Source organism: Oreochromis aureus, linkage group 5 (genome assembly GCF_013358895.1).
Source record: "Oreochromis aureus strain Israel breed Guangdong linkage group 5, ZZ_aureus, whole genome shotgun sequence".
NCBI classification, from domain to species: domain Eukaryota; kingdom Metazoa; phylum Chordata; class Actinopteri; order Cichliformes; family Cichlidae; genus Oreochromis; species Oreochromis aureus.
Genome location: NC_052946.1, coordinates 2993221 through 3054168, shown reverse-complemented (window position 1 = coordinate 3054168; position 60948 = coordinate 2993221). Strand labels below are relative to the sequence as shown.

Genomic DNA, 60948 nt, shown 5'->3' with positions numbered 1-60948 from the left:
AAAATAAAATTTCCTTCTGCTGTCTTCTCCCCCCGAACACATTAAAAATAATCTTTGTAACTTAAAAGGCAAAATATTATTTTTAGCCTTAAACATAATTAATAGTGTCCGTAATTTCACTAAATCTCCTAATTTTAATAATTTCGATTTTATAAATAATTTATTTGTATGTTCTCTATATTTAACGTTATGAATCATTCGTATAACTTTCTTCTGTAATAAGTTTAGAGGCTTTATAGTATTCTCATGTGTTTCCCCAAACTTCCACACAGTAACTAAAGTATGAGAAAAACAATGAAAAATATAAAATGCGCATTGTTTTGTAGTCTAATAAATCTCTTACATTTTCCAAAATATAAATGTTTTTAACCATCTTCTTTCTAATATACTCAATATGTGATTTCCACGTCAAATTTTCATCTACTATTACACCCAAAAAGCAAAATTGAGTAACTCTTTCAATCAATTCTCCATTAATGGACATAATGACTTCTTCCTCCTTTACACGATTGCCAAATATCATGAATTTCGTTTTTGTCAGATTCAAAGATAATTTATTTACATCAAACCATATTTTTAATCTTAACATCTCAGAAGTCATAATTTCAACCAAATCTTTCAAATTCTCTCCTGAGCAATAAAAATTTGTGTCATCTGCAAATAAAATAGAATTTAAGCTTTTTGATACGTCACAGATATCATTAATATATAAATTAAAAAGTTTAGGTCCCAAAATAGAACCTTGAGGAACGCCACATACAATCTTCAATCTTTCAGAGGTATTGCCGAGATAATGTACATATTGTGACCTATTTTCTAAATAACTCCTTAACCAATTCAATGCCACTCCTCTCACACCATAATTATACAATTTAGAAATCAAAATAGAATATTGTAACGTGTCAAAAGCTTTTTTTAAATCAACGAATACCTCAACTGTGTATTTATTATTATGGGTTGCAAATGAAATATCGTCAATGAAAGTCAACAATGCTAATGCCGTTGATCTATTTTTACGAAATCCAAATTGATTTTCATTTATTAGTTGATTTTTTTCAATAAAACTATCAAGTCTTTGCGCAAAAAGTTTTTCAAGCACTTTTGAAAACTGTGACAAAAGAGACACTGGCCTATAGTTATTAAAACTATGCTTATCACCTGATTTATATAAGGGTATCATTTTTGCCACTTTCATTCGATCAGGAAATACTCCTGATTGTAACGAGAGATTAAAAATATAGCAAAGAGGAATACTTATACAGTCTAAAGTCTTTTTAATTATAACCATGTCTATACCATCACAGTCAGTAGATTTTGTATTTTTAAAGTTTTCTACAATTGCTACTATTTCTTTTATGGTAATATCAGCTAAGAATATAGAATTAACAACTCTACTTTCTCCTTTCCAGACTTCCTCATATTCTGAGTCGTCATTTTTTCTAATTAAATTTGCTAATTTAGGTCCACCATTTACAAAAAAGGAATTGGGCTGAGGTCTGGACACAAGCTATGACCTTAATGTGCTTCTTCTTTAGTCACTACTTTGTTGCGTTGTCAGTATGTTTTGGTTCATTGTCATGCTGTCCACAGTCCATTGCTTCCTGAGGGTGGGAGATCCTCATTCAAGATTTTACTGTACATGGCCCTGTCCATTGGTGCCTCAATGCAGTGACATTGTCTTCTGTCCTTAGCATAACAGCATAGTGTTCCTACCTTTGTGCTTGCCTGTGGGGATGGTGTTCTTTGGGTCATAGTCAGCATCTCTACTCCTCCAAACACAGCAGGTCCAGCACAGTTTTGGTTTCATCTTACCACAGAACTTCGGATAACTTTAATGCAAATTATTTTTTCTGGATTTTCGGTCTCTCAATTCATTAAAATTAAACTACAATAACACTTAAAGACTGTTCATTTCTTTTTAAATTGGCAAACTTATGATTTTAGTTTCCCCCAATGTATATTCTTTCTCAGCACTTCTTGCTGGTTGAAACTGTAGCTCAATATGTGCATATTTGTCTTTTCAAGACCTATTCTACCTACCTACCATTTCGTGACTTGCTGCTCTGGAAGACTTTTAGAATTCCTATTAACTTTAAAATATACAGAAGACAGTTTATGGATGGACGATGGACGGAAGTAAATTGATAAGTTAGCACTTTGCATGTTCATCATCTGTTATATAGTTTATGGTTGTGTTTCTAGATTTCCTCTACTCCATTTTCACCCATGACTGCAGACCTAGGTATGGATCCAAATGCATCATCAAGTTTGCAGATGACACCATGATGATTGGTTTCATCAGTGACAACGATGAGTCTGACTGTGTGGTGTGCTGACAGTAATCTGCTCCTGAATACCAGCAAAACCAAGGAGCTCATTGTGGACTTCAGGAGAGCCTGGTCAAGGAGGCCCATCAGCGCCTCTTTTTCTTGAGGACACTGAAGAAGAACCACCTGTCTGCTGACATACTGGGTAACTTCTACCGCTGTGCAATAGAGAGCATCCTGAACAACTGTGTCATGGTCTGGTATGGGAACTGTGAAAACCGCCCAACGCATCACAGGGACTCCACTTCCTGCCATTCAGGATGTCCACAAGAAGAGATGTCTACACCGGGCATACATCATTCTCAGGGACTCCTCTCATCCTGCCAATAAACTCTTCCAGCTCCTCCCCTCCAGATGTCGCTACAGGACCCTTCAGAGTAAAACCAGCAGGTTTAGGAACAGCTTCTTCCACACAGCTGTCATCGTACTGAACTCAGTCCCTCGCTGAACCTTCTCATCCACACTTACTCAACCCTCCAATACTCCTCCTCCTCCCTATCCCTCCCGATGACCAAGATCATGACTGGCATTCATTCTCAGCATCCACCATATGCTCACACTGGATACTGCTATAGTTTAGGACACTGACATAGAATAGTCTCTGTTATAGTGCGTACACTATTCAGTATTATAGTCTGTTCAGAGCTGCTACTGCTTAAGTAGTGAAAGCTATATTCATAGCACTCGGTGCATCTGTATATATGTAGCACATCTGTTTGCTATACAGATCATCTGTACATATGTATACAATACTACATTTGTCTGTAGTTCATCTGTATATTTGGTCTCTGTATAGCAATATAAACATCTGTATACTTAACTGTATTTTGTTATCCTGTATTTATAGATGTGTAATGACAATAAACTTGACTCTTAATCCTAATATTCGTCTTCAAAAACTTCATCTTACACACTCCAGTCGCTGTCATGTCAATGTTAAGAAGTCACACAGAATAAAGGCATTTCCAACCTTTATTAAAACAGTTCCTATATGTAGTTGGCAATAAAAACAAAACAAAACACAAAAAACCCCACAAACATATTTCCATTTACTCAAATGGCTTTAGCAGTCAAAGGCAGAACGAAAGACTGCTGCAAAGGGTCAGCCACTTGAACACAATGAGGTCCAGAGTTTAACTGTTTGTAGAGATGTGAAGCAAAGGGCTACAACAAAATTAGCCAGGGCTGGATTGCATAGAAAACAAATGACTCATCAGTCACTGAAGTTTAGACAGGCGTAATAGTTCCATAACCTGAACAGCAAAAGAAAGCACAAAGCGGGAGCAGAATGTATATGGAGGGGAATATTTGAACTTTGTCTAATATTTTAAGAAGAGTCGTTTGATTCAAACAATAGATCAGAAGTCTCGATTTAAAAAACCAACAACAACAACAACAACAACAAAACAGTCATTTCAAGTTTCCCTCTTCCATTAACTCATCTCCAGTTTATCAATAAAACATTTAAAAAAAACAATAAAACAAAAGAGTTGAGCTGAGGTATGTTCATCACAGAAGGTCAGGAAATTACCATTTGTTTTAAGAGCTTCATGACCTATCCGGGGCTAAAGAAATTTAATCATCTGTGTCAGTGTTAACAAGGGTTTTTTTATTTTTAATTTTTAAACACACTGAACAAAAGGAAAAACAAAGAAACAAGGCAGCAGCAGATTTTTCAAAACCTATGTGATGTTCTTGTAATGCAAATGTTTTTGAACATGCCATCAAGGAAAATTAGAACAAACATTGATGAGTGGAAGCAAAAATGAAATCTACCCAGAGGAATGTGAGGAATGGCTCAATGAAAAGGGGAAACACGAGGTAGCACAAAGACAACTTTTAGTCAGCTCAGTACAACTCTGCAGCCAACTGAATCCAAAATATTGAGCTGTGGTTCACTGCACTAACATCTCCCACTGCTTACAAATGCAATCATTCAAACATTTGATACTTTTGATACCAGGCACAACTAAACTGTGCCTAAAATTTGAAAGACATCAGCAGCTTTGCTTCTTTGCTCAAACAGCACAACTGCAGTTTCCAGTAAAAATGTGACTTTGCATGCCAAAAGCTCCAAGAACAGAAAAAAAACCCTGCTGAGTCACCATCTCATTTGAAATTAATGGAAAACTTATTTGGGTAAAATTACATTCATGGTTCCCTTTTCTATAATTACCCTTAAATACTGAAGAAGCTAAATTATCAAGGCCCATATACCCTGGATCATGTAGTTGCGTGCAAAATCAAAGATGGTGAAGCAGCTGGTGCAAATTTGAATTTAAAGGTATGACACATGGAGCGGTGATGTGTCACTAAAGTTCAACTTCAATGAGAGATATTCAAAAAAGAAGCCAAAATGTTGTATAGGTGGGTGGTGCCATCTGCAGTAAGAAAGCATGCAGTAGTGACCAGGAGGTGGTGGAGTGTAATGAATAGGTCCCACTTCCCAAATGTGAAGACACACCCTTTTACCTTCAGTTGAGTAGATCTGATTGTCGTGGATTGTGATGGACAAGCACATTGTAGATTAAATGATTAGTTAATTTTGAAAGGACTAGCTTGGACTGAGACCTTGGCCTGCAAGACAGCCTACAAGCAGCTTGGACAGACAGCAAACGGGACCACAACACAAATTCAGGCTTAAAACATCTGGAATTATTACAGTGGCTAACAGGGTTTGCCAGCTATTATTACTTAATTCTAGAATTTAAACCCAAAAGTAAAAAAAGCAGCTGACACTCTTTTCTATCATGTCCTAATATCAGAAAGCTGTCACTTTTTAGACAAAAAGAAAAAAAAAAACCCCAAAACAAAAATTCACACAGACGCTCCACCGGATCAAGTGAAAATTTTCCAGCAGCAGTTTTTATCTTACATCACAGTGTTTTCATTAAATATCTTCAGAGTTCCAGGTTGGCGACCAAAGTGTCACCATCTCAAGTCAAGTGTGAAATGAAAAATGTTGCTGCATCTCTTTTATACGTTCCATCTATTCCCATCATAAAGACGAAACAAATCATTTATCAGTAGCACTGGCAAATGAATTCAATCTAACAAGCAAAAGAATTACGATCCCATTTCACCATCTACATTACAGGAGAAACTGCTCTTTACTTCTTTATCTTCACAGTCTTCAGGTTGAATGAAGGCAGATGCACCAGCTTTGGACAGCAACACACATCTGCAAAGAAGCAGGAGAAATAAGAGTCAGACCAGTGAACCAGCAGACAGAGGCACAAAACCTATATTACAACTACAGCCTGGCAGAGGATAAATTCATTTGCTATAAAGTTTGAAATTTTAAAAAGAAAAAAAAATGACTTGTAATGTCTGGCACATTTTGCCATCAGAATTATGATCTGAATGAACCGTTGTGCCAAACATCACAAGTTCCTTGAGTGTGTGAGAGAGAGAGAAATTACAAAATGTACTTGATTACAAGGGTGGCTAGTTGCAATAACAATCCCTAGGAGCCAAAGGCAGACAGAGATAGATCCAGGAGATCGGGCCATCCACAGCCCAAAAGAGTACCTGAGACCACACATTTTGGCGACAACTGTGTGTCCAACCCAGCAGAAGGACGAGAGTCCCAAAGAACCAATTCTATTCTATTCTATTTTATTTATACAGCGCCAAATCCCAGGCGACTGTTGTTGGGATCGACCAACCAGAGGCAACGGGCAGCTGACCTCACTCAAGGCCTTGTGACATCTGTCTAACACACATTTGTGACTTCAAATATTCTAACCAAGCGTGTCAATCTTAGCTGATAACTTGCCCCCCCCCCCAAAAATAGTAACATGGCAGACAGTGATACAGAATGCACAATCCAGAAACCAATTTGTACCAAACATTACAAGCACTAAGGGTTGTAGAGCCAAAAAGGCTGCATACATTTGATGTGTTATAAATTATAGAACACGCAAACTGCTGTAGATCATTACTACAGGGAGTGCAGAATTATTAGGCAAATGAGTATTTTGTCCACATCATCCTCTTCATGCATGTTGTCTTACTCCAAGCTGTATAGGCTCGAAAGCCTACTACCAATTAAGCATATTAGGTGATGTGCATCTCTGTAATGAGAAGGGGTGTGGTCTAATGACATCAACACCCTATATCAGGTGTGCATAATTATTAGGCAACTTCCTTTCCTTTGGCAAAATGGGTCAAAAGAAGGACTTGACAGGCTCAGAAAAGTCAAAAATAGTGAGATATCTTGCAGAGGGATGCAGCAGTCTTAAAATTGCAAAGCTTCTGAAGCGTGATCATCGAACAATCAAGCGTTTCATTCAAAATAGTCAACAGGGTCGCAAGAAGCGTGTGGAAAAACCAAGGCGCAAAATAACTGCCCATGAACTGAGGAAAGTCAAGCGTGCAGCTGCCAAGATGCCACTTGCCACCAGTTTGGCCATATTTCAGAGCTGCAGCATCACTGGAGTGCCCAAAAGCACAAGGTGTGCAATACTCAGAGACATGGCCAAGGTAAGAAAGGCTGAAAGACGACCACCACTGAACAAGACACACAAGCTGAAACGTCAAGACTGGGCCAAGAAATATCTCAAGACTGATTTTTCTAAGGTTTTATGGACTGATGAAATGAGAGTGAGTCTTGATGGGCCAGATGGATGGGCCCGTGGCTGGATTGGTAAAGGGCAGAGAGCTCCAGTCCCACTCAGACGCCAGCAAGGTGGAGGTGGAGTACTGGTTTGGGCTGGTATCATCAAAGATGAGCTTGTGGGGCCTTTTCGGGTTGAGGATGGAGTCAAGCTCAACTCCCAGTCCTACTGCCAGTTTCTGGAAGACACCTTCTTCAAGCAGTGGTACAGGAAGAAGTCTGCATCCTTCAAGAAAACATGATTTTCATGCAGGACAATGCTCCATCACACGCGTCCAAGTACTCCACAGCGTGGCTGGCAAGAAAGGGTATAAAAGAAGAAAAACTAATGACATGGCCTCCTTGTTCACCTGATCTGAACCCCATTGAGAACCTGTGGTCCATCATCAAATGTGAGATTTACAAGGAGGGAAAACAGTACACCTCTCTGAACAGTGTCTGGGAGGCTGTGGTTGCTGCTGCACACTAATGTTGATGGTGAACAGATCAAAACACTGACAGAATCCATGGATGGCAGGCTTTTGAGTGTCCTTGCAAAGAAAGGTGGCTATATTGGTCGCTGATTTGTTTTTGTTTTGTTTTTGAATGTCAGAAATGTATATTTGTGAATGTGGAGATGTTATATTGGTTTCACTGGTAAAATAAATAATTGAAATGGGTATATATTTGTTTTTGTTAAGTTGCCTAATAATTATGCACAGTAATAGTCACCTGCACACACAGATATCCCCCTAAAATAGCTAAAACTAAAAACAAACTAAAAATTACTTCCAAAAACATTCAGCTTTGATGTTAATGAGTTTTTTGGGTTCATTGAGAACATGGTTGTTGTTCAATAATAAAATTATTCCTCAAAAATACAACTTGCCTAATAATTCTGCACTCCCTGTAAGTGTGGCTACTGAAGAACTCAAAGTGAGCTGTGGCCATCAGGGGGTACTCTCTTATTTTTGGAATTAAAAGACCAAATTGCACACCGCTTCTCTCCTGACACATTTCTGCTTGGTAGCGGCACATCTGCCATTAAAAATACTAACACATTTAAAAAGTGTTTTCCTTGTCCCCTAGAGTATTTCAGATCGGTGCCAGGTGTTGTTCAGATTCAGAAAAACATGTATGGCACAGAGACAGATGGACAGACCTCAGTGACATCCATTCTACAAGGCTGATCTATGTGCACTGCTGACGGTGGATCAAGGAGACCAGCGCTTATGCTGCAGGCCCGGATGTACTGTCTACATTGGCTGTCTCTCACCCTTTACCCACCTCTGTTGCTTGTCATGTGTTTCTTTGGTGTATTAAGAGTTTTTTTTTTTTTTTTCCATGTGCTATGTGCAGAGGTGTTTTTTTCTGTTCTCAAACTGATCTCCCTGTTGGAGCTCAGTCTGGATGCACAACAGTCTGGAGCTCATGTTGTGCATTTTCCATTGTTATATCTCTCTGACCTGTCTTCCCCATGTGATGTTTGTGTAATGTATGTATGGTCAGAAGGGTAAGATGGCGCTGGCAAAGGTCGGAAGCCTTAGCCTAATTTCCTTCGGGGTCAACCTTCAGGATCAATAAAGTTTTATTGAATTGAATTGAGTATGTGAAAAGAGCAGCAGAGATGTGCTCAGTCAGTACCTGTTGCAGCAAATAGCTCCCAAATTTATTACAGCAATGCCCACTTCAGACTGCACACACACTAAGCAATTTCACACATTTGCTTTCAGCAGATGGACACAGAATGTAAACTGAATTACACAGAAATATCTTCAAGGGCAAAGTCAGCAGGATGTCAAATGAGTGAATATCAGTACTGTAATCTACAAGAACAGTGAGTAAGCTGACTCCAGAGTCAAGACAAAACAAATGTTTCACTTAGCAGATCTGAGGGGTATATCATAAAAGAATCCATCACAGCCAGACCAACCCTAAATAGCTGTCAGAGACGACAATGTAACATTATAGTGGTCACATAAAGGAATCTGTGAAAACCGGGTTTATGTGATCGGCTCACAAAAACCTTGCATCCCCGGTCATACTCACACATTAAAAATATCTGGCAGCATGGCAGACTGCACAGATGTGTTCATGGTACAGCTGAGAGGATCCAAAAACACTGCTGAATTCTGCAGCACAAACAAGCCCTTTGTTAAATGTGACCTCAACCATTATGCCTTTCCCTGCAGACTGCACCCAGTTATGCAGTCATGCATTTCCACTTGTACTGTTACGTAAGTGACTTAGATAGCTTTAACAGGGATTTAGAGCTTCATCCTGCAATCTGAATACGCATTGATAGTGAGTGCTGACTTGTCGCTTTATGCAACATGAGAATCTGACAGACTCTTGTGGTCCCCCCCTTTGCCACATCACTGCAACATACTATATTATTCAGAACAGGTTTATTGTATACTGAAAACGCTCATCACACAGGACTACCTTTTGGAGGATGATGTGATGGAGAGCTTACCTTTACATGAATATTTGATGATTTTTAGGTCATTGTGAACTGTAGCTAAGCCAAAGAGAGTTAACTAGGATGTCAGCAGAACCAATACCATCTCTCTCTCTCGTACCTCAGTACATGCTGAGGCTGCAATTCTTCCAGACCTATTGGGTCAGCATACCTCTACAAGTCTTCTTGTCCCTCCTTCCTTGCTGAAGAACAAGGACACCATTATGCACATAAAAATGCAAAAATACTGGCAGCCTTTACCCTTCCTTTCTTTCTTCTTGTTGTTTTTACATCAGTAGGAGGCAAAATAACTGACAGTATTGTGTCTTCTGGATGTTGGAGATTTGGTGTGTATTCATGTGTTTTTGTGCATGTGTATCTGCGTGTTTGATTCTAGTGAATCAGTATGTGTGTTAGCCTTGAAAGGAGCATGTGGTGACTGAAATGAAGAAAAACAAGCATATACGCATTCTCTGATGTTTGTCCTGTGCTATGATGCAAAATTTTGCACTGCAGAAAAAAAAAAAAAAAAAAAAATCTGTTCTCGTGACTTTACTTGTATGAATATTAATTATTAAACTGTAAACGAGTCAACCCATTTGAACTCATGACAGTCGTGCTCAGCATGGAAAACGTGCAGGGAGCTGAGTGGGGGATGGCTGAAACAATGAATGCGGGGGTGGTGGGAGTCCTCACAACACTTAGAGGAAGAAAGCAGAGCAAGAGACCGGAGGTCAGCTGGATTTGTAGTGCCCCCACCCCCCAGTGTCACATTATGCAATGGCAAACACAAGCATAGTGTGTTGTACAGTCACACAGTCAAGGCATACGACGCTCACCCATCATGTGCACTGACCATGTTCAATAAGGGAATGTATGCTCTCTTTATAACCAGCCATCTGTGGCTCAGAGGTCAAAGGGTAACTGGGGCTTTGGTTACTCAACCAGTGGTCTTGGTTAGCACCACCACAACGCACACAGGCATTTATACATGTGAGAACAAATATCCAGAGTCCAGTCACTAAATAAAGTATGTAGGCACTACACAAACAAATGCTCTGCCCACTATTACAAATAAATTAATTCTGTATAATAGGTCCCATTAGCTCACACCTGAAATGTAATTTGAGGCAAATAACGTACAGGAACCAGAATACAGATTGGAACAGAAATGAGAATTCTCATATGAATAATATAGATTGTTATTAAAGCACAGGTAGGCAGCAATAGACGATTCAAAGATGTTTCTCAGAAGACGATCCAATTTTCTCTTTAATTTGAAAGCAGGGCAGAGCCAATATTAAAAGAAATACAGCAGTGGTCCTTGAGGTGCTTGGCTACAAGATGAACAGCCAAAAGCAGTAGTACCCTACATGGAGGAGGAGACTACCGGTAGATAAGCTCAAGGCAGCACGTGGGGAAGGTAGCCAACCAGTGGCGGTCCTAGCCTGTTTGGCGCCCTGGGCAAACACTCCCTCTGGCGCCTGGGATTAATAAAGTATTGTGATTGTTTCAGGATGACCTGCCATTATCCAATGACACATCTGCTTACCTGTATCTTTTGCTCGTTTCTCCTCCTCCTTTTTTTCTAAACTGAGCACCTGATGGCTTTGAACCTTTCTTGTCCATCTTCCATTGGTTTTAATGTTGCACTCCAGTATGAACACCCATCCCCCAACCCGAGAATCACCACAACATAACCTAATAGACCTACACCTTGGTTCACAGATTCGCTTTGTCTAGGGTTTATTTCTGGGATTTCGCCCAACCCAGGATTCAAATCATGAATACATAATGGGCTTGGATTTACAACATTATGAATGAAATGTGCTCTATTTGGAAGCAGCCCCCCTCCCCTTTCGACGGGTTGTGTGTGAGACTATAAATCATCAAACTATAAAATATACATTTAAATTGTTATTGATCCCTTTACCCCGAGTCCTAAAGTGTATATTTATTGTCTTACTCTTCTTATATTTATTGTTTGTTTACTTGCACTGCTGTAACTGGAGCCTCGTCGTCTCGTCTCTCTATATACTGGACTGTATGTAGCGGAGATGCCAATAAAGTTTACTTTGACTTCAGCAGCGAGCAGGCGCACAGTGCAAATTATAAGTCTGTATCATAATGTCTGGTGTTTTCGTGTTTGTTGTTTTGTTTTTATTTTGTTTTATTTTGCGAGTTGGTTATTAGATGCTGCTCCAGCCAGCCAGAGAATTCCCCGCCGCCCCGCCCTCTCCTCCCTGTGTCGCAAGCAGCAGGCGCACCTCGCAAACGGAGGGCGCCCTTACTCCCAGCAAATGGGCGCTAGAGAACCGATCGGTGCCTATGCCATCCCCAGTATGCGCTGGCATGACGTATGCAGCATGAGTATGAGCAATGGTTTTTTAAAATTTTTTTTGCCGATGCCCGTGATGCCGCCCCTCACCACGATGCCGCCCCGGGCAACCGCCCGTGTCGCCCGTATCAAAAACCGCTATTGTAGCCAACTATTGGTGCTGTAGAAGTGTGATGAAGAAAGGGATGCCTAAGAAGAACAGCAAACTGTCCATACTGGAGTCTTTGAAAACTGCAAAGCAAAGAGATATAGGAACAGAAGCCAGGAGAATAAACCAGCCGTTCTCCACTGAACCATCCAAGGTGTACTCTTAGTGGCAAGGGAAGAATATGAGAACAGCCCCACCAAGGCTGGAGACAGAGCAATCCTTGAGAAGGGAAACAGTGCACTGTATATTAGGCCAGTAAAGTATGGAATCCACACACAAATATGAACCAATCTGACAACATGTAAAACTCTTTTACAAATGCATACATCAAGGAAATGATCAGATTCATGAGTTGAACTTCATTAATTTTGCGTACATGATCAGTGTTAATTCAGGTTTGGATGTATGCATTAGTAAAACAGTTTTACATGTGGTCAGATTGCTTCATATCTGTGTGTGGATTGAAGCACGTGCGTTAGTCCTTAAGCGTTACACATAAATCACCGAACATTTGTAAAGCTCAGTTTACCCTTGTAGATAATATCGTACGTATTTGCAACCTTTTTGAGGCAAATTTGTCTCCATAGTTTACTGACCTGATATGCAACGCACGGCTTCCCCAAACACACTTTACTTGGACCGTTTTCCTGAATACATATGGCAACTTATTATTGACACCATGAGTTTACTAGTGGATGATCCACCTCAGTCAACTGAAAAGTGCTAACTAGCTACCTTTGATGCTACTCTATTTTTACCATAGACCAAGCTGGAAATGCCAACCTGAAGGCCACCAGATGTCAAGAGTTTGTGGGCGTTTATGCGATCAGTTGTTCATTTGGAGTCATACTGAACAGTCTATGTTTATTTTTTCTGCTGCCTATGGTTTTTACTCTATGTTGGCTAGCTGGCTAGGTTGCTGTTGCACTGGTGTTTTATATCATTCAGCTACTTCACCAAAATCATATCATTCTATAGAATGAAAGCTCTCAGTCTTCACCTTTGTGGACTGCAGCTCTTGTTCTGCTCTGGAGATCCACAGTGAGCTGGAGGGTCACTCTTAAGCTGTGCATACACTATGCGATTTTTTCAGTCGCGTTATTCAGCTCCTGCTCAAACTGTATGACTGAATCACAGGGGTTAGAAGTTTGTAGCTCATGATGCATGTTCTCACACTATATGCCCGATGTGCTGATGTGACCTGAGTGCTCACAGTGTGCGTCCATACACAACACGTGGTGTTCTTGTTTCCGGAAATGTAAGAAGAACCCGGAAGTGGGGAGACGACAATCTGTGTCCAGATCCCACACTGCACTGCCATGCTGCTCCGTCTTTTTCACTTCTATTTCTGTTTGTGCATGTGCAACGTGAGAGGTTGCGTTAAATCAGCTTCATGACCAGGATTTCAAACAGGTTTGATTTTCTTGTGACCATACGATTGCTGATCGGGAGCTGGTCATGAGGTGTTAATCACCTTATTACCCCATGTATACTACACGATGCACGACACACAGGTGAAAAATAGTCTCAAAATGGGCCAAAAATCACACAGTGTATGCCCGGCTTTACAGAAGCTGCAGCAGGTGGAAGACTGGTTCATGTGCTGAGCAATTACCACTGGGGTGAGCTGCAGTTCAAGACTGGAAGGTTCTATTCATTTACAGGATAAGAGACTTACTGGAGATCGGCTGATGATATTTCCCACTTTTTTGTCAGAAGGTACTTGGTGAATAAAAAAAAAAAATTCAGTAGTAATATTGACTAAATAATATTTAGTAATAAGTTTAAGAAATAATTAGGTAGCCCAAGGCCTTCCTATCTTGTACTTTCCCCTGGCAGCTGGTTCCTTTGCTAGTTTTCTATTTTCTTGGTCCTCAACATCAAATAAAAACCTGTGTAGTCAACACTAAGCATATTTGATGTCAAACCACAATAATATCTTGATTTCATATGAAGTAGTATTGTATAGCATTGGCAATGATTTAGAGAAATTCCTCAAACTATCTCAGTCTAAAGGGTGATCTGAAGTTACTTCATATGATACTAGTACATTACAGAGCAGGCTGAACAGTTCAGATAGCAGTAATGTACAATGAGTTTTGATCTTTTTCTTTTCAATTCACTTTGACTCAGCAGAGGGAGCAAATCTGGAAAAGGGATGCTGTCAGCTAAACCTGAAGACCAATACAAACAGTACTAGCAGACAAACAAAAGGCAGAATAACCGTCAGCAAAACAGAATGCTGGAGGGTGATTAAAATGAGACATGTACCTGTAGAACAGTATGGCTGAGGGTCATGTAGTACACATAACTTGGTCCATTCTGGCTTGCAGCTCAAAAGCATCCGGTCGGTCCTGAGGGTTGACAGCGAGCATGTCCTGAAGCAGCTTTTTCACTCCATCTGACATACATGACCTGCGTTTCTGTGGGATGCTCAGTACCATCTTTGGATTTTCTAGAAGTGCCTCACCAACAGGCATAATGTCACCTCCCTGTCGCACATAGGTACCCAATAGCTCCCGCTTAGACTCAGAATCAATAAAAGTAATTCTCTCCAGCATGGCCCACATGATGATGCCCAGGGCAAATATGTCAGCCTTGGCTGTGTAGTGGCCCTCCCACACCTCAGGAGCCATATAGAAGTCTGAGCCACAAGCAGACGACAACCAAAACTTGTTGAGGTTGACGTTTTTGTTCTTGTCTTCACAGTCTTTTCCCTCACTGGTGTTTCCTAAACCAGCGCAAACTTTACTCAAGCCAAAGTCTGCCACCTTCAGAACTGGAGTCCCTGATTTCTCTGAAATTAGGATGTTGTCAGGTTTGAGATCTCGATGAACAATACTGTTTTCGTGCAGGAAAGCAACAGCACTTGTTAGTTGGAGCATAAAGCTGCTGTTTGTTCGTGGGTTGGGTCGCCGAGATAAGATGAACTGGTTGAGGTCTCCTCCTTCGCAGAACTCCATGACGAACCACAGGTAACAAGGCTCCTCTGGGGGGCTAAGCACTCTCTCACCTGTAACAACGAGACACTTATCAGACAGACAGTAAAAACAGAAATGATAAAAAAAAAAAAAAAAAAAAAGAGACAAATGTAGAATGACACAGTTTATCAAAGTGATGTCTATGTGGTATGACAAAGTGCCTTAGACATGCATTCATTTTAATGGCCAGCAGGCATCTCGATGTGCAAAAAGACTTGCAGTTCTACAGATGTACACGTTATAGTCATCGAGTAATTTAATGAGTATTCCATCAATTACTCAAGTAATCGGATGAGAAATACTCCAGTCACTCGATGAATCATTGCAGCCCCATTCAAATTATATATGACCATTTAACATGATTTTCCTTACCTCCCTCTCATTTTGCCCCTCCACCTCCACAGCTTTCCTCCACTTCACCTCAAAACTCATCTCCTAAATTGAAATCAGGGCTCTAACACAGTATGTGCATAAACATCCTTATTTATTCACGACATTGTGCTAAAACTCAGTTTCCCTCTGACAAACAGTTTGATTACATTTTTGATTAGAGATTGCAGTTGGCTGAAAATGTAATCTACTGATATCTAGCAGTCATATTTTACACACTGTACACAATCTACAAAAGGTCTATATACAGGGCTGGACTGGTAAGCTAGTATACTGGGTAATTTTCTGGTCGGCTGAAGGGTCAAAAAATATATTTTTATTTTCCTTTGTCAATATAATTATACAGGCTACAGCACTGACAGCAGCCCATTCATTCATTTTCATTATTGACACTGGATTGCAGAAATAGATGCAGCAAAATGTGTCAGATTTACTGACATGTTGGGGCTGCTGCACCATCAACAGTAGCACCTGCAACAACTAGTAACAAGGCCTCACAAATACAGGAGGCTGCTATTGCTAGCAGTTGCTGTGGAGAGGTTAGACAGCAGTCCCAGCAAGAGTTAGAAAGACAAAAAGTAAGGTCTAACAATTACGGAGGCACATAATTAGGAAGTGAGAGATTCAAGGATTCAAATGAACCTTGACTCACTGACAATAGATAAAATGTAACTTTGCTTTGAAGAACTGTACAAATGTGCACATTTAACTGGACCACCTGCGCTGGTTAGACCGATCATGGTGGCCACCTGGACCAAACATGCCAGGGCTGATTTTTTTGTCTCAGTCCTGACTGTATATGATCCCAATCCCAGTTTCAAGACATTTTAAAGTTAACATGATGCTCATTTTGTAAGTTATGGTCCTCGTAAGTGTCCAGATGTATGATAAACAGGGTATGCTGTACTGACAAATTGCTACATTATTTGTACTCTTTTTTTTTCTTTTTTTTTTTTAGCGGTTGTGTATTATTGGTCCTACACCGAGTCTATGGCTACATTCACACTGCTCAATTCCGATTTTTTGATCAAATCCGATTTTTTTTGTCTGCTTGTTCACACTACAAATAAAATGTGACAGCAAACGCGCTCTAGTGTGAACCCTCAAAGGGGCCCGCATGGGCAAAAGAAGGCGTCACACACAACGCGCTCTGTTTAGACCCAGACCAAACAGTATTATTCGGACTTTACGTTTCCCAATTTTGCTTTAAGTTATAAAGTTATTTTGTTATTTACATATGGCCTAATAATGATCCTTATTGCTGTTTTAGAGAGGAGCGGTGCTTCAAAGGATAGTTGCAGATTTCTGTCAGAATCTGCAGATTATACAGTACAAATAAAAGTGTTCACGATGTCTTCTCCGGCGCTGATAATTGGCGTCTGTCTTGTGTCAGTGACGTAAAAGACGGATTTAATGCGACATAACCGTTCAAACAGCAGTCGCTTTCTAAAACATCAGATATGTATCGGATTCAGTACCACATACTAAAGTGACCCAGGTCAGATTTGAAAATATCGGATTTGTGCCGTTCACACTGTCATACCATGATCAGATATGGGTCACACAAGGTCAAAAATGTCGGATTTGATGCGCTTTCGCCTGCAATGTGAACACATGTCTTAAGGAAAACCTACTTTTAGCTGCTTCCCTTGTCACGTAGTTTGATTTGCCAGAGTTTATGCCTGCTGTCCTTCCTGACGCAACCCCAAAGGGGATTTGTGTCTGTGCCTGAAATTAAACCTTTCACTTACCAAGCAAATGTGTTACCAGTACACTGTGGAGATATGTTATGTCACTAAGAATTAGTGTCAAAAAGGTGTTGAACAACCAGTCTATAGCTTATGTTTTCTTGTAGAAAAACAAAAGTAAAATTTTATAAATACTTTGTAAAGACATAACACAGAGTTTTTAATCCAAACTGCCCACATCTTCTTTGATCTTCTTGAGGCAATCGTCTTTGATGGGTTTTTTGTACTTATCCAGTTTCGTAATGCTTTGTCATGTATTATATTTCGTGTTACACAAGTAAATGGTGAGACATATCTGCCCCCCCTTATGAAAGAAGAACACAGATGAGGTGGATTTTATATCCAAAGCCACTTCTACTGAGAAAACCTACCAATCAATGACTGGTGGGCCTGAGATAAACTACTCTGTCCTAAGATAACATTGTCACTGAGCGTTTAAAGAAAGCATCGCCAGGGAGGTGATGCCACCGAGACAGGCTAAACCAATAAAGCAAAAACTGTAAGTATAAACTTGTCTTAAGTGCCGGGATTGTGAGTGGAATGTGAAAATTACCTCTAACACAAGCAACGCAACAGACTCCATTTTAGTGTGTCAAAATCTACCCATCCCCCAGCGAGTCTGTGTCATGGCGACAAAAACAACTGTGCTATAATGACAAAGCTAGCCCTTCAAATTAACCTTTACAAGCATAAGAGCCTTATTATGGATCATTAAAAGCTGGCTACAGGCCAGCACAAGGCACGAATTACAAAAAGTAAAACCAGCAAGATTAAACAGCCTCCTCTGGGTAAAAATCAGGTCACCAGTGATCCAAATTGTGACCAAGCCAGAACTGAAACTGATAACTAATGAACGCCAATGATTAGTAATTGAAGCAAAATAAGACAAAACCGTGGCACAAGCAGCAAATCCGTATCTAAATCTGACGCAGTACCCCGTCCTTAAAATGTAAAGTCAAAAGTACACTGAATAATCCTCTTATTTTGGTTACATTAACCTAAAAGCAAAACATATTTCTACACAACACAACTATCTAATACCTATTGGATGCCATTTTACTTCGGCACTAATTGTGAACACAGCTTTTACCCAATTTATCTAATCTCAGCTCAAGTTACTCAGCTCAAACAGGTAAAGCTGTAGGGCTAAGCGAGAGCGACCCCCACCTTTTAATGACGTCTCCACCAGGCGCAGGTACTGCTTGGACAGTTTGTTACCATGACTCATTTTCTGTGCCATACCGTTCCTCTGCAGCACACACTCCTCTAGATGAACAACATTTTGATGCCTTTTTTCTAGACTTGCTAGCGCCCAGAACTCCTGCAGGGCGAGCTCCACGTTTTCCGGCGCGTCGCACCGCAGTTTCTTTACAGCAACTTTAGCACCCGACCTCCGGGCCAGAGCTTCGTACACCACGCCGTACGTTCCCCTTCCCACCTCCCGCAGCAGACTATAGCGGGGCGCCATGATCTTCTGCTCCAGGCCGTCCTGCTTGAAGAGGCTGGTGTCCTCCTCCATGTCATGGTCCTCTTCCGTGTTTCCCACGTTCAGACACCGAAGCACGCTGGACTCGTCAACTCGCGCTTCGGTGGTTTGTCTGCTGCACGCTCGCGCACTCCTGGTACGTCTCCGCCAGTTATCCCCACCGACGGTATCCGCGCGACAATCGCTCATCCTTTCAACAAAAACGGTCACATTTTTTCCGGCAACAGCGCCCGTGTGTCTCGTCACCTTTCTACAGAGAACACAGGAAACTTTCGCAGCAATGTGGCCAAGGGGACGATATCGCACGAAACACAAACAGGAAGAAACGACAGTGAGAAAAACTAAGCATTTCCGGCAAAGGCCTTCACAATAAAACGTAAGGCCTGCGTTACATAACAGTCTGTCCCTCGCGCTCCACAAAAATACACACTTCCTTTTTTCCCGCTGCTTCCGTGAGAATTTTACTATTGGTGTTGTAGCTTCAAAACTTAATGTCACAGTCAACGTGGCAAAAAGTGACTGGCCATGCAAATACTTAAATTGTATTAAATTATGAATTATGCATGTAGTAAATATTTAATTTGCTAATATTAATAGAAATTTTAATTTCTGTTTAAACATCTGTTTAACATTTACATTGATTGTTTAAATTTGCTTGGCTTCTAATCCTCCCGCATGATTTCAATAGGTAGTTTCGTGGGCGTATCCCTCACTGAAGGCATACTTCCATCCCCTTCCATGACCTGGATAAAAATGTCACCCTCAAGGAAAAGTGGGTGGGAGAGTTGATCACAGCTGTCTTGAAATTGCACTGTAGTACGGGGCAAATGAAACTTTACGAAACATTGAAATGGCTTGTACTGAAATGGATTCTTTGCTCGAAGCGTTTCAATATGCATATATACTACATTGTTAATCTGAGTATAGCATCAAGTCAATTAAGCTTTGTAGCAGAAGTATTAGAGGAGGTTGTTAACCAGTTTCAGCTGCTTTGTTGTTAATGAAATTACCAACAGGTGCACTAGATGGCAAGGATAAGAAACCCACATCAGAGGAACGGTGGAAGCCACTGACAATTTTCTCATCTTTTCCAGCTGTTTTTTCATAGTTTTGTATTTGAATATGGTCAATGTCACTACTGGTAGCATGAGGTGATACCTGGATGCTACAGAGGCTGCAGAGGTAGTCCAACTCCTCCAGGATGGTACATCAATGTGTTTCATTGTCAACAGGTTAGCTGTGTGTCCAGCACAGTGTAAGGAGCATGGAGAGGATTCCAGGAGATGGGAAGTTACTCTAGGGGAGCTGGACAGGGCTGTAGGAGGTTCTTAACCCACCAGTAGGACCAGTGTCTGCTCCTTTGTGCAAGAAACAACACAGGAGCACCGGAGTTACAAAGTCACCTCCAGCAAGCTGGTTTAAATATATCTAACCAAACAATCAGAAACAAACTTCACAAGGGTGGCCTGAGGGCCTGGTGTCATTTAGTGAGCTGCCCTGTACTGTTGAGCCCGAATGGCATTTGTCATGAAATACCAGAATTGGCAAGTACACCACTGGCACCTTGTGATTTTCACAGATGAGAACAGGTTCACCCCGAGTGCATGTGACAGACATAAAAAGGGCTCGGAAAAGCCGTGGAAATCATTATGCTCCCTGTAACATTGTTTAACAGGACTGGTTTGGTGGTAAGTCTGGGGCGGTATATCCAGGGACAGACCTTTACAGGCTAGGCAACAGAACCCTGACTGCCATTAGTATGGGGATGAAATCCCATTGTGAGACCCTATGCAGGTGGCATAGGTCGTGGGTTCCCCCTGGTGCACGACAATGTCCAGGCTCATGTGGTGAGACTATCCAGGCAGTTCTTGGAGGATGAAGAATTTGATATCACTGACTGGCCCCCAAACTCATCTGAACATGTTTTAGGCCATCCAATGCTACCTCAAACTGTCCAGGAGCTCAGTGATGCCCTGATCCAAATCTGGGAGGAGATCCCTCAGGGCACGATCAGTTGTCTCATCAGGAACATGCTACAGTGTTGTCAGGCATAAATACAAAGACATGATACAATGGTACTGACCATTTTGAGTGGCTCTATGAAATTTCAGCAAAATGGACTATCATGCAATTTTTTTTTACTTTTATTTTTTGGATGTCTCTGAATTTTGCCCTCTGTAAATTGATCATTTTAATTTCCATTAAAAAAAAAAAAATGTCTCACCGTTTCATTTTTAACAGTCCTTATCACCAAAGATATCCAGCATGATTGAGTTTGGATGTGTTTAAATTTTTTTGAGCAGTTTATTAATTGTTTATACAATACAGTTCATTAGCCAATCAAAGACAAAACCCACAGTGAATATTGATCAATTTGACAGCATTATTACTATTACACTATATATTTGAAGACAGAGTTCAATGTGAAACACGGTATGAAGGAGCAATATCATTTAAATTTAAACTTATAATTTACACATGTCAATACATACAACAATACAACCAAAAAACAGGATTTTGGTGTAAAACTCCAGCCAAAGCTGATCCCTGAAGTTACAATATAAAAAATTTTAAAAAGAAAAAAAAAAAGCAATATTATAATATTTCCTTAAAAACTGTGACAGGCTCACTGAATGGTGAGGCTGTTTAAGTGCTAAACCAAGGTTTCAGGTAAGAAAACAAAATAATTCATCAATAAGCAGGAACTACTGACAATTTGATAGTTCATACAGTTCCGGTATACCTAAATTAACTTAAAAGATCTATAATAACACAACTGAAATATCCACTGTGATACAAAGTTCAATATTTGCAATTCATGTAACAAAGTTTTGTAAGATTTCCTACTTACTATTCATATTTCAAAAGAGCAAGATGAATGTAATAAAAGAAATATTTCCAATATAAACTTAAAAACAGAGAAGTGAAAAAAAAAGAAAACTTATGACATAAAAAAATCATAAAATTGTACTAGCTTCCCTGTAGGAGCTCTGGTCTGCTGCTGCAAACTTCACAAAGCACAGAATCAATCAGGTGGCTGAACACACTGAAATCTTGTCTGCAATTGTCACGGCATTGTGAAGAGTGTAGTGGTTCAAGAGATGTCTCCAAGTTGGACTGCACATGAGCAATTCTTGGTCACCTTTGAAACAATAGAAACACGTTAGAGACTGCTTCGATAATCTTGGTAATGTTGCTAAAATTAGAAACATCCACTTTTAAAAAGTGATGCTGAAAACTAGAGAGTGATCTGGTCATCAAACTGACTTGTATGAAAAAGTCTTGCCAAAAATACAGTGGAAATACAGCTGATTTACATCATCATCTACCCCCCAAAAAGCAAATATGAAACAAGACTGCAACTGCTAATACCGCCTCCTGCATACAAACTGCCTACAAATTGCAGACAACACACCAAAGTCAGACTTTTTACTAAGGTGAAGGCCATGTACAGGTAGCATTGTGAATGTTTAAAATTAAAACTTATTATGACTTATGAGTATCAATAATAAAGAATTGGATAGTTTAGTACTCTACACAATGATAACATATATTTATAACTGAATACATTTTAGGTTTTAATTACCAAAAAATTTTAAAACATGCTTTAAAATAATCGTTGTTGGTTATTCAGTGAAACTAGGTTAGGAATATGACAGTGGTAGTAATTTAAAAAAAAATCCACAAGTCAATTAATATTGTAAACTTAGACAACTGTATATTAGGAGCTCAGCAACGTCTGCATAATTCTTAAAAACAGATCTGCAGAGCTGCATTATCTCACCAATGATGCAGAGTCCCTCCTTGGCCCTGGTGATGGCTACATTTATCTGATTGGGATCACCAACAAAGCCCAGATGTTTGGAAAGCCAGCTTCTTTCTGGTTGTCTCTCAATTTCTTCATTTGGTAGAGAGCACACTGTAGATAAGATGACATAACGCCATTCACTTCCTAAAAGACAAGAATGTTGTCACATATTTTGCTATCATTAAACAGCATAACTGGGTTTTTCCTGTGTCTATCCTTTGACACTTTTGAGTATTGCTTATTATGCAAACTGATCCTAATCCCCCAATTTCCTAGTTATTATCCTTTGTTGTAGTTCTTCTTGTTTCATGATTTTGTGAGAAATTCCTGAGTCATACCCAGAAAAAGAATTCCATGTCAACTGAATTAAATGAAGTCAGTTATATTTGATTTAATATTTTAAAACCCCCCACAAACTACAACACATGGGTCTTTTTAAAACTGAACAGTTTTTTTGTTCTGTTGGCTTTTTTCCAAATTATTTTTTGTTTATAGTTTTTGATATAGTTTTAATGTTTTATTTATTCTAAATATATTTTACTATATTTTGAATACTATATTCTGAAGCCTTTCCTTTTTAGGAAACTTTAGGAAAGGTTTTATTGTTAGGTAACAGAGTAGCTCACTGTCACCTTGACTTTTTGTGATCGTGGTAACTGGGATTTGTTCCATCTTCTTTTTCATCAGCTCATTCCTGATTTCTGACACCTGGGCATTATAAGGTGATAAAATCACAATACTTTGCTGTGCAATTCTGGCAGTCTTCACTAGCTTTTCAGCAATGGCAATCTGCAAGAGAACCAAATTGAAATAGTTGAGCATCCAGTAGCTTTACAGTAACTTTTGCTTTTTTATATTTAAATGTTACTGTTTAAGAGGAAACAAAAGAACATCCAATACTGTACCACTTTGTTTCTCTCTTCAAGATTAGCTTTAGAGTTTTGGTTGCCTTGGGCTGTGTTGACAACTAGACTTATCGTCTTTCCTTTGACATCCCCAAAAACAATGGGTTTTGTCTTGCTGTCAATTTGAAAGACACTCCTCTGCTGTCTCACTTTAGTTTTCAGGTTTCCATTATAAAATTCATTTGATGGGAACTCACATATGTCCTCATGCTATCAAGGTAAATAACAGTTTAGTTAGAATTGGATGTGGTAGACAATGCAGTGTATAAAAAAATACAATCCAAAAGTGTAAGACCACTTGGCAAGATAATTATACTAATAAGTATACTAACAAATTGTTAAGCTGGCATTGTCAATTAGTCTTAGTATAGGCAAGATACTCTATCAAACTGTTTAGATAGATACTCTATCTAAACAGTTTGAGTGAAGAATGGAGTGAGTAAGATTTGAGTGAATCTGTGAAACATGTCAGCAGTAAATAGTTGCAGCGTATTTGTTTGGCCCCATTTAACTATAGAGCTGCATAGACTCCAAAAGTTTGCTCAAATCTGATAACTGAGGCCATATTTGTACCGTCACATAGTCAGTGATGTTTTGCTTTTCCAACAATGTTTTGATGAAAACTTAACTGACGTGCAGGTCAAGCATCCAGGTGAATAATGACAGCAAAATTATTGATTTGAACAAGCCTCTGTTGAGTTGATCAAATTCATCTGAATCCTTTGAAACCTACTTCTACGGCAGGCTACAAAGGAGTTCCCATGGGCAATTTCACTAATCTGCTGTTTAAATTCTTGTTCTATTCCCCCCTACACACATACAGGATTGTGCATGTGTGTGTGTATGTGTGTGTACTTTATTAAGTTTAGCATATATAAAAACTGTAATGAGGTAAGATTAGATTTTTGATGTGGTCTTAAACTTTTGTAATCCAGTATATTTATTTTGTGCTAAACATCACTATTATATACACTCCTATCGTGTAAAGTTAATGTTCTTACCATTCTGTATTGGGTGTCCAGCATAACTGCCCTCTTCTCATGGATTGTATAATAGCGCTCAAACAGAGACTTGGCCATTCCAAGCTTCCTCACGTGTTCGTTCCTCACAATGGGTCGTAGCTGTTTGTGGTCCCCAATCAAAACAACCTGAAAGTTATATTGGTGATATTGTAAGACAGAGTGAGTAACTAGCAATAGAGTGACTACTGTCAAAGCAGCGATGAGGCACCCTCTTTTTTTGGGTCTTATTTACAAAAAATCTTATCCTGAAGTTAGGAGTAGTCATAAATGAAGATGAAGTAGTAGTCCTAGATTCTAAAAAGATGCCCCTTGACCTAAGTTTAGTTGAAAGGATGCTATTAGATCAATTTTCTTCACCACCTATCAGGCTACAGTCACTTGAGTACAGTCTATTCTAGTAGACAGCCTGTGAGGCTCTAAGACAGGTATTTTAAGATATTTACAGCTGGCTATAGTAAGCTCAATAGGTCTTATTCACCCCAACCGGTTGCAGCAGATGGCCGCCCCTCCCTGTTTTTCCTTCCCACTGTTTCCAAAGTGCTTGCTCATAGCGGGTCATATGATTGTTGGGTTTTTCTCTGTATGTATTATTGTAGGGACTACCTTACAATATAAAGCACATTGAGGCGACTGCAGTTGTGATTTGGCGCTGTGTGAATAAAAAGGAATTAAACTATTGTCCAGTATTATAACAATCATCCATTCACTGTCAGTGTGTGAATTTGATTCCTGTTTTATCATGTGTTAGCTTTGTCTTTGTAATACTAAGTTATGAGTATCTCCACAGTTATGTCTCTTGCCACAATTACACTAGTATTTTTTTTTAAAGTTATAGCTCTTGAAACAACAACTAGGTGTGATATTTCTACCACACTTTCACCTATGAAGTAATATTGACCCAATGGATATGATGGGTGAACCACTTGAACCTTGTTTTACACTTCTAACCAACAGAAAACCGCTTAGTGTGTTTCTGTGCAAAGATATATCTTTTTTAAATGTCTTGTCAGCAATATGAAGCAACATCATTTTACCTTTTACTTATTAACCACATTTAGTACTGATGGGGGATCTTTTTCTAAATTTCTTTAATGGTCATTTCAGCCCCCCTGGTTTCAGTCCAAGAGAGCATGCTTTTTAGTTATTAAAGAAGACAGAATGCAGAAAGACCTCAGAACAGGCAGCAGTGGTTTCTATAAAGGCCTAGCAGAGCAACTCAAGGAAGGAAACACAGCATTTGATGATGTTCAAACCTTTTCCGGTTTGTTGCAGACAAGTGGAATCAGGGCCTGGGGTTCAGTGGCCATAGCACACTCATCAATTAGAATCTGACGTGCAGTGACAGTCTTAGTCAAGACTGGGGTGGAAGACTGCGTACATGTGCACAGTATGATGTCGTGGTGTTGGAGTTCATATGCCCGAGCTTTTCTGAGAAGGTTTTTGTATCTAGAGGAAAACAATCCATGCAGTTCCTTCAACTGATTTTTATGCAAAATTGATTGCTTTTATTGCAAATAATAGTCTCACTAACATTTATTTAAAAAATGTTCCAAAATCTTCCAACAATACATGAGTTTAAGAGGTCAAAAAATTATGTTTCAGGCACTAAAAAATAAAAAACATAAAAATTACTTACTCTTTCACTTCTTCAGCAGTCAGTTGTCCCTTTTTTTCAAAAGCAAGTTTAATACGTTTATCAAAGTCTTTTATTTGAGCTGAATAAATGTTTTGGTCCTGACGCATGCGGTGATGCATAGTGATATCCCTAAATTCATGTAAAAGAGGCCAGCGTTATACTAACAATCAACAAAACAATCCAAATGCAGTTAGTCACCAACTGATATGATTGCAGTACCTGAGCTCTGGTTTGGAACGATCTTGGCGAAGTGTTCTTTGGGAAAACTGCAGCTTGCAGTCTGGAAAAGGGAAATCAAGCATCTCCACTTCTTGGCTGTAAACCCTGAGGGGCCTTAGGCTGTCCTTAAACCTCATTAAATACTCTGTGTTACAGCAATAAAAGACACACAGAACACGATGGGTTTTGATGACCACTTCAAAGATGAAATTGAGATTAAATTCTGCAGAGAATCAACATAACTTGCCTGCTACAACATCAACAGACTTGTTGGATGGCCCACAGTAGAGAATGACTTCTTTCTTTTCCTTATCCTTTGGGTCATCCCATTTTCTTTTCTTTTTAGAGTTGTGCTCAAAAAAACTGTGTACAATGTACACACCTACTACTGTTTTTCCAGTTCCTAAGAGGCAAAGAAAATGGTTTAAGCCTTTGCAGAAAATATGAACCATCAAGGTACACAAGTTGACACACCTACCAGGGGGCCCTTGTATCAGTGTGAAGGTATTATTTAGAGCTTTATCTACTGCATGGTACTGGCTCTGGTTCAGCGCTGGCAGTCCATTTATCTTTCTCCTCACAATATTTAAGCTTGATTTAACTGAAACACAATGCAAACTTTTAAAAAATTTAATTTTTTAAAAAAAATTCTGGGTTTGGAGCTTGTAATTTTCTGTGTAACTAATGGATATAAGTATCAAACTATTTATTGATGAATGATGTACATACCCTCTCTTGGAATGCGCTGCCCTAGAGCTATAGCCTTAACAAAGTCACATGCAGACGTAATGTTGACTACAGCATTTTCTTTCCGGCTACAGAAATAAAGAAGTAAATCAGTGTCAATCAAAGTAAGAAAATGTGTAACTGAAAAAAAAAAGTTTCAACTATCCAGCAGTAAGCAATGTAATATAAAACTGAATTACTATTGAACTTACATGTCAGGGATGAGTTTTGGAATGATTTCAACTGTGAAATGAGTGTTTTTCTGAAAAATACATTTAGGAATGTCCTCCATAGGCAGGTGACTGATGTAGAACTCCACTTTACTTCCACCATTTTTCAATTTTTCTGCATTACTTGTGATACCATGGGCTACCCATGTGAACTCTTTTGGGTCTACCAGGGTGGAATATTCCACGTTAGAAGTTTCCACCTTTGAAGTTTCCACATTTGAAGTTTCCAGTTTGAGACCTCTTTTCCGTATGCACAGAAAGCAGTTTCGAAGGTTAAATTCAATGGCCCATTCGTTGATCCATTGTAGCGGTAACAAAAAGCTTCCTTTGAGTATGCCTTCCAACTCTTGGTTAAACTTTACCTGGAGGTTCTCAATGATAACGATATCACTTTCATTCACTGCGTTAGCAGCAGATTCCATCTCACACAAAGGTTTCCAGATTCGTATATACTCCTTGGTATCATTGTAATGAGTCCTTGAAGGAATATCTGCCGATCTGGAGAAGCATGTGATAGGGCTGTTGACATGGTCAACACAAATTTCAAACTTTGGTTTAATGTGTACCAACTGAACAGTGGGCATTTGATAACCTCTTTTAATCCTTGAAGTCAATTGGACCTGTAGGATGTCACCTGGCTGCAACTCGAGTTGGATGTCAGCAAAATGCTCACTTTGCATCTCTGGTATTTCTTGCTTCTCAGAGAGACACTTTTCAGCCTGGGTATAGCAACCTTCAGAGGACTGAGGCAAAACAGTTTGTTTTTCCAGTTCCTTCAAATCAGCATCAGCATGCATTATGAGACGCTTTGCATGATCTAATTTTCCATTGTCAATTGCCTCAATAGTATCTTTCCATACTGTCAATAGAACCTCAATGCAAGGACGACTATCTGCCATCATTTTCAGCTCTTGGTGGATTTGCATGGCATCAGCTGAATAGATCCGTCTTTTCCATTTAAGAGTGACGCTGTGTTTTTCTTCATTGTAAAATGGCTGATCATCTGGTTGCAAATCTTTGTACATAATTGGCAAATTCCCGACAAATATGTTCTTGTTAAAGGGAAAAGCTACTGCAAAACTGTCTTCTTCAGGATTTGCCTGAACAACAAAGGCTATCTTTGAAGCACTTTGTTTTTTCATGCTCACTGCATATGAAATTTGCTCAGCCTTCTGTTCATACTTCTCGGCATTCTTGAGGTTCTCCTGAAATTGACTGCACAAAGCCATGATCCTTGATTTAGTGTATTGTACATTTGTATTACATATGAAAGAATGCAAGAGTCTTTGCAAAATGACATCCATGTACTGCCGTATTGGTGAGGAAGCTTTTGTGTAAGACTTTAGGTTCAGAGAATAATGCCCTATTTCTGCCTCAGGAGATGATTTTGAACAGATGACGTAAGCTTTACTGAAGCACCTTCTGAACATTTGAGTGACTGGTTGTATCAGAGGGTGGATTTCATCAGCAGCAACTAGATCTATCATTTTGTCTGTATCATCTGTTCTGGCCGCTGCAACAATTTCTTTCCACACTTCAGGGAGTATGCGAAAGTTTTGACACTTTGGGCTTTGTTGTTCATGGTCTACTTTGTGCCGCACGAGAAAAGACAATGGTATTAATTCTCCACATTCCTCTTTGAATTCTTCTACCTTTACAGGATCTGGTTTTGCCTGACAGCGAAGTGGTGTGGAATACCTGGTTTTGTCATAGCTGATCAAAGTCTCGGATGCATGTTGGTTAAATAACACAGCAAGCTCTTCAATCATCAGATGGGCTTTGCGCTTCCCGGGCAATCTGTCAGCATCGGTTTGAGAATAAGCCCAGTCAGATTTAAGTCTTATCTTCCTTTGAGCTTTTGCAAAACAGTAAGCAACTGTTACACAATGCTCAACAGTATCAAATTTGGGGGTCTCTTTATAGCTTTTGGAGATGATGTCCTCTGCCTCTAAATATGACAGCTGCTTGTCAGAGTTAATTAGAGAAAGCTGAAATGTGGGTTTTTCTGTTATCTTGTTTGTATTCTTTTCTGCTTTGAAAATCAATGAGACCACCCTGCGATCTCGACCTTTTTGCAGACTGAGTTGAATGCTCAAGTCCTGGGGAAACATGGAAATAGGTTTCTCCTCAGCACAGTAGTATGTAGTGCCACTTTGTTCTGCAGCCCTGTCTAAATCATCACCTGGCTTCACAACACTTGCCACATCAGCAATATGGAGTCCCAACTCATAATGATCTTCAAGTTCCCTGACGCTGATAGCATCATCCAGGACCTTTGCTTCTGCAGGATCCACAGTAAAAGTGATTAACTCACGCAAGTCCTGTCTGTTTGTATTGTTTTCATCAGTGTTGGAAACGGCCTTGCCCGATTTGCATGTATTGTATGCAACTTTGAATTCTTCATTCAGGATCTTTAGTCCAGAATCCAAAGAGCTGCCAACTGGAAGAATATCTATGACGTACCCCAATGGAAAAAAATTGTTTTCATTCCAGCAAATCACTTCCACCTTGAATACACTGTTCTGTTTTAGATTTTCATCAATATACTTTTGTGTTGCAACTGTCCATTCTCCATCAATTTCCTCCCATATTGGCATAAAGTTGCGTTGATTCTTGAGGATCAGTACGCATATTTTGGGCTCCGATTTTTTTATCGGTATCATCATCCTTCTGATAAATTTGCTTTCAGAATTCTGTCGTGACTTGCTGTGATCTTCATCCTCAAGCAGGCACAGAAGTACACGTGCTGATTCTTCTTTCTTGGTGATGCTTACAACTTTTGTTTTGTGGAGGACCACTTCATCTCCAGTAAAGGCCTTACCAAGGTTTGCCTGTCCCACGATGCTTATTCGTTTGGTTGGATTATGAAATGGTATGACGTAGCCTTTCCTGTGTGATTCCCTGATCAACTTCCCCTGTTTGTAAATCTCTGGTTGTTTTTCACACATCTTTAATAGATCTGTGCCAGTATTGGTGAAATTGTATAGTGCTCTTGACCCATCGTGATTTGAAAAGGTCATCTGAAATTCCAAACTGTCTTCATCTGTTTTCAGTTGCTCATAATCATCTTTCAGCTCTTTAAGAATTGCATCATCTAGAGTGTGGCTCTCATCCACATGTTCAAACTTCTGAAACTTTGCAGTTTCCATAATATCTTGTTCAAAGAACTCTTTAGTGAAATGCTGTGGTGCAACACTGTTGCTGTTGATGCAGTGGTTTATGAAACTCTTCCAGATTCCTGAACATTTCCCAAAGCAACACAGGGCAGCAGCATCTCCAATTACAACCACCTGGGATTGAGCCCTTGTCATCGCAGTGTTTAAAACACGGGCATCATTGAACATCTCCAGACCAGGCAGGTGAGATGTTTTTAGGCTGTCGCGTGTTTGCACAGTTGTCATTATGACTGCTCTGAACTGTTTTCCTGTAGACACATGCAAGGAGTTATTTGAAAATGATAATAATAGCGATGCAGTATTTAAACAGTGAGAGTTTAGACTTCCTTTCTGTCTACAATAATGGAGAATCTGACAAGGGGTCTTTACCTTGAACATTTGCAAGTCTCTCAACATTGATGTTTGCAAGGTTTCTGCTTGAAAGCGCTGTCCTAATTCGAGGAACCTATAAATCAAAGAAATCAACGAAAAAATGTTTTAATCATATCTTTACATGTGTGTCTTGGAGTTTATCTTAAAGTCCTGTATTTATCATTACTGTGATTAATGTTTATCTTTTAGTCTGATTATAACTGGACTCAACACAAAAAGTTATTACCTGAAATCCCTCTGACAGAATGCAGACTGAACTTTGGTCCTTGTGACCCCAGCTTGCTGGCCAGTGTTTAAGAATATCTTTCACTACTTCAACCACTTCTGTCACCTCTGTGTTGTTATACCAAGACATCGATACTGTCTCCAAGAGGCACTCTCCCCTGACATGGTGAAACTTCAGGGCATGGCAGTTTGTAGGAGCTGGAACATCTCCAGCAGCTTTGATGAAATCATTTTTACCAACGTAAAAATGGGTGGCGACAAACTCCACAATTTCTCTGGTTGAGCGATAATTTTCATGAAAAATGATTCTGCTTTTCTTAGCAGCATCACAGTTTTGGTCTTGATAATAGTGGAACAAGCGAGTGAGGAGTGTGTGATTTGAACGATCATGGTCAGGCACGGAGAAAAGCTTTGGTCCCATTTGCATGTGATCTCCTGCTAGAACAACTCTTGTGTTTGCTCCAGCAAGACCAAGGGCCATTAGGGCTTCACATTCTAGCATCTGAGAGGCTTCATCAATCAGAATGTGGGTGAAGTATCCCTCTGGAAGATTTAGGTCATGAAAATGTCTTGCCATGGTTGTGGTAGTTATGATTATGTTGTGCTGATCTAGAGCAGCTTTTGTAGGTGGTAGAAAATAATGTCCTTCTTCTGAAAGAAGACAGTATTTCAAAGTAATGCTATCAGTAGCATGCAAAGCAGTCCCTTGTTTGTTTGCTTTTATTCTGATTGGCCTGATTCCACCATTTTTCTTGCTGATGATTGGATGGAAGTGTTCTCTGACATATAGATCTGCTGAACTGAAAGGAAATGACAAGTAAATGTTAGCATTTGATTAGATTGTTTTTTTCTGTGCTTAAGTGCCTTCTAATTAGTGACCTGCTCTATCTACTCAGAAACCTTTTTTTTGTTTTAAAGAAATGTATAGTCATTAAAATGTTGTTGAAACATTACCCAAGTGTAATGTTAACTGAGATATGCCAACCCTTCACTTTAGAACAAAGTTTAACCCAATTTTAGACTCTGAATAAGTCTAAAATTATTCAAGCTTTGAATAAAGAGAAAACTGCCCAGACTGATGCATATATTTTCAATATATTACCTGTTGGTGTGGGTGCAAATGAGAACTTTGTTCTGAGGATCCTTACAAAGCTCACTGGCTGCTGTTGCAAGGGTGAATGTCTTCCCAGTTCCAAAAGGTCCATAAATCAGGAGGGGTGCCACAAGGTTTTTGACATTAGAATTCCCTGTGATAAATTCAATTGCTAATTGCTGCTTTGTGTTGAGATTTTCACAGGTGATGTTACCATTAGGAATTACACAACTTTTAAGGACTGGCAGCACAGTCTTTGTATCGGGAAGAAGATCGACAGCCCTGTGCATGGTGCAGTAGTTGAGGCGGTCCAGCTGGAATTGCACCTCCATTTGATATGATTCATTTCTTTTTAGTGCAAGATCAAAGCAACATTGCTTTGACAGTAGCAAAAAAAGTTTATTCTCAGTTGTTTTGTATGGCAACACGCCGGCTTCATAGACTTTAGAGTTTGGGCGAGAAGTTAAAGGGGCTATCAGGGCAGATCGGATGCTTCGTTGTAGTGTAAGTCCCTCAGGGCTGTCTTGTGTAAGGTGACAAGGAATCAAGACAACACCAAAAAGTTGCCCCCGAGGAGCCTCCACACCAAACTGCAAACTGTATAATGTATCCAGTGCTGTAATTTCTTCACAAACATTTAGTCTAAAAAAATATGAAAAAAACTTAGGCAATTGAGTATATGTGCAAATTCAAACAGAAAATTTTAAATCATATACAAAAGCCTATTACCTTGAAACAACCTGGTCTTCTGCACATTCTTCATTGTAGAGGAAATGATGCATTCTTTCTTTGTAGTTTTCATTATTCAGTGGTGTTTGAATGTTGTGGGAGGATTTATACAGGAAACTAATCTGTGGAGGCTTGTACATCTTTAATAACTCATCCTGTTCTTCTGTCCTCGACGAACATGGGATGATTATCCTGTTCCCTCTGTGCCAACGTTCACAACTCTGAAATCTTGCTCCACTGCTCACAGCTGGTGGTTCAGTGACTACTGAATGGCCTACTCTGACTTTGAGTTTTTTCAAGAGCACTGGTCTCATGTCAAAATCAAGCACTAACCACTGTCTGTACAAGCCTGGGTTGATGGATTTGAACGATACGGTAATGTCATAGGTCCCATCCTCCCTGAGAAAAGGTTCACTTGATGAGTAGATGCAAGGTTCAGAATCTGCATCACCAAGGGTGAATGAAGCTCCTGGTTCTTGCTTTAGCAATGCCACATGCACAAGCTCTCTCTGTTTGAACACAAATTTGCATACTGTGACATAATTCGAACCTTTCTTGGGCAATACAAATTTTGCATTGAGCAGTGAAACCAGACCACACAATATTAGTGTTTTGGTAAAAGATCTAGCTGTTCAAGCCTGAAAGTCTACTTTGTTCAGTCTAAAATACCATTCAGATGTTTGGGGTCACTCAGAAATATCCTTGTTATTCGAATAAAAGCAAATAAATAAAAAACTATTTAAAAAAGAAAAAGGAAAAAAACAACCTTTTTTCATTTTTCTTTTTTAAATAGTTTTTTTTATTCAGACATGTAAATTACTATTAATTAGCAATTAACCATTATTTAAAAATCATAGTAATTAATGCTTCTTAATGGATCCTTTAAAATACCTTTGAGGTACCTCTCCGCAACACTGAACCGGGTGTCAGCCTAAACCACCAAACCACATTCAGAGACTTTAGCATCTCATCACAAAATCTCATTCACATCCTACACCTTGCCATTGAGGAGTTTTGCAACTACCACAACTACTTTCTCCCTGGAAAATGTGCAAGATTTCCCCCAGGTAGGTCTTCAGACTTTGCCTCTTTACTGAGGATGCGTTGCTTGGGTTCAGGAGCTCCCCAGTATTTTTCCACTATTAAACCGAGTTCCTGTTCGGGATCAACAGTAGTTGATCTTCAGTAGTAACTGAAGAAAAACTGTTTTTTGCTTCAGGAAAACCCTGTGCCAGCCAATCCTTTTTCAGCCTTACAGCTTCCTCTATCACTGCTGTTTTCTAGCAGTGGTAAACTTCTCAGGCTTCTGCTATAATAGGCTACCTCTGTAAAGGAGATGTTAATTAAACATGTTCTACTCAGACTGCAGGTCCCCAGCCTCCTCCAGGATGCAATTGGACTTATTAGACCCTATCAAGGCTCAAGCATTCAAACAGTGTTTAAAAAATGTGTTGTTTCAAGGCTGGAGGTTCTCCCATTAGTGTCACTATTCTGAGATACATTTTCTTAAATGAAAAGTTTGGCTTCTTTTATGCTGATTGTGTGAGTCCTATTTTGTGCAAATTTCACTATTTTCGTGACTGTGGTCCCAAAATAGTGAAACGCGAAACCTGTGCCTGGACACAGGGAACACAAATTTCACACTTGAAACAAAAAAACTGCAATGAACATGTTTTCTGAAAATAAAACAATATTAAGTCTTACCTCTGTCTCAATTTGAAAATTCCATTTTAGTGTTGCATTAATCTCTTGACACTCCACAGTTGAATCTTCATCGCAAGAGATGCTGACATCGTCAACATGTTCAGACATCTGTTCAGCATTTGAAAAAGTGAAAGACATCATTTAGAATAGTCAAAAGATGAATAAAAAATATTCTACTCTTAAATCAACATGTAAAAAGTAAGATTCATTGCATTAAGTCAGCTAATTATGCTCTGGGCAGACTGACTGCTCTATATATTTTATCAGTCTGTTGTTGCGAGCACCATCTTCTTTGGTGTGGCATGCAAGGACACAAACAGACCAAACAAACTCATCAGGAAGGTCGAGTCTGTTGTTGGCATGAAGCTCGCCACACTGGAGGAGGTGATCAGTGACAGAATGGTGGCAAGACTGCTGCCATTCATAGATAATGACTCCCACCCCTCCATAACACACTGGAGCAGTCTGCATATGTTGATGTTTGTGTGCAAGCGGTTTATGTTGTAACTCGTTTCATTCTAGAACCTGGCCTGAAACAACAACCTTGTCAGTCAAAAATGTTAAGGGCTGCAACATGTCACAGTTACAAAAAGTCATTACCCTTATGCTTAATTTCCACCTGTGTGCTTTCAGTAACTGGAGAAAATTCCTGTGATGGAAATGCTGCCAAAGACTGTAGTATACCTTGGTGATCCACCTACACACCCTGTCAAATAAAAAATTCTTCAAGACAATACGAAGATTGTTTACAGTGGATTCAAGCCTTATACTTACAATGTACACTTCATTACTGCTGTTTTTGTATTCCTCCAAGAGCCTATCATTATAAGACATGAGGCCCTGGGCTTGAATGTTATGTCTGATCTCCTTCTCTTCTGCAGCACGCATCATCCACTCCTGCAGCTCTTCCATAGAATGAGCTTTTGGGCACTTACTGCCGTACTCACAAGTTTGGGGTCTAGGATCAAATGACAAGTTTGACAAATAATAAGTGAAATGAATCAGTCAAATTAGCAAAAGAAATGGAAATGGTCCTTCAATGATTTTTACCACTATAGACATAAACAATTAGGTTTAAATTCTTTATATTTTTCTGTTGTTCCCTAACATAGAAGATATAAACTTATCTGACTAGAGTGAAACAAATAAAGTAATTTGAAACACATTTTCCCTTCCTGTAATGGTTGTTACTATGGTATGACAGAACATGAAAACTGTGTTTTGTAGAATATAAGATTATGAATTTTGCTCCTTGACAAAAAGACATTTTACAATATACATCGATATTAAATAGTTAAATAGATTTTGATAAATATTTTTAAAGTAAAAAATAAAAGAAAAATGTTAAGCAATGCTTTGTAAACCATCTATGAAAATAACATGGATGTCATTATCATATTCATAATATCCATCGATTCGCTTATCCTTTTCAGGGTCACTGGGGGGGCTGCAGCCTAGCCCAGCAGTCTTAGGACTCACTCACATTCACACCTATGGGCAATTGAGAGTTTTCAATCTATCCGCACTAACTGCATGTCTTTGGACTGTGGGAGGAAGCCGGGGTACCTGGAGAGAACCCACACAAACACAGGGAGAACATGCAAACTCCACACAGAAGGCCTAATGGAGGAATTGAACTCGGGACCATCTTGCTATGAGGTAACAGTTCTAACCACCATATGTCTGTGAAGGTTCTCAGTCATCCAGGTCATCGTAGTCTAAGGAGCTTGGAAAGAAAAGCTTCTGGACTTCTTTAAGTTGCTTGAAGACGTTTCACCTCTCATCCGAGAAGCTTCTTCAGTTCTAAGAGTCAAATGGCCGAGAGTCCCAGATTTAAACCCAGTGGGAGTTTCCCCCCAAAGAGGGACAAAGGACCCCCTGATGATCCTCTACCTAATCACATGAGCCAAGGTGTGAAAACGGGTGTGGGTCACAATCAGCCAGGGTTTCGGGTGAGCTCATTGTGAAACCTGGTCCCACTCTATACATGAAACCCAAGCTCCTTAGACTTCTAACCACCATGCCACCGTGCTAACATTAGTTTTAGAATGCTTATAAGCTGGCAAATGAGGTGCTGGAAGCATAGCTCATGAAACTATGTCCTGTTTCAGTCCTGCTCACTTGCTGTTTAGTTACATTTAGACATCAGAACCACTTTAGTTAAAATATTCAGTTGATCTGAATCTGAATACTTGCTCCACATCTGTTTGTCCTTGTTTTGAACAAATTACATGACAGAATGAGCTTAATAAACTAAATTGAGAAAAAAAGGCTTTGGTCTATTTGCTTAAAGCCTTCTTACAGAACCTTCATGGTAAAAGATGTGAAAGAAACTGGAGCCATTTACCTCTCACAAAGCCAAAGCTCAGCTCGCCGGTTGTGTGGCACCTCGCGTCCTCTCCACCTGGTAGTGGTGTCCTGGGCGACTAACTGGGCATGTTCCAAAGAGGCGCAGTGTTTATAGAAGCTCTCTGGGGAAGAAAGACTCAGGTGGCAAACTTTGCAGTACATGGTCACTTTTCTGGGCTGTGTCTGCACCGGTTGGCTCAGCTGAAGTAGGTGAGGCCGAACACAGAGCCCGGTGTGCTCTGCTTTCCACACAGCCATCTCCACCTCACTCTGAGCAGACTGGCATTCATTGGCGGTGTGCCAGCAGGGCTTCCCTTGTATTACATAACTACAATATGTAAACTGACAGTTTGGGGGAAGCGGGCGCACCTGACTGTAGACATGTTTCCTGCTGTTCTCTGATAGGTGATAAACTAAGACTGGGTTCCAGGCATGTGCTATGTCTGCCGCACAAAAATCATTCCACCTTTTGGTTGTTAGCTTTTGTGGGTGTTCCTGAAAACAGTCTTTACAGACCTCAATGAATTCACCTGAAAAGTGCCGGAGCATGCTTTCAGCTGCATGTTCTGGTGTTAATGAAACAGACTGTGACTCAGTTAAAAGTCTGATTAACTCATTCTTATCCATTTTTTTCTCTGTAAGATAGTTCCAAACAGTGGCCTCTTCAAGGCTTTTGGCATAAGTGCATCCTCGACCCTGCGTGTGTTGTGTGCATCTGGAGTCCTCAGCAATGTATTTACACACTTCGTAACAAACAGTTTGAGCAAGTGTAGGTCGCTTAGAGACAAGCTTCCATAGGTCGGAGGCTTTGCCTTTAGCTAGTAGCAGAGATCTATTACACTTGTGCACAACTGACTGAACTGTGTATGTTATTTCATTTACCTTGACAGAGCACAAATTACACACAGCTTTTAGATCTACATCTGCCAAGAGGTCACCCAGAGGTTCAACAATGTTAGCCTGACGAGTTCCTCTCTCAGACTCAGCTATGAGATTACAGAGAAGTGTGTGATCCAATCCCTGGTGCTTTTCAAATGTCCACACTGCAGCTTCCTCATCACTTCTGGCAAAGGTGCACCGGTTCTTGTGCTGAGTGCAACCACGCCCCTCTACATAGTACCAACAGGCCATATACTGATTTGGGTTTGGAAATATTGGCCGTCTAGAAACGGGCCTCCATTTAATGCCACCTTTGGCTTTGCAGAGCAGGACATTGTGTCCGCACTTGTGTTGAACTGATTTCAATCTATATGTAATTTCTTGTTCCTTGACACAGCACTGAGTGCAAACAAGTTTGAGGTCATAGACCAATAAAAGAGGAGACAGTCTGGAAGCACTTGCTGACATTTTGATACAATCATAATCTTTAAACCAGGCACTGAATACAAAAATGTGTAATGACCCTTGAAATGTCTTGTGGGTGATGAATCTCTTGCTTGGCTTGAATGTGTCTGGAAAAAAAATGAGAATAGAATTATAAGAAGTGTGTTCAGTCACTGCAGAAATTATCCACTAAGACTCAGCCATTTAATCTTAACATATAGATTAGTGAAGTACTTAGTTGGGGATGTAAAGAGAAGCAATGATATGGATGTACATTTAATTTCATTCTCAAAACTACTATTATTGGATACAAGATGTCTCATACTTCATAGAAAGCGCATTTCAAGTGTTTCTGCAACTTGGATTTCCATGCTGATGCTAGTAACCAGCACTGGCAAACTAAGTGGGCCACATTCCGGGTTAGACAGACTTAAATAAACTGTTTACTTTCAGCAGCTCAATTTAAAAATAGCCATACAGTTTTTAGTCTTTATAGAGGTCAATTAATTCACTTCAGTATATTTTCAATTGCATGTTCTGGTGTTAACAAAATAAAATCTCATTGACTTATTCTTATCAATGTTTTCCTCTGTAATATAGTTCCAAACTGTGGCCTCTTCATGGCCTAAATCTGCCTTTCAACTTTTTCCAAAATATTCTTATCTTATATGTAGAACACAAAAGGAAATGACAGAACTTGAAGTTACAGTTCAGAGTTGCAGTGTAGTGTATTTTAGCTGTCTGCCATTTCCCCTGCATTAAAACATTGACAGTACACTACTGTAGCAATCGTTGTTTAAAATAAAACTAGTCTGAATGAAGATTTTTGACATGTAAAATACTAGTATTAAACTAATTTGCTAATATTGGATGTGCTGTAATCTCTCACTGATGTAAAAATTGTCTCATACTGCAGGCATTTTATTGGTGTTAGATTCTTTTCAGTTATATTCAATTACATTTTATTTGTATAACAGTCACACTTTAAATATAAAGCACCTTGAGGTGACTGTTGTTGTGATTTGGTAATAAGGTAAACACGTCTCAGTCATCCAGGTCATCGTAGTCTAAGGCTACGTCCACACTAGCCCAGATAGATTTGAAAACGCTCCGCGTCCACACTAGCGTTTTCAGTCGTTTTCACAGAGCTGTGCGTCCACATTGAAACGGCCGAAAACGCTTACGTTCCAGTCCTGCGCATGCGCAAAAGCGAGTGAGAATTAAAGAATTTGAGGAAAAGCTGTCTGGAGCATGTACAAACTGATATTAATCTTTTATAGGGCTGTCAAAATTGAGAGCAATCAAAACAACTGCTGTATAATGCCCTTCGCTATCTTTGTTTAATTGGTCACATGCCTGCATCACATGACTAAAATGCGTCATCGTTTTAGAAAGTCTGGGTTTTCGAGTGTCCACACTGAGGCCAAAACGGAGAGAAAACGATGCGTTTTCAAACGAAAACACATTAGTGTGGACGTAGCCTAAGGAACTTGGAAAGAAAAGCATCTGGACTTCTTTAAGTTGCTTGAAGATGTTTCACCTCTCATGTCCCCCCAAGAGGGACAATGGACCCCCTAATGATCCTCTACCTAATCACACGAGCTAAGGTGTGAAAACAGGTGTAGGTCACAATCAGCCAAGGTTTCGGCTGAGCTCATTGTGAAACCTAACCCCACCCATGGAAATCACATGATAGGGTGGGGTAAGCTTCTCGGATGAAAGGTGAAACGTCTTGAAGCAGCTTCAACTTCAAACAACTTCAAGCAACTTAAAGAAGTCCAGACGCTTTTCTTTCCAAGCTCCTTAGACTGCTTTGAGCAAGCACTGTTCCCAACAGGAAGGTTGGGAGTTGAGTTTCCTGTGGTGGACAAGCTAAGCAACATTAAAACTCTGAAGATGACTGAAGTGTGTTTCTTCTGTACTATTCTGTAAAATTTTCATTTAACAGCCGTTAAAAATGCCAACACTGATACATCGCCGAAACCAGATTAGACTTTGCCACATAAAACCTAAGATAAAGATTATTAATAGCAGGGCTGAAGTGTACAGGGCTATAGTCTCTAATTAGATTCAGACAAACACTTCAAAACTGTAAGGATAAATCAGCAATGACCCAAAGCATACTGCCAGGAGTTTCTCAAAGCAAAGAAACAGCATATTCTTTAAGCTAAGTTAGCCCCCTGATCTCAACTTGAAGAGAAATTAAATTCCAAAAGACCCCACAAAGAAGCAGAAAATGAAGGTGGCTGCAGTAAAGGCCCGGTAGAGCACTTGAATGGAGTAAATGCAGCACTTGGCAATGTCCACAGGTTCTAAACTTTAAAATTACTCAACTGTGGTGCAATCAGCAAACAGTTTTTTATACCCGCCCATACTTGAGTCTTCTTTGTTGTATTTTTTGTTTCATAATGCTTCAAATGTTTTGAATTGGAGAATCATGTCTGGACTGTAGGCAAAGCAGTTTAGCACTCAGGGTCTTCTTTGTAGTAGGAGCTATGGCTGCAATAAGCACTGTCTTACTGAAAAATGCAAGCCCTTCCCAGAAAAAGACATCAGTTGAATGAGAAAATATGTTTCTTTACAACCTGTAATACCTTTCAGCATTGACGGTGCCTTTCCAGATGAGCAAGCTGCCATTCCATAGGCTATAGTGCACCCCCATACCACCAGAGATGCAGGCTTTGAACTGAGTGCTATTAACAAGCTGGATGGCCTCTCTTTTTTTTTTGTCTGGAGGACATGGCACCAATGTTTTCCAAAACTAAATTAAAATTTCAATTTGTCTGACCTAAAAAAGAATTTTCCACTTTTCCTCAGTACATTTTAAATTAGCTTGGCACAGAGTGGTGGTGTTGCCTTTTTTCATTCGTTGCCACGTAAAGATCATCCAGGTCCATCGTTATCCCGGGCGTTCGGGGCTCAAGCCCCAGATGTTTTTTTAAATGTCAGATATCATAAAAGAATTGCTGATTAAAGGGCAGGTGTATTTTTGCATTTAACTGTTGTGGCTATCATAGGCAAAGTCACACCTGAAACACTCCTGTCTCTGTCTGACCAAACTACCCTAATCCTAAGAACCAATCATAGCTGAGCATCCCACCTGCAGGTCCAACCTAACATGAGTGCTTGTGTGGCAAAATACATAGATCTGGTGGTGACTAGTTAGCTAAAACACTGCAACAACTGATCCAATAGGCCTTTTAAAAAAGCAAATAAGGAAGGCACAGGCGAGGCGAGAGGAAGCAGAAAAGGAACTGCTCCATTTTCCCTCATTATTCATTCTGATTTGTGTTTCTGTGAATAAAATTTTTGAACTATGTCAACAAAATACATAATTTAAGATGCTCTTTTTGTACCTGATGTTACTGACCTGTTGCCACTTGTTGCCAGCTTTTCTTTTTAGTAGCACTTACTTTTCCAGGCTTTTTTTGTACCTGTCCCAACTTTTCTGAGATGTGTGAGATGTCCATCAAATTCAAAAGGAAACATGTTTCTTAACATGTATAATTTTCACAGTTTAAAAATTTCACATTTTCTATGCTTTAATTGTGTATAACATATGGGTTTATGAAATTTGCAAATCTTGCATTCTGTTCTTATTTACATTTTACGTGGTTTCTCAATTTGTTGGGGGGTTGTACATTGTGTAATGTGTTGAAACAAAATTATGCAACAACAGTTGCCCTTTGAGATCTGGATTCAAACCACACCAAAAATCAAAGTTAAGTTTTTCCTAGTTTTTTGAAAATCACTAAGCACTAAGTCCACCTAGATATGCAGTCTATAGTCTACTTAGGGTGGTAGAGGAAGCTATTGCTTTTCAGAAATTTGGTGGCTCCAGGTATTTTAGTTTGTTTTTTCTCTTGTGCCTTTACTGCGACAGTGCAGTGGAGATAAGACCAGACAGCTGGGAGCTGAGAGAAAGAGCAGGGGGAGACAAACAGCAAACTGAAGTGAATTTGAACCCGGGCCTCTGCATTAGCCTGTCAGTTTGTAGATCACTTACTCAAGATGCTTACTTAAACTCCCTCAGATTCCTATTAAGAATTCTCTCTGTCTGTAAAGGATTCTCGCATTTGAGCTACCAGCGTTTAACCAGAAACATCATAAGAAAATATAACTCATAAACCCAGAAATTAAATCTATGGGGCAAATCCATATTTAGAAAATTATACCTGTGATAGGCAGTTACCCTAATGACCACTGAAATTAAAGCTTATTGAGATAATGCTTCTAAATAACTGCCTAAGGAAGTGCCCCGATGCGCTTCAAGATGGCTGCCGAGTAGTGAGATTTGCCACCAGCATTATTAACGATTAAAACGTCTGTATTTATATACAATAAATAACCACGTAGAAAAAGTAAAGCGGGTCTAAAGTCCGCTAGATGGCGTAATTACACATCTTTAAATACAATACCAGGTGTAACGTGGGCTGCCCCATTACATAATAATAATAATACCATTATTATCTTCACTGACTGACGTCCTATGTCACCTCACCCCACCGTGAGTTTGATTGTTCGGGCTTGGACAGCATCGCGTGGACTCAGCTGGAGTCTTACTTAAGTTTCATTTCTCTTCTTTTGCGTCAGCAACAATAATGCTGCTCCTTTTAACAGTAGCTTCCTGCATTTTTTATGATGTTCCTGCACGGTTAGTCTGGCTTCAGCCTCCCTCCCATTTCTGTTTTTCTGCTAGCTGAAAACTGATTATTTACTTCTTTAAAAAAAAAAAGACTTCACTTGAAAAGCGTATGATGTTATGATATACATTGGTCGTGTCATCACACAGAGCATAATTTACATTATTACTATTGTAATGGTTCCAGAGGACCAAGAAAAAAACACTTATTATAATAAAACTTATAAAGAAACTAGAGTTACTGAAGTGTGACAATAACAGTCGGTTTAGCACTGTCCAGTGTTTTATAAACAATTTGATAACCATGAGAAAATGCCAAATACCGGCAATACCGGCACCGTTGCCATTAAAAAAAAGTAAATAAAAAATCCACATTCACATTTAGAATTGACGGTCATGTTGTATACACATAATGAGACTTCTACTACTACTACTACTACTAATAATAATAATAATAATAATAATACTTACCGTTAAACCAAGGTGCTATTTGTCAACTGATCCCAATGTGAGTCTGATCGAAAACAGCGGGACTTGGATAGCATCCCCTGGACTCATCTTGGCTGCAACCGTCGGTCTCAGTTAAGTTTCATTTCTCGTCTCTTCCGTCAGCAACAGTTTGGACGTAATAAACATGGCCTTAACTCCACCCACCTGCCCTGGCGCACAGAGAAATGCTTGGTCGTCGAAAAAAAAAAAAATGTTGCTTCTATTAACAGCAGCTTCCTGTGTTCTTTATGTTGTTCCTGCAATGTTAGTCGGGTTACTCCCCATTCCTGTTTTTCTGCTTGCTGCAAACTAATTATGTACTTTTAAAAACATTATTATTAAAGACTTGACCTGAAAAGCGCATGATGTTATAATATACATTGGTCGCATCATCACACAGAGCAAAATGTATATTATTACGGTACTGTGATGAGTGAAAATGCTGGTATGGTGGGACTGAATAATCTAGATGTAAGCAATAGAGATCCAGAATCATAGGTGCAGCAAAACAGTGGCTTCCTGTATGTATCATGCTCTTCTTGCATGGTTAGTCTGAAACATCCTTTTGGTGTAAGACGTCATTATACTGTGGCGTGAACCTCCTTCCCCATTCTAGAGATAGTTAAACGAGTGTTTTTCTCTGTGCCTTAAAATGTTACTCCAGTTAAGGTCTCTAAAATGCCTTGTCCCAGCATTAAAAAACAAAACAAAACACACACACACACACACACACACACACACACACACACACACACACACACACACACACACACACACACAAAACACTGATTATAATAACATTTCTCAAGCAACTATGGTCAGTTAAGAAGACCAGTATTAAAAGACCCCAAGCATTTTACTGTGTGCTTTTCTTTTCTTTTCTTTTCTTTTCTTTTCTTTTCCTTTTTTTTTTAAATTAAATTGGGTTTTGGGTTGTTGGGTTTAAGCACATGTAATATATTAACTTGTTCTTCTCTTTTTAAATTTTTTTTTTTTTTTAAATTGAAAGCCCTGTTAGAAATTAGTATATATTTTTTCATAACAGGGACAGTGGCAAAGCAGTTATGTAATGCTACTGTGAACGTTTTAAGAACACCTGTTTGGCCACTGTGAGATGGGTGTGTTAGGTCTAATTGTTGAATGTTGCCATTGTGTTTCTTAAATTTGTACAGTCTTAGTTCAAGCAGTATTATCAAAGCCATTCCTTTGATCCTGAGCACCTCTAACCACTCTGTGTTGGGGGAGGTTTTATTGTAGATACATCCTATCTGAAAGATCTGTTTCTTGTGTTGTAAGCTTCCTGCTTTTATGACCCTTTTGGTCAGCAGGAGGTCTCTCTCACACACACACACACACACACACACACACACACACACACACACACACACACACACACATTCCTACTTACATATAAAGGTTCACACATATACATACAATGCCTTAGAACCATGTGGGCGTTGCTTTGCTGTGTTTTGTGTGAACTGTCTCTCAATAAAAGGCAGCGAGAGGAGGCCGGATTTGGGGTCATTTTCGTGCTGGACACAGATGAGGCCTCCCTTGCGCAAGTAATCGATCGATCGCTGACTGTCTTGTTTTCATTCATGATGAATAAGTCTCTAGAATTAGCGGGGTTTGTGGGAACAGACCCAACAGGTGTACATGTGTTTTGGTTTTGCAATAAGAGATCAAGTAAATGTTGCTATAGATAACTTGGCCTGTTGTTAACAGCTGTCCCCTTTACAGCAATCCTCATCAATGTGGAAGGGCAAGAAAATATATAGATATAAAGATTATCATCACTAAATTAAGAGGCCTATATAAAATCACAAAATCTTAAGAAGCAGTTTTGAAATTTGAAAACAATTTAAGATTTAAAAAGCTGCATTCCACATACCACGTGATATCGTTTGATTGCAGCTTTGACAAACAGTCAAAGTCCTTTTCCTCCTGTAGGCTACCACAGGCCTACCACATAAACTGTCCTTGTACTGACATCACATTTGCATAGAAAAATGTCTCAAAAAATCCCAAACACCTGCTGTTGATGCATATTAAACCTCCAGACATATATATGACATTTCATGTTCAGTTACATTATCATTTGAAAAAGTAAATCTTACTAAAAGTGTGTTAACTATATGTTTATAGATGTTATAAGATGTTATAGATGATATAAATGTAGTTAAACAACAGTAAACAACAGTAGGTGTTGGGTCGCAAATTTTGAAGCCAATATGATAACCTTATCCCAGTACCAGAGTTTATCAAACAGTGTCATATGAACAGCAAAACAGTACAATACAGCAAGACAACACATAGCAAAGCAAACAAGCAAAGCGAACCCCGGGGTGTAGAGCTTTTAAGCACAAACAGAGACACACAAAATGACAGACAGGGATAGCTAACCTCTTCTTTTATAACCCCGCCCCAGCCTCCCAACGCCACCCCTCCAGCTGCTATGTAACTTTCTATTCCTTGCTTTTTACTTGGACCGTATTAATTTTAAACTAATAAGTATTTTCTCAACTCTACAAATGTCAATATTAACCCAATTATCGATGTAATATGTTTGTCAATACTTTTCCCCAATCACTTGTCAATCCTACCTGCACTTTGCTCCTTTTTTAATCTCTCACACTTGTGTTACATAACTTTTTGGCACTACTCCATAACTTTCTGAGCGCTACTGCCAGCATCCATCATTTTTTATTAGATCCTTTTGACAGTTTTATGGCCAAAGCAAGTCCAAAAGTCTGCAAAACTACAGCTATCAATCCGGCTGCAGAGCAAAAACAATTAATCCTCCTGACAACTTTGTCAAGGGTTTGCTGCCAGAGGTACCAAATTTGTTACTGAAGGGTAGTTCACAACTTTTTGGCAGCGAAGATGGGCAGAGAGGCTCTCAGGTGCATCTTTAGCAGGGCCAAGTTTATTTAACCCTATATTTGGACTTGTCACTGTTGGCCATAACACAATCAAAGGTTAATTATTGATCCTGATTACTAGATTTCAAACAGTATTAATCAACATGTGCATGTGTATAGCATATATAACTTGATTACATAGTAATCTGCCTCCTCCTAGTGGGTGTGTTTTAATTAGGTTTTAATATTTTATCTGTTTTATAAATTGTGTATTTCTGTTTTCAATGTAAATTTATACAAACAGGAATTACCTTTATTGATGCAGGATCAAATTATTTAATGTTGTTTTATCCTAACTCTGTGGAAAAGACTTATAGAAAGACTTATTTGTTTTTTAGACACTGATCTGAAAGGTAAATTTTTTGGATTTGTTTTTTAACTTGGTAAATGGAGAATAACTTGGTAAATGAATAAATCAGAGACACAGGTCTCCGAGTGTCCAGCATTCAGACGGCTACCTGAGGACATTCTTCATGTGAGAGAAAATCTGCTCACACAGATATGTAGAGCCAAATACTGTCAATAAGGCCTCTGCAATGTTCTGAAGACAGTTAAACTTGTCAGGTAGTGATGTCCAGCAGGTGAAAATGCAGCTCCATGAACACGCACAGCTGTGGATTCCAGCTGCGTCTGTAGTTCTGCAAACTTTGACCCCCACAGACTCAAACTTTTCAGTTCAATCAGCTGCATTTCGATGTCTTCTGTGTGCAGCCACTTAATGCGAGACAACTCCAGCTCCTCATTAAAGCTTTCTAGTTTGATCAGAAAATAAAACATTGGTCCATACACCTGAAAGTCCTGAAAACGCATTGTGAATTCTGTCTCAAGTCTACGGATGTATCCGTGTATTTCCGTGGTGGTGATGCTGCACTGAGCGGACAGCTTCTGAAGCATTTGAAGTGTCGGAATGTGGAAATTTCAACATTGCTTGAAAAAACTGCCAGCTAGCAACGTCCCTCTCACCAGTAGGCAAAGTTATCTTTAGCCAATTACAAGATGAATCTGGTAGTTGGGGTTATTAGCTAAGATACCGTCATTAAGAAGCGGCACAACTAATGTGTCTATGCAAGCTAATTTGCGATGTGCACTGCTGGTCCGGCCATTTATTTTTTAATGCACCTTCTCAGATTAATTCAGTGTTGTGACAGTGATGTACACTTTTTTGTTTGTATATGTATGATTTCTATACATGTTACGTTCGGTTGTAAGATTCAGATAATTATTTATTAAAAGCTAGACATTTTAAATGAGAATAAGAAAGTATTTCTTTGTGCCCCCCTCTCCCTGTTAATGCCCTACCTGGCCCCCTGGCAAAACTTTGCTAGATCCGCCCCTGCACAGTTACCAGCTGTCAGCTACATAGAAAAGGATCCTGGTGTTATTTGTCTCTCAGAAACAGTTCATAACTTCCCTTCAACTCATTCATGTCACCTGAAAGGTAAACCTGTTTCTCCATCACCTGTTCAGCTCTGATGATTCAGTAAGGACATCTCCTGGTTTCATCTTCATGTTTCCCTCTCACCAGATAACCAAACTGATATCATGACCAGCAGCTTTACAGCTGTGGCTCCAGCAAACATCAGCTGATACTAGAAAGTAATATTAAATACATTCTAACAACAGCTGATCAAGCTTAAACGTGCTGCTGTTGTTTAGCGCGACATCCGCTGGTTTCCTCTTTCTGGCGCAAAGTGAGCGATAAACAAACAAGAGAGAAAAGCCGATCAGCTGATCATTGATCGTCTTGATGCATTCTAAATCATCCAGGAAAGCAAATCTCCAAAAGTTGATTCTGTTCATCTGGACGTAGCGTTTTCAGTGGGAGAAACGTTTTGTCACTCATCCAGGTGACTTCTTCAGTCTCAGCTGACTGCAGGTTTCCCCAAACCTTATAAACAGTACATTTGCATAATGACTGAAACCAGCCCACTGAAGGAACAGGTCAGTTGGGAGGTCAGTTCCTTAATCTTAATTATGCAAATTCTCATGACCATTGATCAACAACCACTGATCACGGCCCACTGATCAAAGAACACTGATCAATGGCCATGAGTACCATTCACAGAGAGTTGGGGAATGGCTGCAATCACAGCATTGTAAGATGGCGAAAGATGTACCCTTAGGCCCCCTCCTCGATTCAGAGATGGTCTTTCCCTCTTCACGTAAATGGCCTCCTTGACTCCGCGCTCAAACCAGCGTTCCTCCCTGTCCAGGATGTGTACATCCTCATCATTGAAAGAGTGTCCACTGGCCTGTAGGTGTAAATAAACTGCAGAGTCCTGGCCTGATGAGGTTGCTCTTCTGTGTTGTGCCATCCGCTTCGCTAGAGGTTGTTTGGTTTCCCCGATGTATAAATCCTGGCAATCCTCCTGGCACTTAACAGCGTACACTATGTTACTCTGTTTGTGTCGGGGGACCCGATCCTTGGGGTGGACCAATTCTTGGCGCAGCGTGTTTTGGGGTTTAACAGCCACAGAGACCCGGTGTTTAGAAAAAATGCGTCTCAACTGTTCCGATACTCCTGACACATATGGGATCACTACAGGTTTTCGCCTGGGCAGCGGTTGTCCTTCTCTCCTGGATCGGCTGGAGCTTTCTTTAGGTGCCTTCCCAGCTTTGACAAAAGTCCAGCTGGGATAACCACATTTACTCAGGGCCTTCTTGATGTGCTGTCCTTCTGCCTCCCTGGCCGCTGTGTCAGTGGGGATGGTGTTCGCTCTGTGTTGTAGCGTCCTGATGACACCCAGTTTGTGCTCCAGTGGATGATGAGAGTCAAACCTTAGATACTGATCCGTATGTGTAGGTTTATGGTACACGTCAGCTTTTAGATGTCCCCCATTACTGATGGAAATCTCACAGTCTAAGAAGGCTAACCTGCCACTTTTCATATCCTCCTGGTGAATTTGATGTGTCGGTCCACCGAGTTAATGTGATCCGTGAAATGTAGTACGTCCTGAGATTTGATTTTCACCCAGGTGTCATCCACATATCTGAACCAATGGCTTGGTGGTGTTCCAGGGTAGCATAGCAAAGCCCTCTTTTCCACTTCTTCCATGTACAAATTGGCCACGATGGGTGAAACTGGGGAGCCCATGGCACACCCATGTTTCTGCCTGTAGAACTGACCCTTGTATGTGAAGTAGGTGGAATGAAGACACAGTTCCAAAAGCAAACACACTTGGTCGATGCTGAGAGTGGTCCTGCTGCTGAGGTTGGTGTCATCCTGTAATCTCTTACGGACTACCTCCAACGCTTCCGTGACTGGGATGCAAGTGAAGAGAGATGTAACGTCGTACGAGACCATGGTTTCATCTGCCTCCATAATGACATCTCTCACCTTCTCAACAAAATCCAGGGTGTTCTGGATGTGGTGTTCAGAGCTGCCCACCAGCGGGTTGAGGATCGAAGCCAGAAACTTGGAGATGTTATAGGTGACCGAGTTGATCATGCAGACAATAGGTCTTAAAGGTGCACCCTGTTTATGTATTTCTGGTAAACCATACAGACTTGGTGTAGACTCCCCTGGGTACAGCCTGTGGTATGAGGTCCGGTCAATAGCCTTGTCTTGTTCTAACTGCTTCAGACAGTCTATCACCCTCTTCCTGTAGCCACTTCCTGGGTCTCGTTTCTGGGGCTCATAAGTATTTTCATCACTGAGAATTTGCATAATTAAGATTAAGGAACTGACCTCCCAGCCTATTGTTCCTTCAGTGGGCTGGTTTCAGTCATTATGCAAATGTACTGTTTATAAGATTGGGGAAACCTGTAGTCAGCTGAGACTGAAGAAGTCACTTGGATGAGTGACGAAACATTTCTCCCATTGAAAACGCTACGTCCAGATGAACAGAATCAACTTTTGGAGACTGATCATTGATCAGTTTCACGATTGAAGTAGCAAAAGGAGAGGGAGGGGGAGAGACAGCGTGACACAGAATAACTCCAGCTTTGTGTCTTTTTCCATTCTAGCTGAAGTCCGGGACAAACTGCATTCCTTTTCGGCTCAATACGAAACGCATAATATTTTATCTGAATACGGGACAATTCCGTTTTTTACGGGACGGTTGGCAACTCTAATAACTAACCTTATGAATAAAATAAAGTTCACTATCAGTAACATCACAGCACCCACCCAGCTGTATAGAAACTCCGTCATGCTAGCTAGTACGCAGTACGAGTTATTGTAACTGACTGTAAAAAGTCAGCACAACGAAAATAAACTCCACCTAAACTTGGTTTATATCTGACCCAGATAGACTGCAGGTCATAACTTCTTACCTGAAGTTCAGTTCACCTGACACTCGGACAGGCGGCCGCCTCGGGTCTCTCCTCCTCTTGCCTCCCCTTTCCCTCATCCACCTGCTGGCCTCTGTGGAAGCTCTGCCCTTGCCACTACCAAACAACTAAGTTACTTTTACACATCTGCCAGCATCTGGCCAATCCACCACATTTCATTGTTTATGCCGTCACTAAAAAAAAAAAAAAAAGAAAATGCCCGGTATGCCCGATGGCCAGTCCAGCTATGGTCGTGCCATCAGTTAACCCTTCGCGTGCCAGCTGTGGCACACGTGCCCAGGGTTGCTGACCCCTGCTATAAACAATAGAATAAAATAATATATGCAATAGAATAAAATATTATGTTGTCAGAAAAAAAGAATTGCACTTAGTGTTATTGCACATGTGTGGATGTGTATGTTTGGTCAGCTGTGAAGTCTTTGTTGTGGACAGCAGTTGGAAAGAAAGACCTGTGAAATCTCTCCGTCCCACATCGTGGGTGCCGCAGCCACTGAAGGAACTGCTCAGTGCTGTCACAGTCTCCTGCATAGGGTGGGAGATGTTATACAGCAGGGATGACAGCTTAGCCACCATTCTGTTGTCACTCACCACCTCCACTGGGTCCAGAGGGCATCCTAGAACAGAGCTGGCCCAGTGTCCATACCTTGGATGTTTAGTGGAGGATGTTTGTGCCTGTGGAAGTCTACCACCAGCTCCTTGGTTTTACTAGTGTTGATCTGGAGGTAGTTCTGCTGGCACAAATCCAAAAAGTCTTGGGTCAGTTCTCTGTAATCCCTGTCGTCCCCATCAGTGATGAGGCCGACTATTGCAGAGTCATCAGAGAACTTCTGCAGGAAGCACTGGGTGGAGTTGTGGGAGAAGTCTGCAGTGTTAGGTGGTGAAGAGGAAAGGAGCCAGAACCGTTCCCTGTGGGGCCCCCTTACTGCCAGTGTTGGGGAGTATTGGAATACATGTACCGCCGTTATGTATTTAAAATAAAAAAAATATTAGTAACTGTATTCCGTTACAGTTACCGTTTAAAAAGGTGGTATTCAGAATACAGTTACTTTGTTGAAATAAAGGGATCACACGGCGGTCTTTTCCTGTTTCATATGTTAGGCTATGCCCTCTCTATTTTTGGTAATTCCAGGCTGGTGGAAACCCAAAACAAAACACACATTACGAGGCTCAAATGCCTGTTTCTCAATCTCGTGGACCATGTCACCTCTACTTGCGGCCCGCATAATGACGTGAAGAAATATTTTTTAAAATTATTATTATTATTTTTTCTTTTTTAAATAAAAGTTGTTTTATTTTGTTTTTTTACATTTGAGAAGTATAAACAACCCATAATTATATTTTACTTATTCCTACGGCGGTTCCTTAAATGTAGTAAAGCTCATATCTACAAGTTTCATTCTAAAGAGAAAACTTTATGCTCATCTAAGAAAAGACAAAAAGGCACAACTGAATCCTGGTACCCTGGATGAGAACATGTTTCTTTTTTTTTTTTTTTTGCCTGTCCCATTTGGTACTTTAGCCATCAGGATACCCAATGGATTTACTTTGCCAAATGGATCCATCACAGCCTTGCCGTATTGGTCCATTTGATCAACCTTTGTTGTTATTATTTATTTTATTTTATTTTCAGTTGTTACAGACCGGACAGACATGACTGAGGGATAGGAAAGGGAGAAAGAAGGATGAAGGAAAAGAAAAACAGAAGGGAAGAGGGGCAGTGAGAAAGGGCACTTAAAAAGAGAAAAAAAAATCTCCTGGATCACCTGTTGAGAGAAAAAGAAGAGAAAACAAGCAAAAAAAACAGAGCAACATACTAAACATAACACCATCACGTTAATCTAGCTAAGTGTAAACAGCAGTAAATATTAAATATTGAATGTTGTTGTGTAGCAAGCAGGACCGACAGCGCACATTGTGGTTGGAAATAGCAGCTAATAAAGGTGTAGTTTATGTCTATGAACAGTGAACACCCGTGTGCACATCTGTGTGGATCAGCGTGCTTGTATTCAAAGGTTTCCCCATGTAACGATCTGCTAGAGGATGTAGGGAGCCATAGCCCTGTCCCCCAGGGCATGTAGCAGGCATGGAGGAGATCCAGGCTCCAGACATCCTGAGGCCCCAGAGTGCAAGAGCCCAAGGAGGACCACCGGAGGGGCATCCGTCCCACCCTCCTGGGAAGAGCTGAGGAGAGCTCCAGATGATGGGTCACCCAGTAGCCACGGAGCAGAAGCCAGAGGGGGCTGCACTGGCGTGCCCGCGGGCTCTGCCAGCAGCCAGCTGTGCCAGAGTGAACCGAGCCGCAGGCCCAGAGACTGGAGGCCCGAGGGCCCCCTTTGCCCCAGAAGAGGCCTGACCGAGCAACAGGCACCAGGCCCCGCCAAGTAGCCACCGGGAGTGAGCTGGTACATACCTGAGTGCCCAGCCCTGGACACCAAGAACCACCAACGCACCGACCTCTGAGGGCATCAGTTACCGGCAGGGAGTGTGGTGAGGGGAGATAGGCCTCCATACTTTGGAGGGCCTGGGAGTTCCCAGAGAGGTGGAGTGTAAGACCCGACCTGACATATAGACACAGACAAACAGGCACACACAGACACAAACATGCATTCCCACCCTCATGCACACATATACAAATACTCAGCACTCACCCAACGTAAGGATAGACATACATGGACACAATCACACTCCCCAAACAAACTCTATACCCCGGGTCCAGGTACCCTCGCCACTGGAGGAGGAATCGGCACCTAGACCCAGGAGATGTTACCCTTTCCCCCGGGCTGGAGGCAAGCAGACCACCCCAGGCTCCGCAGCAGCAGGGAGGCCCCGCATCCCAGATCCCAATCGGACAGCCAACACCTCCTCCCAGCTCCCCCGCCCCGATGGCCAGCAGAGAACAGCAGAGTGTGAAGACCCCAAACCTCCCTCCTCCCGCTCATGTGTAGTGGTGCTGCGTGTTGTTCTAAAGTGTATTTAAAATACGGGAGAGCATGGTGCTACTGCCAGAGAGCAGCAGGTGTTAGCACAGCCCCTCCCGAGAATCCTCAATGTCTACATGGATTTAAAATTGAGAGGTGGGCACCGGTGCCAGAGGTGGGGTTGAATACACAGACCGTCCACTGGATGCCGTTAACGTGCCCACCCTCAAGGCCCTATATATGTATGTGTTATGTGTGAGTAATGTGGATGTCTAAGTTGTGGAATAAACTTGAGGCACATATGGCCAGAAGGGGACGGGGGGGGGGGGATGCCTCCCCTGCACCCTGGTGACACACCCGCACCCCAAGGCCCTACTTGTGTGGGTGGGTGGGTTGGAGCGGGAAGAGGGAGGCAGGGAGGAAAAGAATTGAGGATGAAGATGCCCCTCCCTGGGGCCAGCTCCCCCGCTGACCCCAGTAGGCACCCCCGTCTTTCGGCACCCACCAAGGCAAGGGAGCCCAGGCCCATCCAGATCGGGGCCCACGGCAGGAGGACCACCCAGCCCCACAGGACCAGGGGCAGTCCACCCGACCCCACCGCAGAGGAAACTGTACCCACCATAACATTCAATCATCTCCCAGACTGCAAAAGACAGGTAGACACCCAGGTTGAGTTTATTCTCCACCTCTCTTATGACTCTTCCTCACCTGCAGAGTGGACTGCTGCAAGGATGGAACAACCTCCCTGCCAGTTGAAGAGCCCCCTAGTTAGGCCGATGCGCTAGAGGCCCCCTGCGCCAGGGCTGAGCCCCCGTGCACCCACCCGCCCACAACCTCGGCGACACACTAACAAGGACCTTAGCCCCCAAGGCCCAGCCAGAGCCCCAGCATGGAGGCGAAGCACCCCCGAACCCCAAGCCCCCACGCCTGCTCCGGATCCACTCAGGGGCAGCCAGGCTACCAGGCCAGTGTTAAGGTTCAAAATATTGAGGAGGAATCCGAAATAACCACAGATCCAGGCTGGTGCAATTAGACGGCATTTTAATGAACACATGTGTGAGTTCAAACGCTGTGCAGATTTCAGCGTCGAACTAACTACAATAGTCAGAACAAAGACTTTATAGGGTTGGCAGTCTTCCTGTTACCAGGCAGACTCAAACAAAGCATACGTCACTCCAAAACCACAATGACTTTTAACATAGTTAAAACGAACATCGTCTTCGAACCCAGGTGCTTCCTGTCTCCATCCTGCCCAGGCTTATCTTCTGGAACATCAGGTCCACGTTCTGCACAAAATGTCACTCATGCAGGCACAACTTTGCAGTCGCAAGCAAAACATAATTACACTCTTACCCATATAAATGAGTCTCTCTAATATGTGTGTGCGTGCACGTGCGGGGGCGCGTGCGTGCTGTGTACTGCGTACGTGTCATGACCTCTCTCACTATATGTGTCTGTATGTGTGTTTATGGGTGTCTCGCCCTTACATGCTCTCTTTGCTTTCAGTTTCACTTCTGCAAAAGCCTGCAACTTCAAAAGCCTATAACTTCCTGTCTCCTTTTGGAGTTACTCTACGTGGGGCCTTTTCTTTCACCATGCAGTCTGCATACAAACATTTAAGATTATAAATTCAACTCAACAGTTTACAGTGGTCCTTACTGGACTTGCAATAAAGACTTATATAATACCAATATATTTGAACATCTGAATGCATCTGGATGCAACATCACTATTAATAATAAAATGGTAATGATGATTATAGAAATAGCAGCAAATAATAGCAGTAAAATATTCTACTCTTGACACCAGTAACCTACGTCCGCCAGCACAGACCCTCCCCCAGCCCTGCTGCACGTAGCCACAAGGAGAACACCCTCTAAGAGCGACCAGAGCCACTAACCAGGTTATGACCACACCCCCTGGGTTAAGCCCTCCAGGGATAACGTCCCTAGGGATCCTCCAGACGCCCTAAGCCCGTCCCTACCTCCACATCAACCACAATGGCGAAGTCGGGACCAAACCACGACCCCCCACGCCCGCTAGGTGATGGAGCTGATCAAAGGAGCCCAGAGGGAATGATCTAATGTGGTGGCAGAAGCTGTATCGAGACTAATGTGATCTATTAGATGGTTTCTATATTGGCTAGAATTAAGATTATTTTTATTTTTCCAGTTCATGAGGACCGTTTTCTTGGCGATGCATAGGGCAGTAAAAACCATGTGGACTGTATTAGTTTCTGTAGTGACATCATCCAATTTGCCCAACAAGCACACTAAAGGGGAGGTTGGAATTTTACATTTCAGACACTTTGATAAGTCTTCACATATCCCATGCCAAAACTTCTGCATAAAATTATTATTAAAAAATTATTTAATATGAAGGCAATAGGCAAAGTGTTACAGGTATAGCCCTAAAGAATGTAGCCTTATGGGTAGTGTAGCCCAGCTGTAAGTAAGCTATTAAGACTCGACTGTACACTGTGTTCTTGTTTTCCTCCGAAACAATAAGTTCTGTTGGAGCAGCCTTTCAACGCCTCTCTCTGTCTCTCGCTAGCAAAGTTGACAGAGACAACAAAGTAAAGCTAATTTTCGGTTACGACCCCGACAGGGAACCCGATGTATTAGCCAGAGGTCCCTATGCTACGGTTCGGAGCCGCTGACCTGTTATTATATATGAGCGGAATACTTTTCTATAGGAGATCGCTGCAAAAAGTAGAGCCTTACCTAATGTCCACCCTACTGTTACTCATTTTATATATTAAGATTTAAAAATCTAGTTGGTGTTGTTATAGCAAGTAACCTTCAGTAATAGTAATAAATTGCACAGCAATAGTACATTCATGTAATTGTAAAAAGCATGATAATATAGTAAATAATCAGGAAAAGTAAAGGAAATAGTTATGAAAGGAAACATTATATGGAGTGGAGATTTTAATGCACATCATTCTCTGTGGGGGAGTGAGAAAGTAGACCATAATGGTAAAGTGTTAGAGGAATTTCTAGACAATAAAAATCTTGTATGTTTGAATGATGGGAAGAAGACAAGAATTGATATTAGTTCTGGTAGGGAATTCGCATTAGACTTAATATTTGCTTCTAGTTCTTTGGTTCCATTATGTGAGTGGTAAGTAACGGGTAAGTCATTTGGTAGTGATCATTATCTTGTAGTCAGCAAAATAAGGATGGGTCAAATACAGGTACCTGAAACGTTGGGAGGGTAGTGGGTGTTTGGGAAGGCTAATAGGGGGAAATTTAATAGGTTGCATGAGAGGAAGCTTTTACAGGTTCAAAATCATTTGAGTGTTGAAAGAATGAATCAAGAAAATTAGTCAAAGTATTTTCAGAGCTGCTGAGGAGGCTATTCCAAAGACATCTGGAAAAGTTAGGGAGAGATCAGCACCATGCTGGAATGATGAATGTAAGTTAGTAGTAAGAGAAAGAAATAGAGCATTTAAGTTGGTGAAACGGTCTCATAATTTTCATATTTAACTGACTACAAAAAAGCACAGGCAAAAGTCAGAAGTACAGTAAGAAGAACAAAGAGAACATATTGGAGAGATTTCTGTAGTACAATTGGTAGTAATACTCAAAATGGGGGGAGACAGAAGAGAATGGAGTTATAAGAATAATCAAGTAGCTGTAACTGATAGAGAAAAAGCTGATTTATTGGCAAGTACTTTTGTTGAGGTACATTGTAGGAGCCATAACTAAATGTATAGAATTTTGATGATCACTGGGTTTTCATTTGTTTGGTTGCTATGGTGATGGGTGCTAGCAGTTACATTAAGAGGGCGTTGTCAGTCTGTCATTCACTGGTTTGATTTTGACAGAGAGGAGGGCTGGCAGCCGTAGTTTTTGTTGACCGCTGCACAACGGTCCCCTTGTTGCATTAGAGCCTGTGATGTTTTAAGTCTGAATCGCGAGCCGATCACATTGCTCTGTAAACTCTCAAAGCACTTTAATAAACAAGGAAGCAATTCCACCTCTCGCATTATTGTGTAAAGTTGACAGCGTCTCAGGCAAATAGGCAGGCTCAGTCCCCGGCCTCTAGCGACTGTGGAAGTCGCTACATACATAGTGGGAGAAATTTATCAGATGAGAGTAAACGAGGAAGAGAGAGGACTGAAGGAAGAAATCTTGAAGCTTTAGGGAGGAAGGAAAGTACTGAAGATGTAATGAATTGTCCCTTTTCTATTGGAGAAATGAAAAGAGCTCTGGGTAGAACAAGGAGTAGTGCTCCAGGGAAGGATGAGGTATTTTATGTTATGTTGAAACATTTAAGTGTTAAATAAATTGCTAATATTATTTAATAAGGTATGGAAAGTGGGGCATCTCCCATATAGGTGGAAAGAAGCACTAATTATACCAATAAAGAAACCGGGAAAAGGCCATAGTGATCCTAGAAATTATAGGCCCATTGCTCTGACTTCCAATATCTGTAAACTGATGGAAAGGATAGTGAATGAGATTGGTAAAATTTTTAGAGTCAAGAAATATAATAGCACCTTATCAGAGTGGTTTTTGTAAAGGAAGAGTGGCAATGGATTCTGTTTTATGTCTGGAAGGTGATATCAGGAAAGCGCAGGTTAATAAAGAGTTGCTGTATGCTTTGATGTAGAAAAGGCATATGATATGCTTTGGAGAGAGGCTATAAAGATTAAGTTACATGAAGTAGGTGTCGTGTTTTTAATAAAACATCAGTAGTAGTGAGCAAGCTTCTTTATTTTAACGTGGCTCACATCCATGCATGTAAACATAACCTGCCGCTGCTTCTACGACACAGTATATATCACAATTTGGTTTAGACAGCCCCCTAGTGGTGAAGCTGAACTAACCCACATAACTCCTATCAACACATCCCCTTTTCTTTAGATGTTAACTGCTGAAGAAAACTATGGAAACATACCTAACATTGCATAGCTTGAATTACATCACAAACATTTGTGACAGTGTAAACTACTGAACACACAATAATGCAGAAAGTTCCTTTTATATGTATATATACATACATACATACATATATATATATATATATATATATATATATATATATATATATATATATATATATATGCTTAAAGGTTCAGTCTATCAGGTGGCTTGATAGAGCGTGCTGATCTTCTGACAATGGGTGACTGGTCTCTTTGCTCCACACTGTCCTTCACAGGTGTTGTTGGTTCAGGCGGTATGTTGTTGTCATCACACTGTCCTTCCGACGGTCCCATTGTCTTTTGAGTGTACAGTAAACTCCTCCGATTTCTCCTTAATATCAGTCCATCTTCAGTTTTCACATTGTATGATCTTGGGTTTACCTCCTCCAGTACAGTTGCTCTCTTTGTCCAGATGTTTGCATCTCCCACTCTGACTGCTTCATTGGGTGTGAGTGGTTTTAGACTTTTTGAGGACTTGTCAAAGTTGACCTTTTGTCTCTTCTGCAACTGTTTCATTTTGTCTCTCACTTGTTTGTGTTTCCTGGTTGTTGTGTAAGGAAGAGTGGTCCGTAGTTTTCTTCCCATTAATATTTCTGCTGGTGACTTGCCATGCTCCAGTGGTGATGCTCTGTAGCTCAGTAGTGCCAAATAAGGATCTGCCTTACTATCTTGTGGTCAAAGGAGTTTGCAAAGAAAAGCATCTGGACTTCTTTAAGTTGCTTGAAGACGTTTCACCTCTCATCCGAGAAGCTTCTTCAGTTCTAAGGTCAAATGGCCGAGAGTCCCAGATTTAAACCCAGTGGGAGTATCCCCCCAAGGAGGGACAAAGGACCCCCTGGTGATCACATGCGCCCAGGTGTGAAAGCGGGTGTGGGACCTAATCAGCCAGGGTTTCGGGTGAGCCCATTGTGAAACCTGGCCCCACCTTGTCATGTGAATTCCTGAGGTCAGATGGCCCAGGATGTGAATGGGCGTTAAGGCGTCTGGGGAGGGAACTCAAAACTGGATTATAGAATTCACGATGACGATGACCTGGATGACTGAGAACCTTCACAGACTTACTATCTTGTGCTTTCTTTAGTAACTGTTTCACAATGTGCACACCTTTCTCTGCTTTCCCATTGGACTGTGGATGCAGGGGGCTTGAGGTCACATGTTTAAAGTCATATTCCTGAGCAAATAGTTGGAATTCTCTACAACTATAGCAAGGTCCATTGTCACTATGAACAATCTGTGGTATCCCATGTCTAGCAAATATTGATTTCATGTGCGTTATGTCACATGTAGCTGACATGTTGGACAATAATGCCATCTCTGGATAGTTTGACAAGTAATCAATAACCAGCAGGTAGTTTTTTCCTCCCAAGTGGAAAATGTCTGTTCCAACTTTCTGCCATGGTTCCTCCGGTATGTCTGTTATGGTCAGAGGCTCTTTTGGTTGTTTGGCCTGGTGTTTGATACATGTATCACAAGTTGAAACCATTTTCTCAATGTCTGCATTTATACCTGGCCAATAGACTGCTGTTCTGGCTCTCCGTTTGCATTTCTCTATGCCTAGATGTCCCTCATGCAGTCTTTTCAGGATGTCTCCTCTCAGTGAGTGTGGAATTACTACTCTGTTTTGTCTTAGCAGTAGTCCATTCACAACACTTAGTTCTGCTCTTATGTTGTAGTATATTTTGCATTCACCTCTTGGCCATTTCCCATTCAACAGTGTTATAACTCTTTGCAGACTAGAGTCCTTTTGTGTTTCAGCCTTGATCTGATGTGATTTTCTGTCTGACATAGGAAGTGACTCTGCCACCAGGTTTACATGTATATTTACATCCATCTCTGTGGAGCTTTGCTCTTTGTTTGGGGTTGTGGCCCTAGAGAGCGCATCTGCTAACACAATGTGTTTACCTGGTGTGTAGATCAAGTTGAAATCATAGCGCTGTAGCTTCATCATCAATCTTTGAATGCATGGAGACATTTCACTTAAGTTTTTCTTGATTATGGCTATCAATGGCTTGTGGTCTGTCTCTGCCACAAATGTTGGCAACCCATAGACATAGGTGTGGAACTTTTCGAATCCAAAAACAAGCCCCAATGTCTCTTTTTCTATTTGGGCGTAGCGAGATTCTGTCTCTGTCATTGCTCTTGAGGCATATGCCACTGGCCTCCAGTGGTCTCCACAAGCCTGCAACAATACTGCGCCGATCCCGGCCTTCGATGCATCTGTTGACACTTTTGTTTTTCTTTTTGGATGTAAATGGTAACATTTGTCCCACTATACAGGATATAATGAAAGGGAGAGGTGTACATTATGAGTTTTTTTTCACCACTGGCTCTGTTGTAAGTGTCTTTTTCAGTTGTTGCCACTCGTTTTCCAGTTCTTTATTCCATTTGAACTCGCAGCTATTGTGTAGAAGCTGTCTCAGGTGCACTGTTTTGGCCACCAGGCTTGGGATGAATTTTCCAATAAAGTTAACCATTCCTAGGATTCTCAACACACCTTTTTTATCTTCAGGACGTGGCATTTCCAGTATAGCTCGTAGTTTTTCCTTGTCCGGCTCGATGCCTTCGGCTGTCAGCTTGTCACCGAGAAAGGTAATGTCACCCACGCCAAACTGACATTTTGCTCTGTTCAGTTTAAGTCCATAACATTTCACTCTTTCCAAAACCTTTGCTAGTCTCTCATTGTGCTGCTGTAGTGTGGATCCCCACAAAATGATGTCGTCCATATAAACTCTGACTCCCTTGATTCCTTCGATCATATG

At 40.7% G+C, this 60948-nt stretch overlaps 2 protein-coding genes across 6 annotated transcripts; both read right to left on the bottom strand.

Moving 5' to 3' along the window:
• Positions 1-3281: 3281 nt before the first annotated feature.
• LOC116316751 (serine/threonine-protein kinase 35-like) lies at positions 3282-19238 on the bottom strand. Its single transcript, XM_031735373.2, has 3 exons — positions 18158-19238; positions 14143-14884; positions 3282-5508 (listed from the first exon to the last, which is right to left on the bottom strand). The coding sequence occupies exons 1-2, from the start codon at positions 18663-18665 to the stop codon at positions 14166-14168; spliced, it is 1227 nt and encodes a 408-aa protein (XP_031591233.1). The 5' UTR covers positions 18666-19238; the 3' UTR covers positions 3282-5508; positions 14143-14165.
• A 1522-nt stretch (positions 19239-20760) lies between these two features.
• helz2b (helicase with zinc finger 2b) lies at positions 20761-43227 on the bottom strand. Of its 5 annotated transcripts, none has more exons than XM_031735372.2 (20): positions 43107-43227; positions 36669-38121; positions 35096-35279; positions 34322-34429; positions 32618-33126; positions 31898-32530; positions 30797-31595; positions 30568-30643; positions 27005-30446; positions 26796-26881; positions 26545-26667; positions 26314-26469; positions 26067-26211; positions 25848-25976; positions 25465-25657; positions 24191-24337; positions 23190-23399; positions 22917-23073; positions 22261-22428; positions 20761-21618 (listed from the first exon to the last, which is right to left on the bottom strand). In XM_031735372.2, the coding sequence occupies exons 2-20, from the start codon at positions 38015-38017 to the stop codon at positions 21506-21508; spliced, it is 8727 nt and encodes a 2908-aa protein (XP_031591232.2). In that variant the 5' UTR covers positions 38018-38121; positions 43107-43227; the 3' UTR covers positions 20761-21505. The 5 variants fall into 5 exon arrangements, with proteins under 5 accessions (XP_031591232.2, XP_039468810.1, XP_039468811.1 ...); XM_039612876.1 differs by having other exon boundaries at positions 22261-22395; XM_039612877.1 differs by having other exon boundaries at positions 31898-32485.
• Positions 43228-60948: the final 17721 nt, after the last annotated feature.

What these genes read in the sequence shown, in the direction of transcription:
- LOC116316751 (XM_031735373.2), bottom strand. Translation starts at nt 18,665, where the DNA reads ATGAGCGATTGTCGCGCGGATACCGTCGGTGGGGATAACTGGCGGAGA. An exon ending in GGTGGAGACGTCATTAAAAG is followed by an intron (nt 14,885 to 18,157) that starts GTGGGGGTCGCT and finishes TCGTTGTTACAG; the next exon opens with GTGAGAGAGTGCTTAGCCCC.
- helz2b (XM_031735372.2), bottom strand. Translation starts at nt 38,017, where the DNA reads ATGTCAGCAAGTGCTTCCAGACTGTCTCCTCTTTTATTGGTCTATGAC. An exon ending in ACTGATACAAGGGCCCCCTG is followed by an intron (nt 26,470 to 26,544) that starts GTAGGTGTGTCA and finishes TTTGCCTCTTAG; the next exon opens with GAACTGGAAAAACAGTAGTA. An exon ending in GGAGGGACTCTGCATCATTG is followed by an intron (nt 21,619 to 22,260) that starts GTGAGATAATGC and finishes ATTGTTTCAAAG; the next exon opens with GTGACCAAGAATTGCTCATG.